This window comes from Suillus clintonianus, assembly GCF_016758775.1.
Source record: "Suillus clintonianus strain FC179 chromosome Unknown DEU56scaffold_195, whole genome shotgun sequence".
Lineage (NCBI taxonomy): Eukaryota > Fungi > Basidiomycota > Agaricomycetes > Boletales > Suillaceae > Suillus > Suillus clintonianus.
In genome coordinates this window covers 1-52,277 of record NW_024539419.1, presented here as the reverse complement: position 1 = coordinate 52,277, position 52,277 = coordinate 1, and the positions used below count along the sequence as shown (strand labels likewise).

The window sequence follows — 52,277 nt, the reverse complement described above, 5'->3', positions numbered from 1 at the left end:
CGCACCAACTCCGGAGCATCCTTGTCCTATGGCGCCGGAGTGAGAGCAGCCACAATCAGAGACCGGGGCACTTACAGCGGTGATATCTTCCTGGGGCGCATCGGCCGGTGGCGGCACTGGATCCTGAGCTATCTTTTGCTTCTTGGAGAATGTTGCTGCTAGGTAATAATGAATATAAAAATCCATTGAGAGCGAATAATTGAACATACCGGCGGTGGGGCGGCATTCCCGATGATGATTGAAGGCCACCAGGCGGCGCCGGTGTTGGACTGGAACCGGAGTCCCTTCTCCTCTTCTCAATGGCCAAAGTACGGCCTCGTCCCTGATCACCTTGCACAATATCAGGCGGCACCACTTCTTTGCCTTACCCTTGTCTAATTATACCCTATGCCGGCTTATTCTTTAACGCCGGCTTGGGCTTGGGCTTTGGCCTTGATGGGCCCGGGCCTGGCGTAGACTGTGCGACTGCGGCGGTGGATGTAGATGGCACCGGCCTCGATACCAAGATGGTGCGGGGGCCTTGTCTTTCAACGGATGCTTCTGGATCCAGGGATCATCGGCACGATGTTCTCCCACACTGGGGCACTGACAAACCGTTGCCGGGTGTCGTCTAGGTGTTCCTGCATCTCCATGGCTGCTGAGAGCAAGACAGGGGGGACCACAGTCGCCGAATTGGAATGCATTGCAAAAACCGGGGTCTACTCGAAATCAGCATATCACCCGGCGCTAATAGAGAAATACCCACCATGATATTCCCCACCTGCACAGTGAACCGAAGGTGTTCGGGATTACCGTCCTGCAGCATGATCGCAACTGCCAGTATGTGAAGGACCTGAGCGGCAGCATCGCTCAAAGCCTTGTTGGATGTCTCAGCAGAGGGCATGATGGGAGGGATAAACTTGAAAGATGGACAATGGGCGGGCGATGAAAGATCTGGTAATATGCCGGTAGGAAGCAAAGAAATTTTAAAATGAGTGGTTCGTGGCACGGCAGGCAACTCCATGCGGCAATGTTTTAATTAAAAAGGAAGTGTTTTGAAATCACGTGTCCAACTTGTGGCACCGAAATGCTTTGTTTGGGCTGCTGAATTTAAAGTTCCGCAATCATCCACAATCCACACAATCAGATATTTAACACGGCCGAATCCATTTGTCGTCACTTAATTTTTTATCCTCCAACTTAATTGTGAACGCCATGTCACTACCAGAGCAACGCCAAGTCCGATTCGAAATTCCAATGGATACCGATGATGAATCTCGATATGGATCGGCGACATCCAATGCCGCCGTGGGTAACACAGGTAAGTCTTGTCTCAGTCGACCACTCTGATCTAATCAGACCTCAGCATTTTATTTTGGAATTGGCGCGCCGGCGGCGCCTCCGCTGCCAAGGTTCAACTTCGGCATGGACATCCCCATGTCGTCGGTGGCATCCGCATCCCCCACAATGCAGCAGCCATTCAATTTGGGCTTGGACCTCCCAGCCCAAGAAGAACCACCTGCCGGCCAAGTGCTCCAGCCATTCAATCTGGGCTTTGACCTCCCGCCTTGCTCCACCCCGGCCCAAGCAGAACCACCTGCCGGCCAAGTGCTCCAGCCATTTAATCTGGGCTTCAACCTCCCGCCTCGCTCCATCCCAGCCCAAGAAGAACCACCTGCCGGCCAAGTGCTCCAGCCATTCAATCTGGGCTTTGACCTCCCGCCTTGCTCCACCCCGGCCCAAGCAGAACCACCTGCCGGCCAAGTGCTCCAGCCATTCAATCTGGGCTTTGGCCTCCTGCCTCGCTCCACCCCGGCCCAAGCAGAACCACCTGCCGGCCCAGTCCTCCAGCCGTTTAATTTGGGCTTTCAGCTCACCCCGCCCTCCACCCCGCCCCAGGCAGAACTTCCTGCCAGCCCAATCCTCCAGCCATTCAACCTTGGCTTCAACCTCAACATCCCCATCAAGCAGCCACAGGAGGTGGTACCGGCGGTACAAACTGGAGACCGGCATGTGGCCTATACTGCCGCCAATAGGCGTAAGTTCGATTCCTATGTATTAGTCAATTCTGACCCTCCAGCAGCATTCCAGTTCAACTGCGGGCCTCTCCCGCCCATAGGAGATTGGGAACCGGTGCCGATCCGAGCACCATCGCTGATGCCCGCCGATGGCCCATCTGGTGCCATGCCGCCAGCGCCGGTTGCACCGCCTGCAAGGAGGCCGCAGCAGCCAACATTGGCATCTTTAATTGGCAATGCCGAGCAAGCGGCGATCGACATCGTCAAACGCCTCCATGGAGACGAATGTAAGCCACATCTCCGCATAGTTGTATGCAGTTTAACTAATTTTAACCAGTTGATTATGTGGCAATGATGATGGTCGGCGGCCGCATTCGTGCCACCGAGAACGTCCGGGACCCTATGCCCGACGAAGTCTTGGACAGCAACCAGGTTATGATGTCGGCGTTCTGTGAAAACCGGGACAGGCTGACCAGGATCTTCAAGGACATGATCAGCTTGCATCATATGGCACAGGTGCAGGAAAGGGTCGCCCCAATGGTGAACTCCCTATTGTGTGAGGTGGAGATAGCAGAGGAATTGATTGCCGCCTCTGATGAGTAGAAGCTAAAATCTCAATTTGTTACATGTATCCTGTGCCATATCACCAGTGACAATGAAATGTACTATATTACCCATACCCATATCGATCAGCGAGATGACCGGCGGCACATCAAATGGTATTTGAAACAAGGTATATCATGTGACATGGCATCAAGCCGGCAAAAACATCTTGGGATTTGATACCGGCGGTGCTCACAATAGGAGATATCATTTGGCATAGGATGGTATTTCAATTGTAGCTCATATACATGATCATTATGATAGGCGGCAATGATCACTTCCTACTCTGTTTGGCCTTTGGAGCGTCAGCAACCGCTGCCTTGCTCCTGGTTCTCCTGGCCGGCGTGTCACTGATGGGAGCGGTGGCTAGGCGTTTTGATGCCTTGGTGGGCGGCTCATTCTCAACTGGGGCCCGGCGTTTTGATGCCTTGGCCTGTGGCTCATTCTCGGCGGCGGCACGGCGTTTGGAAGCCTTGGCCTGCGGCTCATTCTCGGCGGCGGCACGGCGTTTGGAAGCCTTGGCCGGCGGCTCATTCTCCACATTGGAACGAAGACCTTGCCTTGCGGTCCGGGGACCTGATTTTGCCGGTTCATCTGCTGTGTTGAGCGCAACTGTGATATTGCTGGTCGTCTTTGACCTGACTGGAGGCGTTGCCTTGGTATATCTGCCGGTGGAATCATTGATGTGAGGGGCAAGGTTGTCAGATGCCAACTCATCACCGGGGCCATCAATGGATACCGGCAGCAGACCTCTCTGAACTACCTTGATAGGGAATGATTCATTCCTGTCATTGGCAGACATTGAAACCTCCTGATCTTCGTCGGCAGATGACTGACGCTCCTCTTCCTCTTCTTCCTCATCACCGCTTTGCTCATCCTGTCTTGAGGCATGTTTCTGCTTGCTGGTGCTCTGGCCATGCTGAGTCGCTCGCCGCATTGCCCCGCAAAAAGATTTTGCCAGCTTCTCCATGTCGCCGTCGGTGTCCTTCCAAGCTTTGAAGCAGAAGGTTGGGCGAAGCTTCCTTTGCTGTCGGCGATGCCAGAAATACAACAGAGCGGTGGTGTCTGCTTTGTCCATCTTTGATGGTTCCACCAACTGTACGTCGGCGGGCCAGTAGGCGTCGTCGAAGAAATCTGATTGGCTCTTTACCAAGTCGCCCCATGGCACCGCCGCCGCGGCTTTTTCCTTTCCCATGCACATCCCTGTTGAAATTAATACCCGGCGGCATAGCAAAGAAGAACTAAACTGACTGTAGTGCCTAGTGAGGAACGACTGAATGATATGCTGTTGTTCACTGCGTTTCCAGCCTGTGGTGTCCGGGAGCATTGGCCACCCATCATCATCCTCCTCCAGTTCAAGGAGCTTTCGGGGCACGCGTTTCTTGGCTGTCACAATCTGGGGGACATCTTGATCCTGGACATCTGAATATTTGTGCATTAGAATGCCTCTTCATTCTCTTGGATTGGCATCTCACCGAATTGCTCGCCGGCATATTGCCGCCAGTCCGGCATGAAGTTCCCTTCCCAATCCCTTGTCTTCAGAAAGCTTTCACCGCCGCCACACTGCTCATTGAAATCATGTCTTCGAAAATTTTAGATCTGGCTGACCGGCGGTACAATTCAAACATCACTCACACTCCCAACATAAGTTTGCCTTCCCGGTTCTGCCATGCCGACATCACAAAGATCCTCATTCCAGCCTGCTTGAACATTTCGGTCGCAAAATGCTCAATCATGTCGGCGCCTTTGATCTCGGCGACATTGGCTTGGATGTCCGGCAGCGCAGCTTCATTGTTCCACTTCTCTGCGGTCACTCTAGCCTCTTCCTTCTCCTCTGCTGACAGACTGGCAAGCACTGTTTTTGTGGCCTCCGGCCACTTGGTGATCATCCCCTCACTCCCAGGTGTGTCTCCGGTCTCCTCTTGTATCTGGGCTTTGTTCTGCTCAATCAACACCCGGTGAGCGGTCCATTTCTTGCCATACTTGATGAGAGGCTTTGGAGCCTTCCAGCGACACTGGTTGTAGAGCCATTCCTTGTAGGTCTGTTGTCGGAAATAAATAGCTATAGCATGCATATATGTACAATGGCACATACCTTTTTCCGGCTTTTGAGCATGGCTTTGTCACGGGTAGGAGCTTGGAGGCAAGCTTCCCTGTGGATGGCATTCAATACATTCTGTCTCTGTTTACCTTTCACAGTCCTCCAGTCCTCGAGGTGGGTCTTGAGGACAGCAATTTCGGCCTTGATCAAAGGAAGCTTTGTCTGCTGGGGGACAATGACCGGGGATTCACTCCGAGCCATTTTGTGAGATGGCCGTTGGTCTGAATGGTGGGATATTGAAAATTGTAGGTTTCGACTGCCCTTACTCGGATCCCTCGGTTCCTATGACATTTCATGTTATTTACATATAGCTACATGATAGCCGTCAACACAATGCATCAGCCTGATATTGCTTGCTCCTCTTGTGCAGACATGGCTGTCTGTTATGCATCCATGGCTCCAATATTAGCATCACATATTCCAGTTGAAAACGAAGCCTAATAGAAGCCTAATAATAAGTATGTAATGGATGTCTTATGTCAGTATATGTGCAAAGCATGTCACTATCAGCATGCCATGTATTGCTTGCCCCTTGTATGTACACATGACTGTAAGTTATATATGCATGGCAAACTCTGAAATCAGCATCATGTCTACCTGATGAAACAAACCCTTTGCAAGACTGATTGAAGCCTAATCCTCGGTGTTTGATGATGGCACATGAGAACACTGATACCGAGCATGCATTACATCACAGTTTGTTGTGGTTTAGAAGCGGGTGATCTCAGCTTCCATTAGCTTCTATCATCACATACCATCGGCTTTAGCACATGAGGGGCTCCAAAGTGCAGGAGTGGACTCCTACCAGCAATATTTGTCTGGTGGAATGGAAGAAAACATATCGGACCAGGAAAGCAACTGGGAAATGGGTAGAGAGACCCAAGACCCGAAAATTTCAATCAGTTCCGGCCACCCCTACCAAGTCATCATCGAACCAGTGGCCATCCGAGGATATGCTATTTCTCGGTGGAGATGATTGTGTCGGCGACCTCAACCAGCAGGATTTCATACCCCTGCAGCTACCAAAGTCTCTGGTAAGCCCTGCCCAGCAGCCATAGGACCTCGTTCTGTCCCTCACTCAGTTTGTTTCAAGAGTCAGAATGACTATCTTCGGCAATGGGTCCCAAGGACCAATAGATATCTCAGCATACTCCTTGAACGAGAAGCTCCTGCCGACCGGTCTTGCATCATTTGTGGGACCGATGGTGTCTACAAATGTCACAACTGCTTCGGTGAGCCTCTATTTTGCACAAATTGTTGCAGGACGGAGCACCAGAGGCTGCCCTTCCATAGGATAAGTCAATGGACAGGTGGTTTCTTCGAGGACTGTTGCCTGGTGAAGACTGGGCTAGTGATTTCACTGGGGCACGGCGGAAATGTGTGCCCACGCCAAAACTATGGGGTCGATGATGCTGGTGATGAAGGATTTTTTGCTGCCGCCGACACCGACACCGACACCGACACCGACACCGACACCGACACCGACACCGACACTGATGCCGATGCTGATGCCGAGCATGCGACAACGCCAACAGCCAATATTAATTCGTCAAAGAACCATCACGATCTGCCTACTGGAGTGCCATTCATAAAGAATGACAAGACCATGACAACAATAGTGGACAAGTCTGGAGTACACACACACATCATCAAGTATTGCATATGCGCCGATGCCCCAAGCGTCGACCTACAGCTGTTTCAATTGGGCTTGTTTCCTGCATCCTTTACCCAACCAAAGACCGCATTCACTTTCGATGTATTGGACGACTTCTTACTGGATAATTTGGAGTGCGGGACCTCGGCGATGAATTATTACAGCAAGTTGAGGAGGATGACAACCAATGTCTTTCCGCATTTGGTGCCGGTGAGAGTATTCATCCATTGGCGGCCCAATGTAAAGTTCACAACTCCATAGGACCGCTACCGGGAGCTCATGCGAGTGGCAAGGCAGTGGCGGCAGCTGAAGCTATTGAAATGGAACGGCTTCGGCCACGAGGAAAAAGATGTAAAACCCGGCGATCTCGCTCTCTTCTGCCCGGCATGTCCCCAGCCGGGAATTAATGTGACATTGCCAACTGCAGAAGGCCCTGTGGAGATCGATACCACATCAGATCTGGAGACGCCGAGTTGGTTGTATTCAAGATCGCTGGTCATGGATGGCAACTTCAAAGCAGAGCATATGCATGCGGCGAATCCCATTGATGAAGTCCCCCTGATGGATGGACGCGGCTTCATGGTTGGTGACAGCAAATACAAGGCGCATCTGTCTCTGGCAAAGGACGCCGCTCAATGGTCCGAGTGCAACAACCACCACGCGGTGAATCAAGCCAATGCATCCCGCCACAGACTGGAGGCAACCGGCATCGGCGGTTGTGCCTGCACCAGGCATGGCTGCTTCGTCCCGCATGCAATGGTGGATTTTCAGAAGGGAGAAAGGTAAGTAATTAGTGTATCCTTGCCTTGAGATCCTCGCCGACGCACATCAGGCAGATGAACATGGACTATGCTTTGTGTGAGGCATTGAAGCACAACGCCGGTGGCATCCGGCGCGCACTGACCTTTTATGATGTTAATTGCCAGTACCATAAGTATCTGAAGGATCGGGTAGCTGACAGCCCTTATTTGCAAATTCAAGAGGAGTTGGAGATAATACCGGGGATAGGTCTATGGCATGTTCATGGCCACCAAGACAGCTGCTATGTTCGCTATGCTTCTAACTTTATTGCCGGCGCCGCCAGAATTGACGGCGAGATCATGGAGACCCTTTGGGCGCCGTTGAACATTATCTCTCCTTCGGCGCAGGGGATGGGGACCCCTCACCGCAAGGAGTGCCTGGATTACCAAATGAATGATTGCAATTTCATGAAAATGATCAGGATGGGTGGGTGCTCCCTTGGTCCTCAATCAATTTGCTCACCGGATCATGCAGGCAAGGCCCTTTGCCGGAAATTCAGGCAAGCTGTTAAAGGGCTCGCCGACAGCAGGGAAGCCTTTGAGAAGCTGGATCTGAGTGCCGACGAGAAAAATGTCAGGGACTGGGGAGAGCAGGAGAGGATGGCACAGGAACGGCGTAGCACCGATCCAACGGCAATGGACATTTACGAGGTTCAACTTCAAAAAGGTATGCGCCTTGAATATCAGTGACATCCAGGCTTACCGCAAGGTAGCGCCGACCAGGAAAGAACAGGAATTAAGGATGCTGGATGAAAATGGCCAGCAACCTGCTCCTGCTCGGCGAAGGGGAGTGGCGACATGGCTGGCAGAAGTAGTGATGTGCCGGCCCGGCTTGGCCTGAAAGCCGCGGCTTTGGCCTGGCCTGGGGCGGCTTTGGCTTTGGAAAACCTCAGGCCGAGCCGTGAGCCAAAGCCAGGCCAAAGCTGCGGCTTGGCTTAGGCCTATCATGGCTTTTTAGAGACCAGATCACTCGGTGAAGAAGAATACCAAGGGGTAAAATGGGGTGCCATCGGTAAGCCTCCCGCAGGACTGATTCAACGTAGGGTAGTGATGCTCTGTCCTCGAACGTAGGTAAACGATCTCTTCCAGTCACTATGTCGACCTCCTCTTGTGCGTCTTTGAACATCTGGGTGAGACACCATGGCGAGAGCAAAGGCCATTAAGGTTGAAGTAGCCTGTGGAGACATTAATCAGCAGACAGTATAGTCCAGACATGCGCTGACCGTCTCATATGAGCTGCTTTCTTTAAGGCAGCCTCGAGCATTGGTTTGGATGCCTCATCTCGCTCAATACAAAACAATACCCACCTCATGCTGCTGCGCATATCAAAACAACACGTCCCTCATTTCATTCGCACAGTGAGTCAAAACTCGAACTTCGTGTTTGATCCAAGATCCCCAACACCAATCAAGTAGCTTCAATACTGCGTAAGAGTACCAAATGTCAGATCCTTCATATCAAAGAAAGCTGAACTTACAGAAGGGGAATGTTTTAACCAAAAATGCTCTCTCTGGGGCCAACACGTCAAGGCCAATAGCTAGCGCGTTTTCCGCGATTCGAATCATAGGATCATCACGAGCACTAGGCTGGTAGCCATATACAACTGACATCGCAACAGAGGACGAGAATCTGTGAGTATGTTAGTATACTTATTCAACATTTACAAACACATTGACTGATGTGGCGAAGTGGGAATGATAATGTTGAGGGTAAGTTTGGTGGAAGAGTCGTCGGCAGCGTGAACGGCCGGTGCTCTGTCAGAGGCTCCAGTGTCCCAGACTTGTATGGATGGATAGGAAGGGCTGGACTCCCTAGATTGTTAACTTCTGGGACATTCAGGAAGTTGAAGAGTTCGAGGGACCGTGGCTGACCGGGCGCTGATGTCGTTGTCGATGGTAGAGACGATTGGCTAGAGCCGCGGCTCAAGCCGTCGGCTTTGGCTTTTCAGAATTCCAGGCCGGGCCAAAGCCCTCGTCAGGCCGTCAGTTTGGCTCGGCTTGGCCCGGCCTAATTTGGCCCGGCTTGGCTCGGCCCACGGCTTGAAGCCGGGCCATGCACATCACTAGGCAGAAGGGCTTTCAATTGAGGAGGCACAGGTGACTCTCCACATGGATGTTCGAAAGCTAGGGCGGCGGCCGACGGAGAACCAACGATTGGAGATTGGGCGGCGTCGTGAGAGACTGCAAGGAGACATTGACCATTGGTCGGCGACAGCGGCGACCTTTGTCGGCGACGGGTTTGGTGATGCCGACCTCAACATCATGGAACATGAGCTGCTGATCCTTCAAGAAGACTCAGATGATGAAACGGCTGATGAATTCAGACTGTTTGAGCCCGAAAAGGTTGTAATACCACTGCCATCCAATCTGGGCCAGGGGAGATGCGCCGAGCTCGGCGCCGCAGATGTCATCCATCAAGAACGGGTTCTCCGGGAAGGACAAGCCAATGACGCCTTGCACAACATCAGAGTGCACCTGGCAGACAAGGCGGTCATCTTCCGAAAGACTGTCAGAACGGCGAAGTCGCAAGCAAAGTCCACCAGAGCTTGGGCCCAGATCCATTCAGTGGACCGGGCAGTAAGCATCAATGCAAGCATATATTCCAAGTGCCGGTCTCAACTCGGCAAGCTCGGCGCCGCCGACATTTTACTGAACAGATACCGGCCATTGCTTAAAGAACATCTCAAGATCAGCACCGCCGTCGCCGATCCCAATGCCAGAGGGCAGAGAAACTCCATGTTGGCTTGGTTCTGGTCTATGGATGTGGAGGGAGACTCTGATAGCAGTGATTGGTTGAATGAATGTGAGGTCTTCACACATTCTTCGCCGGGTGCCGCTGACTCTGCCGACAACATTCAGTTTACCGGGTGCATTGGCTCCGAGCCAAGGCTCTAAGAGACCGTTGGGAGGAGGAAATGCTGCTTGTCCAGCATGAAATGAACTGGACATGCAACTTCTTCTTGCACAAAGCCGAGCAATGGATCCATCTGGCTAGCATCGCCAAAGCCGCCGACAAGGTGGGACACCTTGCCTATGCGGCGCGGCAGTGCAAAATGTATCAGCGGCTGTATGTGGATTCCCGGGATGCATTTGAAGTCTCAAAGGCGGCCCGGACCCAATGAATATCATGCCGGCGGTCTTATAGATTTATGCCTTTGACATCCTTGTAGTAATAAATGAAGTCTCCATATGTGGGGATTGCGCAGATTCGTGAGGTTTTGACATAGATGCATTGGGCGCTTGACTACCACCACTCGAAGATGATACATTGTCAGTGAGGTCGATATAATCGCTGAAAGGAAACGGCGTGAAGTGCTCCTCTCGTCTCTTGTTGATTAACTCCTGGTGTGGATGGACTTTCTATAGTGTAGTCTAATCAACCTAGAACTAATGTACCATACCGTGTCATTCTAGGTAATTTAATTCTGTTCCCCTTTCAAATATTTGACCAGGAGTTCGGTGGCGGCGATTGCGCCGCGCACATCTTCACCCAATGCGGTCTCCATTCTCATTAAGGAGGCTGCTACAAGCTTTGCCTCCACTACCTTATCCTCCAACATCTTGACAATCTGCTCATTTCCTTGTCTGACCCCGGCTTGAATGGTGGCCAATTGCTGGGCTACCGGCGTTGATCTTGCTTGCACCAACGTCGCCGGGGTTATCAACCACTGGCTTTCTGGCTAAATTGAACTGTAAGGTGGCGGCACAGTTGAAATGAGGATGACTTACCAATTGCTCAAAGTGGGCTTCAACCATGTCCCCGACTTGCCTCCAGCCGGGATAACTGGAGGTGAAGGTCTCGTAGTCGGCCGTATCAAAAGGAGTGTTCCACCAGTCCAAGGGATAGCTCTTGACAACCCGCCCTCTGGCCCAGGCGCCGGATGGCTCCACCGGTAACTGCATGAATTGGTCATAGAGCTGCCGGTAGGTCAGGAGCTCCGTCGAGCTCATGCCAAGGATCCCGACGCAGTATCGGAGCCTGTTGGACAAGGGCGGGGCAATGCACATGCCTTCGCAATACGTGATCCAAGGCATGAAAAAAGCCTGATTGGCGATTAATAAACTTAGATTAATGAGAAGAATTCGAGGACTTACATCGGCCTCCCACATAAGGTACTTGCTGAAAATTAGCCGTGTTGCCGATGATGGAGGAGGTTTGTTCTCCATGGATGTCCGTATAGCCAGCAGGCGGGATGCGGCGAACTCGAATATGTTTGCCATATCGGCAAGATTGAATCTGGGAGGGTTGTCGGTGCTGCTGCCGCTGGTGGAAGAGTCGCCGGATGGGCTGGGGCGCTCGGTGGTAGAAGAGTCGCCAGATGGGCTGGGGCGCTCGGTGGTACCAGGAATCTTAGACATGATTGAATATTTGGAATGTGATGATTGGCGAAGGTAAATTTATACAATTTGCCACAATCGGAGTTTGAACTCGCAGCAATCGGCGGTTTCAAATGGGTGGGTGAATGCGGCCCGTGAGACTTTGTTCGGCAGTTCGCTTTGGCAACAATCGATGATCGTGGTCCACAATGATAATGTGAACAATACCGAGGGTAAATCGTGTGATCACTACTTGACCGGCGTCACAGGTCTGTGTCTGTGGGGTTTGCCGGCATTGTGAATTGGAGATTGCCGGAACATGCCGAATTTGTGAATTGCAGATCTCCATTGTCCACATTGACCCAATATGGAAATATATTGGATGTGTGACATAATCAGCCGCCACATTACATTTCACATCGGACTTGTATTTATTGAGCATCACGGTTCATCGTCGCCTCTCATCTTTACACCATTACCACCATGACCACTTCAGTTGACTGGGCCGCTAACAGCTCTAATCTTGCATTCCGTGCTGCAGCCGACAAGGTCGACTACATTCTGGGGCAGGCTCTCCAATTGGATCCTGCCGATCCCAGACACATCGCACTTGGGACGGAGCTGGCCTCAACCCTTGTAAGTTTTCTTAGATGTGTTACCTTCAGTGTCACATTCGCTAATCTTGGTATAGAGTTTTACCTTCGGCTCCTTTGCCTATGGGGCAACCTCTGTGTCGCCCATGGTGCTCTCTGCCGCCGCAGAGATTCATGAGCACCTGGACGCATCCCGCTGCAAGATTGCCACTGCCCCGGTCTGGTCCAACATTCGCCCAGACGATCCGCGGAGCCGCTCCAGCCCGCTTTACCCCTGCATTCATGGCTATGGGAACCCCCCTCCCTCCACCAATGCTCCTGTTTCCGGTCCACTCAACCCCCCTGCCCCCGCCCTTCCTCCTCGTGCCGGTCCGTCCAACCGCCTTCCCCCCACCATTCCTCCTGTTGCCGGTCTGTCTGGATCCAATGCCGCATTGGCCCAGGATGCCGCAGCCCTTGCAGGCAAGGGCAAGGGCAAGGCACGAGAAGATCCTGTGGCCGAATCTACAGAAGAGCGCGGTCGCGGTATGGAACGAGGCAAGTGAATCCGCTGCCTCAGCACCGCCCGTAGTCAGAGTCGGGCGCCGAAGGCTAAACGGCAACGTGCCACCTCCAAGGCCATGATCACCAGCGAGGACGACCGGGAGTTGGACGAGGCCGACATTCCTCAGGACAAACCGGTGCCGGCGGCCAGGAAGAAGGTGAGTCTGGCCTTTTACTTATCTTTCTGTTCTAACCTCTGCGCCAGTCATCCTTGCCCACCAGACTTCCCCCCGCCCTCAGGAAGACCCGGCTGGCCAGCAAGTCGGCATCCCTCACCATCACCAGCACCGATGAGGAGGATGTCGAGGCGCCGACCAACCCTCCACCCAAGATGCCGAAGAAGTATGTCGAGATTGCTGATGAGGAAGATGAAGAGATGCCGATGAACGTTGGCCCGGCGCCGAAGATGGGCACTCCATACATTCTAGTTCCAGTAAGTGTTGTTCCCCCCATTTTTCACTCAAGTTCTAACACAAGGCAGCCCGCACCAATTGCGATCGCCGGCAATGACGCCGCCGATCCCAACGTATGGCGGCCTGGTTGCGGCCCATGCCGCCACAGAGGGCTTGCATGCCGCCAAGGCTTCAACATTGCCGGGTCACCACTCACCGTGTGCGAAAGCTGCCACCGCCTCAAGCATCGGTGCGGTGGTAACGGTTCTGCCATCCCAGCCACCAAAGGCAAGAAAGCCGCAGCGACCACATCTCGGCCCCCGTGTTCAAAATCTCGCCGCCGTCCATCACCTGTGCATGTCTCCCCAGAGACAGGTAAGTACAGAGTTGTATTTGTCAATTTTATCTAACATTATGTAGTTGATTCAGCTGCTCCAGCAGCAGCCTCCACATCTGGTGCACCTGCACCGGTTGTTGCTGCCATCACCGCTCCCGTTGCCGCTCCCGCTCCCATCACCGCTCCCATCACCGCCACCGCTCCCATTCCCACTCCCGCCGCCGCCTCCACTCCTGATCGGCCAGCAGATGCATCTGTTGTAGCCCTAATCGAGGCCTTACATTCCACCGTCGCCTCATTGGAGGCAAAGGTCAGCCTTGGGGAGAAGCGTCTCCTTGAAGCCAATCAGAGATTGGCCTGACCAGGAGGCGGCTTCAAAATTGCTCGCCTGAGCAATTTGAAGAACTTCACCGCCAGTTGCTCCCTCCCCCAGTCCCGGCATCACCTGTCCTGGCTTGCCTGCCGGTGATGATCAGCAACCTCAGCGGCAGCAGCAACAATATTGCTGCGGCTGAAGATGGAGCTGAGTCCGCGCCTGGAGGTATTGGAGAGGCTGAAGCGGAGTCCACGTCCGGTGTCAATGCCGGCGCCAGTGGCAACAACATGGATCTGGATGTTTCTGAGGATCTGGAGGCTGCCGCTCCGTCTGGTGACATTGCCGGCCTCAGCGGCAACAGCAACAATATTGCTGCGGCTGAAGATGGAGCTGAGTCGGCTCCTGGAGTTATTGGAGAGGCTGAAGCTGAGTCCACGTCCGGTGTCAATGCCGGCGCCAGTGGCAACGCCATGGAACTGGATGTTCCTGAGGATCTAGAGTCTGCCGCTCCCTCTGGTGACATTGCCGGCCTCAGCGGCAACACCAATGATGTTGTAGCAGAGGCTGAGGCGGCAGCTGAGTCTGCATCTATTGCATCCTCCGCCCATGAATGAAATTTGTTGTGCATGAATTGGACTTACTTTGTATTACCATAGTTTGAATTGGATCCTATAAATGTAGATAAACGCCTGCAATCAGCCTGATACATATGACCCTATGATATTATGATATGCCCCTTTATGAAAATCCCTTTTCCCCCCTACAAGTGCATATATGCCGGTCAGAGATCTGGTCCGCAAATGAATTCATTTGCCCTAGATTAAGTTTGCCGCTGGCATTGACTGATGCATGCTGATCCGGTCCTCAAATCAATTCATTTGCCAGCGGTTAAAGTTGCCGGTAGCATTTACAGAATATAGACAGTAGTGCCGGCGAGCCAGATACTTCTGCCGGGGAGATGTAGGCATTGCCGGCACCTGTACCAACTGCAGTATTGCCCACGGTGTCGCTGATGACAATGGTCTTGCCGGCGACCGAACATTGTGCCGGCGAGATACTGGTGCAACGGGATTCAGCCGTGTTATGTATCTATCAACCTGTCACATCGGCAACTTCATATCCGTTCACTGATACTGCGTCCCAGGATCCCTTCGCCGAAGCTAATTGACTGCATTACAAAATGCCCATTTATCGCCGAAACCGTTTCTCGGGGTTCTGCCGCCGATACATATCGACCCGGCCGATGCCAATAGGCCATGGCAGACCATCGCCGGCACTCGTTCCCGATATCTATACATGTATCCTATTCCACGGAATACAATGACCGATGTTAATGGACCGCTGTCGGACGCCATGCCTGATATCCATTCTCTGATACCGTTTTCCAGGATCCCCTCGCCGAAACTAATGCCCATTTCTCGCCGACCGCATTTACTGGCGCCGGCGGACTGCCGCCGATACTTATGAACCGTGGGCCCACCCGAAGGTGGTGAGGACTCAATAATGTAGGCCCACCCCTCAATACACATACATTAATTTTGATACCCATGGGCCCACTCCAAAGCATCGAGTACATTCTACCATGGGCCCAGCCCTAACGGTCGGAGGTACTTATGGACCGTGGGCCCACCCGAGGGTAACGAGGACTCAATATTGTAGGCCCACCCATCAATACACATCTATTAATTCTGACACCCATGGGCCCACCCCAACGTATCGAGCCCAGTCTACCGTGGGCCCACCGCTAACAGTCGGTGACAATGCATCCACCGGCCCACCCATCAACGTCGGATGACATTCTAATGTGGGCCCACAGTGGGCTGGCCCGACACCTATGGAGAAATGTCAACTTGGGCTGGCCGAGTCCATAGGGTCAAGTCACTGAAGGGGCTCCGCCTAGACCCGCATAAGATTGATAAAATCAGTAGCTGGAAAACGCCTACCTCGAAAGAATTGCTGATGCAATTCATAGGATCCGTTGGGTACCTAGTAGCAGGGTGCGAGGGCGTACGCATCGATATGCAGCACCTCTCCAAAATCGCGGCTCGAACGACGAAGTGGACTTGGGACCCAACCGACCAAAGGGCGTTTGACCTGGTAAAGACGTGCGTGGAAGCACACCGGAACACCCGGCGTAAGGCGATAGACCTAGGGCCTGCAATAGCGGGAATAAACCCTGTTAACCTCGTTACGGATGCATCTCTCACAGGAGCCAGCGGAGTACTTACGCAAGGCCCGAACATCCACGACGCAGAGATCATCGCGTTTTGGTCTGGTAAGTTCAACTCTGCTCAGCAGAATTATCCTGTCCACGAGCAAGAACTCTTAGCAATCGTTGAGTCGTTGAAACGTTTCAGACACTTACTGATTGGGTTTAAGTTCCGCGTGTTCACGGACCATAAGGGACTTGAATGGATATCCACTCAATCCAAACTCTCCCCTAGACAGGCCAGGTGGTTAGAGGCGCTGAGTGAATTTGACTTTGAAATCACTTACCTACCCGGCGAGGAGAATACACTCGCAGATGCGTTATCCCGTGTATACAGCAATGAACCTAAGGGGACGGTACGGTCAGCAAGTGAGTACATCAGTGTAGAGGAAGACCACAAGGCACGCACCCTACTTCTGAATTTTGTGTCCGCGCCAGTGTACACAGGTACACCGTTGTTCCTAGGCGCGGCAGAAGCCAGGAGATCAGCTCGAATCGCCATCAAGCGAATCAATGCCCCTACCCCAGAGCAACCCATCCGTCGTCGTCCCAACAAACGATCCACAGGGCGGACAGACACGGCTGTCGAACGGACAGACTCGACGAGCCAACCCATGGCAGACTCGAACAGCGTGAGTGCTCTCCTACAAAACCTGGAAGCGGCGTCAAATTTCACTGACACTAACAGGAAACAGAGCGACTCACCCGGAGATAACGGGAAGTCACTTGGACAAACCGTCAACAAAGACATGAGGTCGCCTGGACAATACACAGGAAACCAACTTGTGTCTGACACGGCGGAGGAGATAGAGTCAGATCCAGTGGGGCGTGCAGGTATGAAAACTCACCATGGATATTTGAAGACTCCAGGTAAAATAGGAGTGACTCCAGCGCCCCGCCAAGCCTCGCGGACTGGACTGATGATGGCAAAACGCAATCAACCAGTAGAGCTAAGGGATGGGCGACCTGGCAAAGTACCTGCTCAAGCAGGTTGGGAACCAACTGCGACAGGTGTAAGTCTACCAGTGAGCAGTTCCGCTGCGGATCCTGATCCTGGCAGGAACGAGCAAAGGACGTCAGTATCGATTGCCCCAGTGTTTCCATCAGAATCACTTAATCGACCGATGACGGAGGTCGCGACTACCTCCCCATCGTGGAACCTTGGGATAGCGGATCAAGTCAACGAGAGGCACGCACCTGTTTCCCAAGTACGGAAAGTGACTCTACGGGTTGGACAACCCTCGAAGTCCCTTGAGGGCGAGAGGGTAAACAGTACAATAAGCAACCAGGCAAAGTACAAAGTCCAAACAAACACGGACCCACAAAATCACGTGACGTCTGACGCCATAGCCCAGAACACACAAACCATGGACTCAGCAGAAAGTACCGCTGAGAATATACTGTCTGAGTCACCTGCCACCCTCACCAATGTAATTGCTATGGGAGATCCCTCGTTAGACATCCACGAGAAAATAGCAAATAGGTACCACGAGGACCGTTTCTTTAACAAAATCCTGGAACAGCCCCAGGCATTCAAAAACTTCGAACTCAGCAATGGTAGAATGTTCCTCAAGGACAACGACAGACGGATTCTGTGCATTCCGGACGTGCGAATTGGTGAATGTCGTATTCGCGAAGTGCTCATCTCACACGCTCACTCCATTCTAGCCCACCTGGGGCCATCTAAAACTCTTATCTACCTGCGGGACAACGTGTGGTGGAAAGAAATGGCGACCGACGTAAGGGCATTCTGTGAGTCTTGCCCGACGTGCCAAACGTCAAAACCAACTAACCACCAGCCGTACGGATTGCTAGAACCCCTCGACGTCCCCACAAGACCATGGGAGATGATCGGCGTGGACTTCGTAGGACCCCTACCTGAATCGAAGACGCTTAACGGCGTCTTCGACATGATTCTCGTGGCAATTGACCACCTCACAGCCATGGTGCACCTTGCTCCCACCAAACAGACCTATCGCGCCAAAGATGTTGCCGAGGTCATGTTCAATCTAGTGTACAAATTACATGAGGCTAAACGAGCTCACGGGCACCGAGCTTCGTATGTCGACATCGTTCCATCCACAGACCGACGGGATCACAGAGCGGGCCAACAGAACGATAACGCAGATGCTCAGGCAGTGTGTCTCTCCCAACCAACGCGACTGGGCGACCAAGCTCCCCATGATCGAATTCGCCGTCAACTCAGCGAGCTCGGAAACCAGACGAGAGTCCCCGTTCATGCTAGTGTATGGGAGAACGCCCCCATCTATGATTTGGAACGTAGTTACTGACTACCCTGGTGTTCGAGCCTTCGTGCAGAAGATGAAAGACGCCTCCATGGCGGCCCATGACACACTAATCGCCTCACGCGTCAAAAGTACCGCCGTCTCCAACCTCAAACGAAAGGAAGCCCCATTTGTCAAGGGCGACCTTGTCTATCTCTCCACCGAGAACCTTTCACTCCCGAAAGGCCGTGCGCGGAAACTCTCTCCAAAATTCATCGGGCCCTTCAATATACTTGAAGATTACCGTAACAACTCATATCTCCTTGACATCCCGCCGGAACTAAAACAAAGGGGACTGCACCCTTCATTTCATGCCCACCTTCTTCGCCTCCACATTCCCAACGACGATCGTCGTTTCCCTGGGCGACAACTAACCCAGATTGCCAATATCGGCAAAGTTGAAGAGTGGTCAGTAGCCCGGATCTCCAACCACACTGGACAGGGCATGGACTCACTATTCGAGGTCGAGTACACGACCGGTGATCGCGTTTGGCTTCCATACCATGAAGTGTCTCGATTGGAGGCCGTTGGCCAGTATCTTGAGGCCCTTGGGGTACCCAATATCAGGCATGGACTCACTATTCGAGGTCGAGTACACGACCGGTGATCGTGTTTGGCTTCCATACCATGAAGTGTCTCGATTGGAGGCCGTTGGCCAGTATCTTGAGGCCCTTGGGGTACCCAATATCAGGCATCTGCCTAAGAAAATTGCTCAGGCACCCCGCAACATTAGCGTTGCCGCAGTAGAAACTGCCGAGGGAGCTAAGCTTGTCGTTAACCGGGTTATCGCTCAGATGCTCACCAGTTTACCTGCAGAGATGTCACCGAGTGGATTGGACCAGCTGGGTATAAGAACGAGTAATCACCTACCGTCTCCCCCCAACAACCATCCCCCTCATCACCCCATGTCTCACACCTCTCATCCTTCTCCTCTCCCCCAGTCAATGATCGTCGATGTTGACGTTCCCCATGCTCCAAGCGAGCCGGGCGAGATACCCTCGCCCAATACCCATCACCGAGCCCCTCGAGCTACGCGCTCTAGTAGGAGGAACGATTGTCCTAGAGGGCGTGGTGGACGCAGATACCGGTCCTCCTACATGGAGCCGAACTCTGAGGCTCTCAACGCCTTCACTCAGTTCTTCAGAACTGAGGCTAAAGCCAAGGAATTAGCCATCAAGAAGGAAGCTCACGCTTTTGAGCAGCAGCTTCGCTCTTAACGAGAGCGCTTATACGCTTCTAAGCCCCGAGTGGCTAGCAGCCGTCATCTCTCCATCGACAACCGTCAGAGGAACCACGAACCTCCATACCAGAGGACTCGCTCATCTGTTGCGAGTGCTCCCAGCACTCGCCCATCAGTCCCCACTACGGTTGCACAAGTGATTTCCGCCGCTACTGCTCTAGTGACTGCTCCCCAGCCTGTCCCTGCCCCCATCTCCTCTGAACCACCGAGCGTAGACCAAGGCGCCGACGTCGATGACATCATCGCCGCTGCCGAGCAGCTCGACCTTGAACGTGACACTAGGATCAGGAGTATGACTGATGACCAGTTCCTGGGTAGAGTCTTCGTCATAAGCCTCCTCACCTTGCAGGTTCTGACCCTTTGCGTTTTAATAGCTGCGTTTGGAGCTGCCATGACTGATGTTCCAGTCGGCCAGTAAGGTCGCAAAACGAACTCACAGTCTAGCATCTCCTCCTCTCGGATGAGATGGAGGGCGTATGTGACGTTTGATAAAAAGACTTAGGCGCTCAACGCCTAAGTCACCAATTATTGTATCGATTAGCATTGATATATTGATGTACCCGTTTTCCTCCTTCTTTATTTTCTCTAACCCTATATTTCCCGATGCCTCCTACCCTATATAAACCAAGTATATGTAGTGTAGCTAGGCAGTTGATCCTTCTCCCCCGAAATAACAAGTCTTAGTTCGGCCAGTTCCTTCTGCTCGATATCTAAGCTTCGATGAAGTCATCTATCTCGTGTGAACGTTCACCGAACACCACACCACTCAACCTCAAACTACCCATTTTCGATGTTTTGGGCATTTGAATTTTCCCACACTCAAATTTTGATCTATTTCACTTCCCAGCTCTGAGATCTGGGTGGATGTTTCTGTACATTTAGGCCTATGATGCTGAATATATGTGAAATGTACTCCAGGTGTCTGATTATAAAAGTTCGATGTTTTGAAGGTATGGGAACCTAATCAGTAGATTTAGAAAGTATATACACTATTCCACAACTATGGCCTATTTTGAACTGATCTTTGGTATATAAAGCATGTATATATGCCATACTAATGATATATGAGCATGTTGTATTATTTGTGAAAGGGTAAGATAGTGCAAAACATCAAAAAAGTGAAATATGTGATGTTTTATGTTTTTGTTCTTATTGAAGGACCCTAAAGGCTTCCTGTGGTAGCTATATGATAGATATACTCCACATATGTATAGGAATAGACTCCCTGCCATATCTAAGGTCCAGCCTTCCAGGAAAAAATTTCACAGGGGGTAAACCACCAGAAGAAGGGGGGTATACCATACAGCAGGGTGTTGTTCTGTGGTCCTGGTCTCCTGATACATTGTTCCTACTGCTTAATGGATTGTGGGGATACAATTTTCAAGTCTGTTCACTTGGAAATGCACACATGGGAACATATTTTGTATTTCTATGTATATATGCTATAACTATTGTTGTAGGGCGCTTCAGGGGGTAAAATAAAGATGGGAATACATTCATATATACTCCTGAACATGTTCTGAATACCTTAGAACACTTCCCTATCATAGGGGCAAAAATGCGAAAGTGTTCTGTACCCTAGGCTATGTTGAAAGGGTCCTGGAGGAGGAGCAGGTACACAAATAAACAAAAAAAGCGGACTATTATATTATAATATACATATATATACCAAACTACTACTTATATATGAAGGGGGACCTATTGTGGGGTGGTGGTGAAGCTGCAGTGAGGTGGGAAGGGTGTGGGAATAATTGATATTGTGGAGATTCCCAAAATGGGCGATGTTTTTGGTGTTGTGGGGTAATTCCCACACTGTGGGGCTGAAAAATGCGAACATATGATGTGTGGGAATAATGTGGGGAGGCCTGACATGAGGAGGTTACCAAAATGGAATATATATTATGAATTTTCGCTTTGGGGAGCCAAAATTGCAGCCTAAAATTGCTTATTGTGATTCACCATTGGATATATCAGTGTGGACAGTGGACAAGTAGACTGGATAATGTATCCCTATTTTAGGGCTATAGTAGTATATTGATGTATCTATATAGCATTATGGGCTCCAGACTCCGCCGTTTACATCCCGACATTCTTGCGCCACAACACAATTCTGAATTTCGAACATTTTGCTTATACAGCAGTTACCGAACTGGCTCTCAGGCAAGTGCAATTACTCGAGTTTAACTTTATTTACACCAGGGTAATTGGGTGAGCGTGCTCCTTAGCAGACTCGTCTTCGGGTCCTCCCGATAGTTACCTCTGTTGTTGGGGCCTGTCCCCTTGCCTCATTGGCTTATGCCCTGCGCATTTCTCGGCACGTTCGATCATGCCGAGTGCAATCCTCATTGCCACCTCCTTAAGTGGAGTTTCGCAGTCTATGTCTAGCGGGGCGGAGTGCTGAGGGGTTCCTTAACCTCTTCTCACTCGATTTACTCGTCTCACTAGGTACGCTGCTTAGTTTTTATCTTTCTCCTCTTCTCACTCGGTTTACTCGTATCGTTAGCATATTATTTGCGCATTTTAATCACATCGAAGTCTTCTTCTCATGTCTGACAATGCTGAAACGACCCAAACCTTCTCTTCCAACCCCTCTTCAGAATCCCGACACGAGTTCAACCAAGATTCAGTCTCCCAGTGTCTCAAACTCGTCGATGACTATCGAAAGGGAACCATCGAGAAGGGAACAGCCTTATTGGAGATTCAGATCGTTCTCCAAGCCGCCATCAGTCAATCAGATGTACTCACCCAACTCGACTTCAAACCGGGGTTCATCCATTTCCTTGAGTTACTCGACCACGCCTCAGATGAGTCCTCGTCCGTCAGAGGAGCTATCAATAACGGGAATGAACCCCGCAATGAGCCTTCAATCCATTCACGACAAGGCTCGGTGGAGTCGGGAACTTCTAAAGAGAAAAACTTGCGAAAGAGATTGCGCAGACGAGATCTATCCGAAGAGGATGAAAGTAGTGAGTCAGGGAACGAGCATGAGTACGTATTGCGAGGGAAGAGACGGAAACTTACTACCGAACGAGCCTGTTTTTATCCCTGGCTCGAACCCACGCTCTACCGTCACGTCTCAAGCAAACGAGCTGAAGAGCTCACCCTTGGCTGCTACGAGGAATGGACCGAAGAAACCAAGTATTACAGAGGGCAGGTCACTGCTACACCCGGATGTCCTAGCTTCCCGTTGTCACAGTGGACCCTCTTACTTGAAGGACGCGCCCCAGACCTTGAAAAGGTGTTGTCCGGCCATTACTCCACCATCATTGACCCCAAGCAATCCCAATCCCTCAGGAAAGGGTTTGAAATCACCGTGTCTCAACCGACCACCACACACAAAGTTAAAACCTACGGCGATTGGAGTATTGCCACGGACTTATGGATCGAGGCACTTACTTTCATCATGCCGTGGAAGGAAGTTGAATTACGAGGATACAAGCGCTACCTCTCCAGCCTATTCATTGACGTGCACTACGCCCTTCACACCAGAATCCTTGATTTCGACAAAGCCTGTCGGCTTAAAATTGAAGGACGAAAATATCTCCGCTTCGACGACATTACTGAGTTCCGACGTCTCGAAGTCTCTCACTTATCCTCCCTCGGAATGGTCGCCTACGCCGACCTTCACCAACTCAGTGCCGGGTCAGGGGAAAAGGCCGTCTCGAAGGGATCTGGTTTCGGGAAGAAAGGGAGGTCAGATCAGTCAAGTCGAGGAGAAGCATGTCATAACTGGAACCGAGGGGCTTGCGACAAATCGTCAGCCGATTGTCCCCGCTTCCACGTTTGCAGTAGATGTCGAGGAGGGCATCAGCGGGGATACTGCTCAATGGCAAAGGCGGCTAAATGAAACGATTGCGCAGGGTCAAAGATTTCGGAGACGGATGGTTTGGGGTAATGATTCTAAATCTCTCAGTGCGACTGCCTTGTGGACCGAATCTGCTGAACCTTTGCCTCGTCCGCTGTCCTCAGAATACGAAAATTCGGCAGCATTGAAAACTATTGCTGAGAACCCACATCTCTTCTCAGTTTCAACCCCTATCGATATTGATCGCTTTGAAACCTTACTCACTCACGCTCGTCATCCAAACCTCCCTTTTGTTCACTCTGTTTGCCAAGGACTCCGCGAAGGCTTTTGGCCTTGGGCAGACACTCATGTAGGGACTTATCCCACAACTTGGGATGTTCCTTCTTCCACTCCGTCTTCCGACTCGGAACGAAGCTTCATTCGGGATCAAATTCTGAAGGAGGAACGTGTCGGGAGGTACTCACCGAATTTCGGTCCCAATCTTCTTCCCGGGATGTATAGCATGCCTATTCACGCTGTACCGAAGGAAGGTGGGAAATATCGGTTAGTTACTAATCATAGCGCGGGGGAATTTTCCCTCAACTCTATGATCGCAAAAGAAGATATTGCAGGGGTTACTCTGGACAATGTTCAGGACCTTGGTGATGCCATCCGAGAATATCGTCTCTCTCACCCTTTCGACACTCTTCTTATCTGGAAGGCAGATGTCTCCGAAGCCTATCGTCATATGCCCATGCATCCCCTCTGGCAAATAAAACAAGTCGTCACATTTGATGGGGAAAGGCGGGTAGATCGCGCTAACGTGTTTGGTGGTCGGGCATCGCAGCGCATCTTCCACGCTTTTATGTCCCTCGTCATCTGGCTTGCAATCTTCGTCCGTCTCATACAAGCATTCATTTACGTTGACGATTCATTCTCTTTCGCCAAGCTTGACGATATGGCCTACTACGTAAAGTATCGAAAGATGCTTCCATCGGAAATGGTCACCTTGCTTCTCTTATGGGATGAGCTAGGCATCCCTCACGAGGAACGAAAACAGCTCTTCGGGTCCCCGTTACCCATCATCGGCTTCGACGTGGACCCGAATATGATGAAGATTTCTTTGAAAGAAGATTCTAAAGAGAAGTTAGTCCAGGAGCTCAGGATGTTCGCGAGGTATAAACAAAAGAGAACTCTCCGCGACTTTGAACACATCGCCGGATCTCTTAACTGGGCCTTTAACGTCTGCCTGCTCCTTCGCCCAGGTCTTTCGGCTGTTTATGCCAAGATTAAGGGCAAATCCAACGCTAAGGGAATGATCTGGCTTAATCACAGTGTCGTCGAGGAACTCCTTTGGGCCGCTTTTCATCTCGAGCGTTCGGATGGTATCTACCTCCTCAAATCTGTCTCCTGGGATCTCAACCCTCTCCCTCCTGACGTCCTTGAGGTTTTCTGTGACGCCTCAGGGTCCGGAATGGGCTTTTGGTATCCTGCGCTTAACCTTGCCTTCCAATCAGGATTACCAGAACGTCTTCCTATCTCTGATATCTTCTTTACTGAAGCCTTATGTGTCGCCTCTGCCATTCATGACGCCGTCACTCGTCTTCCGACCCATGGCAAACTGGCCGTTCACACTGACAGTTTGAACACTGTTTACATGTTTAACTCGTTGGCTGGAGAACCGGGATATAACCATTTGCTCATGGACGTCGTTGAGACCATCCTCATCTTTCAAGTAGACTTTAGGGTCTTCCATATCTCGGGGCAACATAACGTGGTAGCTGATCACCTTTCTCGTTGGCGTGCGGGAGAGGCAATCCAATGCTCCCCAGGGCTACGTATCATGCCGTTCCAACCCCCTCGATTTGCGCTGGGGGCAGCCAAAAAGTGACTTTGTCTTCGGTTGAGGCTTGGCAGCCTCTTCGAGCTGCCTGGCCGATGGAACGTCTCATTCATGAGCGTTCTGTCAATCTCGGTCTCGCCCTTGACAAGTCCACTAATCAAACTTACTCTTCGGCAGTTAACTCTTACGTGGCCTTTTGCGATCTTCATCATCTCGCTCTGGATCCTACGGCTGACACGCTTTCCCTCTATGTGACCTTTATGTCTGCTCACATCAATCCTCGGTCAGTAGACAACTACTTGTCCGGTATCTCCAGCATCCTGGAGGAATATTACCCCCAAGTTCGTCTGAACCAGCGTTCTCGCCTGGTTTCACGCACTTTACGTGGTGCCAAACGTCGCTATGGTGTTCCTGTCCAACGAAAGCTTCCTCTCTCGCGTGCGGACCTGCAGACCATACTTGACTCACTTCCCGCTCCTCCTTCCCATGACGACCTCTTGTTCATCTCTCAGCTCTTTGATGGATTCTATGGCTTACTTCGTCTCGGTGAACTTGTTTGGCCTGACAACGCCTCTATTCGTTCGATTGAAAAGCTTACCCTGCGTACCTCCGTCATTGTTGCCGATACACACCATTCTTTTGTCCTTCGACGTCACAAAACTGACATCAATTTTGAAGGCAACACCATCGTTATTCAGCGGGCTAACTCGGCTGATCCTCATCAAGCCTTTCTCACTTATCTCGCATCTCGGGATAAGCTGTTCCCGTTTAACAGTTTCCTATGGTTGCGCGAGAACGGATCTACTCCTACTCGCGCATGGTTCATTGCACGTCTGCGCTCTTTGTTCCCCGACTCTATATCGGGTCACTCTCTGCGGGCGGGTGGTGCAACCTCACTTGCAGTCTCGGGCGTTTCGGGCGACCGCATTCAGGCCATGGGTCGGTGGTCCAGTGACTCATTTCGTATTTATGTTCGCAAAAATCCTGCCCTGCTTCATGCGCTCGTCTTCCATGGGTCTATACATGATCCTGTGTCTCCGTTTCATTAACTCCTGAGTCCTTACTTCTCTTTTCATATATTTTACTTATTCCTATTTAATCTCCAGTCATGTATTTTTATTAACCTTTCCCTCCCTCCCTCCCTTCGTTAGCTGGTATTATGGTGTTTGTATGTAGGTACTGCCTCGGGATTGGGTCCGAATTTACTGGGGACCCCTTGTCCGCACAACGGGGTCCCCGACTTGCTGGCTATTTCCTCGTTTGTCTGTGTTTTGACGAGACCAAAGCGAGGACAATTAGTCGAGTTTAACTTTATTTACACCAGGGTAATTGGGTGAGCGTGCTCCTTAGCAGACTCGTCTTCGGGTCCTCCCGATAGTTACCTCTGTTGTTGGGGCCTGTCCCCTTGCCTCATTGGCTTATGCCCTGCGCATTTCTCGGCACGTTCGATCATGCCGAGTGCAATCCTCATTGCCACCTCCTTAAGTGGAGTTTCGCAGTCTATGTCTAGCGGGGCGGAGTGCTGAGGGGTTCCTTAACCTCTTCTCACTCGATTTACTCGTCTCACTAGGTACGCTGCTTAGTTTTTATCTTTCTCCTCTTCTCACTATTGGCATATTGGCTATAGTACTTCCCATTTCGTACTTACTTTGATTCTTGGTACTGTATAGTGATTCACCATCGACACTCAGCCCCCCGTTACGTAATCATATTTAGTATTGAGGCCCGCGCACATATATCACCTCAGCGTTTATCCTAACACACGCTGAGGTATGTTCTTGTTCTTGTAGACTACTACTCTTTACTGATGTACTCTAGACGAGTCCCTCGTTCTAGGTACTTATGCAATTAGCGTTTATCCTAACACACGCTGAGACGAGTCCCTCGTTCTAGTCTATAGGTTATGAGCCCTGAGCTTTAATTAGCTCGAAAATCAGACTAGGAACGATTAAACTCACAGAACGCGTTGAGGACGCTCAACCACCGATCGAAATCAAATAGTTATTATTATCGATCTCACCTTGCGTGAATCCACGATCACTATCTGTCATCGATGGGAAAATATGATCACATCTCAGAACTGGGCGGCGCAGACACTTACCCGAGCTGGCGCAGAGCAGTTAAACTCGCGCTCGCGGGAGAAGGCCTGTGGAACCATTGTAGTACTGGCACTGATCCAAATGACGTAGCCGAATACGCCAGTACTATACCAGCTCCGCAAACAGCAGGACAGGCTACCGCTGATGAGCGGAAATTAATAAAAGAATGGCTGAAAGAGGACGCACTCGCAAAGGCCATCATCGGGAGAAAGCTTTCCCCCGTAGTTCAAAACATGCTCGACGAGGGCTTCTCGGCTCGCGATCAGTGGGACATGCTAGCGAAACGATTCGCGCGATTAGACGTAACTTCACAATTCGAATTACGCACCCAACTTTTTACCGAGAAGTTGAAAGACGCCGAGGATGCCTCACGCTATCTCAGTGTATTCGAAAACGGGCGTAGACGCTTCGCCGAAATGGGGGTGACATTTACAGATGAGGAAGCGATCTGGATGCTTCTCCATGGACTTCCAGACTCGCCCCAATGGGTTGTTTTCAGAAGCCTCGCGATTGGTTCCTACAACAATCAATCAGTCCCTACCTCGTCAACAACTGCACCTCCACCCAAGATGACGTTCGAGCATCTCGCCACGTCACTCTCTGAAGAAGCAAATCGTCAGTGCGGACAACTGAAGTTAGCCAGGCCCGGATCCGAGTACGCGAATGCAGCCAACACCATGACTCATTCATTTCCTGAACGAAAGGTGAATCCAGCAACAGGCGTGCGCATTCACAAACAGAACCCACGAGGCGTACCTTGTGAGAACCCGGTCTGTTCTGGACTTCCCCGATCACTCACCCATGATCGCGATCACTGCATGCAACAAGGTGGCGGTATGGAGGGAAAAACGACTTGGGGACAAAAGGCGGGGAAACGACGTGATGTTACGGCTAATGCCACCGAGGGCAAAACACCTAATAACGTCAATAACACAGCCGCTACTTCCGCCTCTTCCTCGTCTAATCCCCAATCAGCCAACCTCGCTTCAGAGTCCTCTCACAGACGCGAACTCTCTTGTGCAGTCATCGAAGAGATCACTCCTCACCTTGAAGACATCTCTCTCCTCGTTTCACAGTCTCTGTCCACCATTCTTGACTCTGGCACCACCTCCACTTTGATCACGGATCGCTCGTACTTCTGGACGTATTCCAGCAGCTCGTCAGTAACGGTCAAGACGGCCAACCACGGGTCACTGCCCACCTCTGGCCGAGGCGACTGTCTCGCTGAGTTGACAATCAACGGGCACACTCGGAGAGTACGACTCACCAACTGTCTTCACGCCCCAGGCGCACTAGTCAACTTACTATCTGTTGGGCACATGTTGAAGAAAGGGTGGGAATGTAATTTTAGGCCGAATCCACCGCGTTGTCAATTGGTGTTCAGAGGGGAAGCACTTGGTGACATTCCTCTACACGGCAATTTGTGCCCAGTGGACTTAAAGTTCATTCGTCCAGACTCTCACCTATCCCCACCCATTTGCGTACCCACCAGTGAAATCACAGCGTTTGCGCGATCCCCGCTCACATGGGACCTCTGGCACGCGAGGCTCGGCCACATTGGCGGCGAGGCAGTCAAACGTGTCAACCTCATTGCTACCGGCGTCAAAGTGGAGACAAACACGCCGCTTCAACGTTGCGAACCCTGCATAATCGCCAAACATCCACGCAAACCATTTCCTTCCTCTACTGAACCCCGTGCAGCTCATCCGTTGGACTTAGTGCACTCGGACCTATGTGGACCCTTCCCAGTAGTCACACCACACGGCAAACGCTACTTCATCGTTTTTATTGACGACCACTCTAATCTCCTCAACTTGCAACTCCTTGCAGCAAAAGACCAGGCCCTTGAAGCCTGGCAGATCGTCAGGAAGCGGTGGGAGAACCACATGGAAAGGAAGGTTAAGGTTTTTAGGTCGGACAATGGTGGAGAGTTTCTCAACGCCGCATTCACGCATGCCCTCCAGGACGCTGGAATAGAACGGCAGCTGTCGGCACCCTATGCGCATCAGCAAAACGGCAAGGCCGAACGCGCGATGCGCACCATTGAAGGCAGGCTCTTCGCTATGCTCGAGACAGCACGTCTGCCCGCCAACTTGTGGGGGGAGGCAGCTCTGACCGTGTGCTATCTGTGGAATAGAAGTGAGTCTCGCGCTCTTCCACCAGGCACGACTCCCTTCGAGATCGTCAATGGCCGACAGCCAGACCTTTCGCACTTACGCATTTTTGGCTCACGGTGTTTCGCCCGCATCCCTACTGAGCTGCAGGCCAAACTGGGCCCACAGTCACGTCAGGCTGTGTTCCTTGGCTATCCCGACGGTTCTAAGGGTTACCGACTGCGAGATGCAGTTACTGGCACGTTCTTCGTTTCCCGTGATGTGGTCTTCGACGAGAATGTACCATCCATTGCGCATAGCCATGACTCTGATGACGACGAAGAGGACGCCGTCCCACAGCCACACTCTCAACAGGAACCTGCACCACCACCTCCCCTCCCAGCTCCCCCTTCCCCGATCCAACAGTCAGCTCCAGCTCCACTGCGCAAGTCCACTCGCACACGTGTCTTGACGCCGGGGGGGAAGATTCTGGCAGCTGACCTTGCAACGTCAAAGGCGCACCTTGAGGATCTGCGCCGTGCCCGAGCAGATCGACTGGCTCAACGCGCACTCACTGAGGGGGTGCCCGACACAACTCCTACTGTCGCTGAAGAAGAGGTGAACCTCGAGCACGTGGAAGCAAATCCAGACGTCACCGAGACATTCGCGAACTTAATAATCGAAGAGCACTCCAACTTAGCTATCCGCAGTAACCGCAGACGTGACCCCGCAAGTCAGGATTATGACATGTCAGTCCCTCCGGCTACGTTTGAGGAAGCGATGTTACGCTCTGACCGCGCTGAATGGCTGAGCGCAATGCAGAAGGAACTTGAGATTATGCGAGAGATGAGAGTATATGAGATGACGAGGCTCCCAGAAGGACGAAAGGCAATAGGAAACAGATGGGTACTGGAATTCAAGGACGACAATAAGGGGGGCTCATCCTTCAAGGCTCGCCTCGTAGCTCAAGGCTTTTCTCAAATCCCCGGGATCGACTATAGTGCTACATTCGCTCCAGTCCTCAAGACCGCGTCTCTTCGCGTCATCGCATCAGTCGCTTGCAAAAACAACTGGAACCTGGAGAGCTTTGACGCACGACGGGCATTCCTCTGGGGGGTGTTAAAAGAGGAGATTTATATGCGCCAACCGAAGGGCTTTGAGGACGGCGATTGGAAGGTTATCGTGTGGAGGATGCTGCGCACCATCTATGGCTTGAAGCAGTCAGCCATGGAGTGGTATGAGGAGGTGAGGAGCGTTATGGAGGAGCTCGGGTTTGTTCGCTGTGCCGTCGACTATGCCGTATTCATCTTCGATCGCACTGACACCTCCACCGGGATACGAACCTTCTGCATCATTGGTTGGCACGTCGACGACAGCCTCGGAACATCCAACTCACCGAAATTCCTCACCTACGTCAAATTCAAGGTGAACTCGCGATTTGGCATCAAGGACCTGGGGGAGGTAACAAAGTTCCTAGGGATTCAGTTCGAGCGAGATCGACTCTCGCGACGACTCTGGATGCATCAAGGGGAGTATATAACATACCTCCTCGACGAGTACAACTTACTTGAATGCAACCCTGTCCTCCTACCACTGGACCCAACTTACCCCTTCGGACGCCCCACTGATGCTCATCCCACCATCACCAACCTTGGTTCACGCTATCGCAAGTTAATCGGTGAACTGCTCTATCTCGCGATTTGCACTCGCCCCGACATCTCCTTTGCAGTCAATTCGCTCGCTCAACATAATGCCGCTCCACTCCCTTCACACTATGCAGCCGCCAAGCGCTTATTGCGCTATCTCTCTGGAACCATCAATCTTCGCTTACAGTATGGAGGGGAGAGAGCGGATGAAGACCTACATGGATTCTGCGATGCGGATTGGGCCAGTGCACCTGAAGATAGGTTGTCCATCTCCGGATACGCTTGGTACTATGGTGGCGGTCTCATCACTCACGTTTCAAAGAAACAGACGACTCATGCGCTCTCCTCGACCGAAGCCGAGTACATGGCAATGACGCACGCCATTCAGGAAGGGCTCTGGCTCACATCATTGTTCACCGCACTCCATCTCCCCCTTCCACTCCCTGTCATCATCGAAATGGACAACACAGGCGCAATTGCCTTGTCCACAGAAGCCCGCAATCATATCAGATCGAAACATATCGACGTCCGTTACCTTTTTATTCGCGAGCACATCGCCAAAGGGACATTCCTTCTCAAATGGCTTCCTTCGCACCGCAACACGGCAGATATCTTGACCAAAGCATTGGCTCGTCCTCTCTTTTTGAAGCACCTCTCCGGCTTGCAGCTGGTGTCTCGGTGAGGGGGTGTATTGGCATATTGGCTATAGTACTTCCCATTTCGTACTTACTTTGATTCTTGGTACTGTATAGTGATTCACCATCGACACTCAGCCCCCCGTTACGTAATCATATTTAGTATTGAGGCCCGCGCACATATATCACCTCAGCGTTTATCCTAACACACGCTGAGGTATGTTCTTGTTCTTGTAGACTACTACTCTTTACTGATGTACTCTAGACGAGTCCCTCGTTCTAGGTACTTATGCAATTAGCGTTTATCCTAACACACGCTGAGACGAGTCCCTCGTTCTAGTCTATACTCACTCGATTTACTCGTATCGTTAGCATATTATTTGCGCACCCACCCATTTCCCGCCCTTCTACCTATATGTACCTGGCGTTTGTATGTAGGTACTGCCTCGGGATTGGGTCCGAATTTACTGGGGACCCCTTGTCCGCACAACGGGGTCCCCGACTTGCTGGCTATTTCCTCGTTTGTCTGCATTTTGACGAGACCAAAGCGAGGACAATTAGAGCATCGTTACCGCTAACCCACGAGACCATTGGTATATCCTCATACTAATAGCAATATATACCAAAGTACGGTCACATAGAAAATGAAAAAATTTCACTAAGTCCTGAACACTAAACAAATTAGCATCCCGACTCGTATGGAGGTTGAATTTGATTCAGTAAATTTTCTACTGAAAGGATGGTGCTGAATTGAGGGTGATCAGCTGAAATTCAGAATCAGCGCTCCAATGAAATTAACTGCATGCAGTTTCAGAGGAAGTTACTCTGAAACATTCAGCATCAGCGCATTTTCCAGTGATTTTCATTTAAACTACTACCCACAGTGTTGGCCATACTAAGACCATTACCGCCATCACCGTCAATCCTGCTAGCACGCTCATTGCTTCCGCATCCGAAGACAACCACGTCCGTCTCTGGCGCCTCTCAGATCGACAAACCATTGCCATCTTCGAGCACTCATCCATCCAGGAATGGCTCACTTTCTCTATTGACGGCAATAGCATTCTCAGCGGAGACCAAAATAAGATCTCAGAGTGGGAAGTACGCAAGGGTTTTCATTCAAACGTGCGCGCTAGTTTCCATCCTTGACTCGTGTCACGCAAGTCAAGCATCCTATAATATGCAGATCTTCGTTATCGCGGCAACAGCCCGTGATTCATGCTTAACTGGGGAGTTGTCTACCGCTGAACAACTGCTCACGCAAGAGATTGACGCCGACGCCAACAACTATACCTCCTATGCTAATCGCTCGTTCATTATGGCGCGAAAAAAAGACTGGGACCGCGCCCTCGAGGATGCAATCAAGGTGAGTCATACCGACTAAATAGATTATGACCTTGTTACGAGAGGCTAACTTTTGTCCGTAACATAGTCTATCAGCATTCAGCGCTCATTGATAGGCTATATCTCCAAGGGCATTGCCCTCTGTGGACAAGGCCGTGTCCGGGACTCAAGGGTAGCATTTGATGTTGCATCCATGTTCACGAACCAAGATTCAGAAAACATACATTTGCTTCTCTTGATCAAGGTAGGCCGAGTTCGTCTCACATGCTCTCTGCTCCATTTCGCATTTTAGGCCATCACCCTCTTCAATGCAGATCAACGTGATGAGGCGATGCTGCTCATCAAAGAGCTAGCTGCCGCATGTCTGAATTCTGATCTTCTCACGTGTCGTGTCGTGGAAGTAAGTATCATGCGGCTAAACTCAGCCATCGACACTGATCCCTGCAACTCACACATTAGGCATATCTACGCGTTCAGCTCGGAACCGAGGCCTTGGATGGCGCGCATCACGACGAAGCTGCTGACCACTTCGCCGCTGCTGTCAACTCCAGCACGTTCCCATCAAAAATCATCCATGATCTGTACGGGGACTTGATTATGGTACGTTGACATCATGCGTCCGAAAATTTTCTCATAACTGAGTGCTTCATTCAGCTCTTTGGCTGGGATCTTGAGTCCCTCTGGAGGCTATCATACTCACCCGCATCTCACTCAGACTTCCGGGAACAATGTAGCGCGCTTGCTCCTCGTGATGACCCTATTCTTGGCGCATGTACTTCCTTTCTCATCCCTGTTGTTACTGACCTAAATTATGTAGGCTGAGATCCCCGGGCAAGATCAAGATGGCTATGATGTAGAACCTGGTTTCTTCCGGAGCATGCATGGCGTGGGTGCATCAGCGTATCCTTCATTTCTCTCTCTCATGTTATTCATTGCAGCATTCTCAAATTTCCAGACCACGACCTCAGCAGCGCCCGGGACGCTTCAAGAAACTGCGGCTCACTGTGACAAGGCGCCCACTTCTACCTATTGCACCTGCACCCACATCTGCACCGCCCACCACCCTATCACCTGCCGCTGCTCTCACCACCTTCAAAGCCCATATACGACACCTATTCACCTGGAGACCCGATCATGCAGCACCACCCGTCGTCGATGTTCCTTTTGCGTGGGGTCAAAAAGTGCGATCGGTCGATTTTATCACTCTCTTGGGCGTCTCATTCATATATCTTCAGCGTAATGCTGCAGCGGGTGCTCCTGCCGATGACGATTCAGACATTATACGTGCTGAATATTCCGACGATGATCCACAGGACCCCAATACGCAACAACCCAATACACAGCAACCCAATACACAGCAACCCAATACACAACAGCCCAACACACCACAGCGACAACAACCAGTAGCAGCGCAGATAGACACTGGGGGACACGGAGGCGGTAAGTCGTGTTTCTGCTGCTAGCGGCTTTCTTGGATGGCCTTGGGTATTTCACTTTTGTCCTTAACTTGTTTGTTGCGATATCTATGTTGACATCAGATTCGTCCCTATTCATACCTAATTTGCGGGCGCGAGTGTGAAGAAAATTGTTTATATGCTGCCAAACTCATGACCAGCTACCACTTTTACAACGTGCTGCCTAACTAGCGCGTTCCCGTCCACAAGGGCGATCCCACTGCGGTTTACCAGCTGTGGCAACGGCTTGCTTTAAATTCATGGAATAAGCGAGATGGTCAAATCATTTTGTCCGTGTCTGTCCTTAACAATTCACTGGGCCTTTGAAGATCAACATGTCAGTTATGAGACTGTTTGTGAGTGGCATTTATATAAAAACATGTTCAAAAATGAGCTTCAACGGATTTTGAAATTTCAAATCTGGATGCCTCGTTGCAACAACTGTGTACGTCTATCATGATGACCATGGCATTCCGAAGATTCTGTGATCGCAAATGAACCCGTCACTGTCTTTCTACGCCTGTCGCTGCCATCGCACATCAGCACTTGGGCTTGGAAGACTACGAAAAAGGACTGACTCACCCAGGAGCAAGCCTCGAGCCTATCAACATCTGAAGTTACTCTCATCAACCTCACAGCAGCTTTTGCACGAGCATGCCTCATAGTATATAATTTCGCCCGTAGTTCTACAGAAATGCCCGAAATCGTTGCTAGTAGAGCGAAATCCGATCCTCGATATGCCTCGCATTTCTTCCTTCGCGCGAGACAAACCACATGAGCCATATGACAGAAGACGCCTAAAATGCACCATTTGGGTGCAAAGAGCGCAATAGCATGCATGCCTCTCCGGTGGAAAGGAATCTCATTAGAAGGAAGTCATGAATGCGCAACGAGGAAAGAGAGAAGACTTACCTACATCTTCTCAATTATAGCTATGCATGATGAGCCACGCAAAACGCCTGTTGGGAGAATTTTGCGGCTTCAGGGTCGGAAATGACTTGTGTCTTGTGAGATTAGTTGCGTGAAGTCTCCCGAGTTCGCCGTGCGTCTGATATTATAGGTTTGACGCTCCTTCATCGAGGGTGTCCATAATGTCCGACTCGACGAGCTAACTGAAGTGTGTGAACAAGCACAACGTGCAGTCCAAGAGAAACGGGTTAAATATTGAACATGAAAACAGGAAACCGCCAAAATTACTGCTGATTGCACAAAACGTTTGCCGTATACCTTCAGCGCGGCTAGGAAGTTGAAGAGTTGGAGGAAACGCGGCTAGATCATACATTAATGAGAGTACGGGGTATCAGAGAAGTGGTGTGACGATAAGCTCATATTCTGGGACCCACGATGTCCGATGCGAGGGTTGGGTTCGTGATCGATGTGTGGACTGGGGATGCTGTTCTGGAGGAATGTCAATGCCGTTACCAGACCCACTCGCTGGCCCAGCGCCTGTCGTTGACAAATATTCATATAAATGTTGGATTGAACGCGCTTCGGAAGGCAGGAACTCCGTCACACAATTAGTAGCTGATTTGAGACGTGAGGGGAAAGATATTTTGCCGCATCTGGTGGACACGCGAATCTTGGGAGTCCGAGTCGACGAGATGAAGAGATGATATTGCAGTAAGGTGTACGTATGTGTTCGGAAGGTTACACGGTGATGTGTTGGAGGAACTGTTAACAACAGAAACAACAATATTGATGCGGTCATCTAGGATAGATGGTTGTCGGCCAGATACGAGCGTCAGGAAGCAGCAATTGCACTATGATGTGAGGGCATACATGCTGGAAGACGTGGAGACAAGAGTCAGACGAATGTATACAGCGCTGAGGCGGCGGGAGGGTCTACTGTCGAGGAAAGCAAACGCGACAATAGGGAGTATTTGTGGAAGCCTCGTGTCTTGGGCGTCTATGGAAACGAGGCAGATTAATGTAGTGAAGTAAGGTAAAAACGCACAATACACGCACCTCTGCAGCTGAGACACAGACGCTCACAAACCCTCCAAAGTCCACCTCGACCGTGCTCAACACTACTAACCTGAAGTAAAATGACGAAACTCATTCCAATCACCATACCACTTCGAACTTTTAAAGGTCATGAGAAGCGCGTAAACGCAGTCGCAGTTTTCCCCGATAGACGAAGAATGGTTACGGGCTCGTGGGATAAGACACTTTGTCTTTGGGACTTGAAGACAGGTGTTGTGTTGAAGAAGATGGAGGGGCATCGCAGTGAGGTGCGGGTATTGGCAGTATCACGAGATGGGCAAATAATAGCAAGCGGTGATTACTCTGGAGAGGTCATCAATGTGCTTGGAACGGAGAAACAGGAGAATCTCTCACCAAACCCATCAAAGCCCACTCCGAACATGTCAGCTCGCTGGACTTTTCCGCGGATGGTACAGTGTTGGCCACTGGTTCATACGGCGACACGGTCAAGCTGTGGTGCACCAAAACATGGCAGCTGCAAGGAAATCAAATTGAATTCAATGATGATGCCTATGATGTTCGATATTCGCCGTCTGGTGAACTTCTTGCCATCGCAAAATTTAGCAAAATCAAAATTTATAATCCAGGCACCAGGGAACACGTCGCAACCTTGAAGACTTTCCACAACTCACTCGCGTGGACGCCCGATGGCACACGCCTTCTTTCTGCCGGTCAAGCCCTTGACGCCATACAAGAGTGGGATACATCAACCTGGGAGAAGGTCGGTCGTCCCTGGAAGGCCAATATTACGGGGATTAAAGCCATCGCCGTCAACCCTGCTGGCACGCTCGTCGCTTCCACAACTCAGGCTGAAGGGAACAATGTCCATCTATGGCGGCTCTCAGATCGACGAATCATTGCCACCTTCCGGCACTCATTCCCCACGACATGTGTCACATTCTCCGTGGATGGCAAGTATATCCTCAGTGGAGGTAAAGATAATCAGATCTCGGAGTGGGAAGTACGCAAGGGTTTTCATTCAAAGGCGAGTTTCCATCTCTGACTCGTGTCACGCAATTCGAGCATGCTTCATGCAGATCCTCGCTACTATCACGATAGCCCGTGATTCATGCATAGCTGGGGACTTGTCTACCGCTGAACAGCTACTCACGCAAGAGATTGACGCCAACGCCAAAAACTATATCTCCTATGCCAATCGCTCATTCGTTATGGCGCGAAAACAAGACTGGGACCGCGCCCTTGAGGATGCAATCAAGGTCAGTCGTACAGACCAATCATGGCCCTCTTATGAAAGGCTAACTTTCAAATCTGTGACATAGTCCATCATGATTAAGCCCTCCATGACAGGCTATATCTCCAAGGCCATCGCCCTCTGCGGAAAAGGCAATGTCCTGGACGTGAGGGTAGCATTTGACCTCGCAACTATGTTCACGAACCAAGATTCACAAACCATCCATTTTCTTCTCTTGATCAAGGTAAGTTAGTTTCGTCTCGCATGCGCTCTGCTCCATTCCGTATTTCAGGCCATTGCCCTCTTCAATGCAGATCAACATGACGAGGCAATGCTGCTCATCAAAGAGCTAGCCACCGCTTTTCCGAAATCTGATACCCTCACGTGTTGTGTCGTAGAAGTAAGTATCATGTGGCTACGCTCGGTTATTGACACTGATCTTTGCGACTCGCACATTAGACATATCTACGCGTTCAGCTTGGAACCGAGGCCTTGGATGCCGCGCGTTATGATGAAGCTGCTGACCACTTTGCCGCCGTCATCAACTCCAGCGCTTTCCCATTGAAATTCATCCATGAAATATACGAGGACTTCATCGTGGTACGTTGACATGATGCATCCGATTTTTTTTTCATAACTGAGTGTTTTGTTCAGCTCTTCGGCTGGGATCTTGAGTCCTTCCGGCTCACTGCATACCAGAAACGTTGTCAGGCTTTCCTTTCGGCAGGTAAAGTCGAGGAAGCCCTCGCATCACACCAACACATGATGGACGCCATCGACGAAACTGAGAAGGCCAGCTCCCTCGATTGGTCCAACAGCAAGTTTTCAATGATGTCACTCGAAGCCACCATACTTACCCGCATTTCACTCAGAATTCAAGGAACAATGTAGCGCGCTCACTGCTCGTGATGACCGCATTCTTGGCGTATGTACTCCCTTTCTCAACCTTTTCGCTACTGACCTAAGTTTTGCAGGCGGAGATTCCGGGGCAAGATCAAGATGGCTTTGATGCAGAACCTGATTTCTTCCGGGGCATGCGTGGTGTTTGTGCATCAGTGTATCCTTCATTTCTCTCTCTCTCACCATTCGTTACAGCATTCTCAGATTTCCAGTCCACGACCTCAGCAGCGCCCAGGGCGCTTCAAGAAACTCAGGCTCGCTATGACAAGGAGTTCCCGTCCAGTCCCTCCACCTTCACCTTCATCTCCACCTGCACCGCCCACCGCCCTATCACCTGCCGCTGCTCCCACCACCTTCACAGCCCACGTACGACACCTATTTACCTGGCGACCCGATCACGCAGCACCACCCGTCGTCGATGTTCCTTTTGCACAGGGTCGAAAGGTGCGCTCGATCTGTCTTCATCACTGTCTTGGGTATCTCATGTAAATATCTACAGCGTAATGCTGCAGCGGGTGCTCCTCCTGATGACGATCCGGACATTATACATGCTGAATATTTCGATGATGGTCCACCGGACCCCAATACACAACAACCCAACACACAACAGCAACGACAACCAGTAGTAATACAGGCAGACACTGGGGGACATGGAGGTGGCAAATCGTGTTTCTGCTGCTAGCGCCTTTCTTGGATGTCCTCGGGTATTTTAGTTTTGTCCTTGCTCTTGTTTGTTGCGATATCTATTTTGACTTGAAGCAGTATTTTTTTTTGCCGTATCTTTCAGATTTCTTGTCCCTATTCATAGCTAATTTGCGGCCGCGAGTTTGATGAATCGTTTGCTGGCAAGACTCTTGACCAGCCACTACTTTTACAACGTGCTACCTAACTAGTGCGTTCCCATACACAAGGATCCCACTGCGGTTTTCCAGCTGTGGCAATGGCTCGCTTTAAATTAATGGAACAAGCGGGACGGTCGGATCACTCTATCAGTGTCTGTCCTTAACAATTCACGGCCTTTGAAGATGATCATGGTTCGAGCCTGTCTGCGAGTGGCATTTACATAAAAACATTCGAAAATGAGCTTCAACAGATTTTGAGATTTCAAATCTCGGTGCCTCATTGCAAGAACTGTGTACGTCGACTCTATTATGATAATCATATAATTCCGCAAGTTCTGTGATCACAAATGAACCGTCACTGTCTGTCTACGCCTGTCACTACCATCGCACACCAGCACCCAGGCTTTGAAGACTACGAGAAAGGACTGACTCACCCAGGAGCTAGCTTCGAGCTTATAAACACCTGAAGTTTCTCCTATCAACCTCAGCAGTTTTTGTACGAGAGTGCCTCGTAGTATATAATTTCGCCCGTAGTTCCACAGAAATACCCGAAATCGTTGCTATTGTTGAAACCTTCGAGGCCCGTCGAGTACTCCACTTCATCGGCGGATAGCCACCAGCATGTGGTCATGCACCACATATATGTACCGGTATTTGGATGCAAAGAGCGCAATAGCAGGTGTGCCTCCTTGGTGGAAAGAAATATCATTGAAAGGAAGTCATGAATGAGCAATGAAGAAAGACAAAAGACTTACCCGCATCTTCAACTGTAGCTATGTACGATGAGCCACGCTAAAAACCTGTTGGGGCTGGCTCGCTGAGACTTTTGGGGCTTTGAGACCGGGAATGACACGTGTCTTGCGGGTGCAGCTGCGTGAAGGATCCTGAGTTCGCCGTGCGTCTGATATCATAGGTTTGATGCTCCATCCTCGAGGGTGTCTGTAATGTCCGACTCCACGAAGTGTGGGAACAGGCACAACGTGCAGTCCAAGAGAAACAGGTTGGATATTGAATACGAAAACACGAAGCCGCCAACACAACACTTTTTCCGCATACCGGCTAGGAAGTCGAAGAGTTTGAGGAAGCGTGGCTAGATCATGTATCAATGAGAGTACGGCGAATCTGAGAGGTGGTATGATGACGCTGTCCGATGCGAGGGTTGGGTACTTGATCGATGCGTGGACTGAGATGTCGTTCTGGAGGAATTCAACGCTTCTACCAGACCCGCTGGCTGTCCAGGCGCCTGCCGTTGTCAAATATCCACGTAAGTGTTGAATAGAACGTGTTCGGAAGGCAGGAACTCCGTTACACAATTAGTAGCTGTTTTGAGATGCCAGAGAAGAGGAATTTGGCTGCATCTGGTACACACGCAGGTTTTGGGAGTCAACGAAATGAAGAGGTGAAATTGCAGTAAGGTGTAGCGGTAATGTGCGGGAGAAACTGCTCGACAACAAAAACAACAACATGCATACAGTCATCTACGATAGATGGCTCTCAGCCAGATACGAGCGGTGGGAAGCAACAATTGCACTATGATGCGAGGGCATACATGCTGGAAGATGTGGAGACAAGAGTCGAACACATGTATATAGTGCTGACACTGCGGGAGGGTATACTGTCGAGGAAGGCAAGTGTGACAATAGGAAGCATTCTTGTTGCAAAGGTGATAAGTGTGGTGGCGAACCACCTCATGTCTTGGGCGCCGTCTACGGAAACGAGGCAGGTTAATGTGGTGAAGTAACATATAAACGCAGAATACACGCACCTCTGCAGCTGAGACAAGACGCTCACAAACCCTCCAAAGTCCACCCCGACCGTGCTCAACAATACCAACCTGCAGTAAAATGTCGAAGCTCATTCCAAGCACCACACCCCTTCAAACTTTTAAATATCATGAAAGAAACGTATCTGCAGTCGCAGTTTTCCCCGATGGACGAAGAATGATTACGGGCTCGATGGATAAGACACTTTGTCTTTGGGACTTGAAGACAGGTGTTGTATTGAAGAAGATGGAGGGGCATCGCAGTGCAGTGTGGGCATTGGCGGTATCACGAGATGGGCAAATAATAGCAAGCGGTGATTACCTTGGAGAAGTCATTGCTTGGAACGGAGAAACAGGAGAATCCCTCACCCAACCCATCAAAGCCCACTTCATATTTGTCAACTCGCTGGACTTTTCCGCGGATGGCACGGTGTTGGCCACTGGTTCACACGACGACACGGTCAAGCTGTGGTGCACCAAAACATGGCAGCAACAAGGAAATTCAATTGTAGCGAGTGTTCCTGTCTACCGGGTTCGATATTCGCCGTCTGGTGAACTTCTTGCCGTCGCAGCATCGGGCAATATCGCAATTTATAATTCAGGCAACAGGGAACGCGTTGCAACCTTAGAGACTTACTAATTATTGAGATTACGATAGATACGATATTTGATTGATTCACAAGTAAGAATGAAAATATTTGACTTAGAGGCACACGACGGTGGGCGCTAAGATTGCTTTTTTATTCGGATATATCCGCGCAGGTTATATATACTTTATATTACCGCCGGGTTATGTAATCTCCGATATGGCTGACGTGTCCTAGGTTTGTTCAACCTCGACACTCCCCCTCAAACCTAGGACATCCCAAGTCCACGTATATGTTGGTGATGTGCAGGTTTGGGTAGCGCTTTTGTGAAGATGTCCGCCGTCATTGGTGCGGTAGGACAATACTTCAGTTTTATCTCACTGTTTTTAACTTTATTTCGGATATAGTGATGTTTTAAATCAAAATGCTTCGTTCTCTTGTGATATTGTGGGTTCTGCGCAATCGCCAACGAGCCAGAGTTGTCTTCGTGTATCAAGGTAGGCTCTCTTTGCTCGTATCCTAACTCCCAGTATAGATTACGAAGCCATACTGCTTCTCTCGCTGCGTCCGAGAGGCAGATGTATTCAGCTTCTGTCGTTGACAAGGAGATGGTGTTTTGCTTTCTCGATCCCCACGTTATTGCCCCTCCGTTCGATAAGAAGGTGTACCCCGAAACAGAGGTATGATCATCATTATTCGCGAAGCTTGCATCCGAATATCCAACGAAACGGTTTTCGGTGTTACTCAAGAGTTTATTTCTTTTATAGGTTATTCCTATATCTTTGGTACCCTTGAGGTATATTAAAACGCGTTTCGCAGCAGTCCAGTGAGTTATTCCGGGATTCGCTGTGTATGATGCTAATCGATATACAGCATATGCGATATCTGGACGTGTCGCCACGGCTGCATACATTAAGGACCCTATGAGGGATGCGTAGTTATTGCTACGATTTCCCGTTTCAGGTGAGCTATCTACTGGTTCGAGTTTGATATTTGGATCGAGGGGCATCCCAACTGAATTCGCGTCTGCAAGGCCGTACCTCGCAAGAATCGCTTCGATGTATTTCGTTTGAGAAATTCGTAGCTCCCCCTTCTCTCGATCTCGATCAATTTCGATACTGACAATTTTGCTTGGATCACCGAGGTCAGTGACTTCAAACATTGTTTGTAACTCACGTTTTAACTTCACCATTAGCGCTGTACTGTTCGTAAACAGGAGTAGGTCATCAACCCACACGGTAATAATTTCTATTCCGTCTCCCGTCTTTCTTATGTATGCGCATGGGTCGCTAATTAGTCTTTTGAATCCCTTTGCTTCGAGCTGTTTATTTAGCTCGATATTCCACTCACGGCCAGATTGTTTGAGGCCATACAATGTTTTTATTAGGCGGCATACTCTCTCTGTTCCGTCTTCAAAACCTTCCGGCTGTCTCATGAAGACTTCTTCCTTTAGGATACCGTTTAGGTAAGCACCTTTCACGTCCATTTGTTGTATATCCCAGTCTTCTGATACAGCCAATGCTAGTATTGTGCGAATCGTTTCAAGACGCACGACGGGTGAGAAAGTGTCATCATAGTCCATCCCCGGTACTTGTGAGTACCCTTTCGCTACTAATCGTGCTTTATGCTTAACGAGCTCCCCATTTTTATTGTACTTCCGGACTAGAACCCATTTGTTCCCTATGGGTATTCGTTCTTCTGGAGGGTCTACTAACTCCCAGGTTCCCATAGTATTAAGTTGCTCTAGCTCGGTATTCACAGCCTTCTCCCACTGTGGCCAATCTGGGGATGTCATCGCTTCTTTTAGCGACTTTGGGTCATCCGGAGCAATACCGCTCTCATTGAACGCGGCAAATATCATTTCGGCTGCTGATGATGTAACCTCTCCTTCGTCAGGATCATCTACCAGTTCAGCTAGTTCTTCTGGCGGATCATTTAACACTCGATAATCATGCTTTATTTTTGTTCTGGTGCTTCTTCGTGGTTCATCAGGTACGATTTCGTCCTGTTCTCGCTTCCGCTTGAGATTAACACTTGATTCACCAGTTTTACTGGTCTGTCCGCCATCGAATCTTCCAGCATCTTCGTCAGATTGTGGTGTGTCAATCTCTCCCCACTCCCCCTCACACTGCATATCTGGCGTGATTGTTTCTTGGGGTTTGATTTGTAGGAAGCGATAATTTCTAGATGATTTAACTTGTTTCGTGCGCGCGTCGTAATACTTTACGGCTTTCGGACCATCTAGGAAGCCAAGAAATGTATGTTTTTCTGATTTCGCCTCAAGTTTTGATATGTTCTGACCGTCTCTTAATATCCATACAGGTACACCAAATTCCTGCAGGTGAGACACATTTGGTCGTGTTCCTGACCATTTTTCCTCAGGTGTATACTCTTCGAGTGCTCGTGTATGCGCTCGATTGCGCAAATATGCTGCGTGAGTCACCGCTTCGGGCCATAGGAATTTAGGTAAGTCGCGAGCTATTAACATTGCTCGCGCTAACTCAATTAATGTTCTATTGAAGCGTTCTGCCACCCCATTTTGTGAGGGTGAATAAGGTGCAGCAGTTTCTAACTCTATCCCCTTTTGCTGACACCAGTTTTTTAGTTCATTATTTATATATTCTGTACCGTTATCGGTGCGAATACTTTTGGGGAGTTTTTCGCAGTGCCGCTCAACATAGGATAGGTAATCTTTCACCTTTTCGGTGGTTTCATCCTTCGTTTTCATATATTTGATGACACACCTTCTTGTGCTGTCATCTACAAAACTAACATAATACCTCGCCCCCGTTATAGCCGTTGTTCGAGCTGGTCCCCAAACATCTGAGTGTGTTTGTTCACCTGGTACTCGAGCTCTATTTTGAGCTTGATTTGGGAATGGGTTTCGAGAGTGTTTAGCTTCGATGCACGCTTCGCACTCTGGAATAGGTGAACTTTGATCTACGTCAAAGCCGTCTACTAACTGCTGTTTTGCCAGTCGTTGTAATCCTGTGACGCCGATATGTCCATAGCGTTTATGCCACTCTTCCCAAGTAAGTGAGTCATTTGCTTTGTTGGTTGACTCGATTTGAGGCTGAATGGTCGTGGCGTCTAGGATATATAATCTATTTACACGGCGTCCAGTTGCTATGGTCCGTCGGTTCTGATCAAGCAATGTGACTTGTCCGTTGTCAAATCGGGCTCTTCCCCCTTGCTCGTCTAGTCGGCTGATTGATATGAGATTGTTTACTGCTGTTGGAACATGCAGTACGTCTCTCAATTGTACCGTCTTCAATTTGTCTTTAACTCGTGTTTGTATTTTTACTAATCCACGGCCTAGTGCTTTTATTGGCACATTTCCGATTCCGATTATGGTGCCGCCGCTTATTGGACGGTACTCTTCAAACACGGTTCGTTGGCTCACAATGTGGGAAGTGGTAGCTGTATCAGCTACCCACGAGTAAAAGGAAACACGCTCGTCGGTGTCTTCATTCACAGATACATTTTTGGTTACATAAGCCTTATCCTCGTCCATAGGCTCGTCTTCCTGCGGATCTCTCGCGATATTGGCACGCTCTTTCTGCTGACGTGGCTTTTGGGATGATGGTCCCGCTTTCCCCCAGCAATCTTTAGTCTCGTGTCTGAACTTTCCGCAAGACACACACTTCGGCTTGCCCTTGAACCGGCAATCATCTGTGGCATGATTATTTCGTCCACAGACAGTACACTTAGCTCGGCTCTTAGGCATCTCGACATGTTTCTCAATCTTCCTTTTCTTTCCGCTCCTCTCAGTCTTGGCGTAGAACCCTTTCTCTTGGGTGTCCTCGCCTTTTCGACGTTTATACTCGTCGAGGATGATGGAGATTAACTCCTGGGAAGTATATCCTTTTATTTTGTCGGATTCGATTTTCTCGGCATGCGCCCCTAAATAGGACGCAGTCCAAGTTCCCCACGATTTCGGTAACGACATTACGAGAATGGCTTTGAACTCTGCATCTGGGATCTCGCACCCCATGGTGTCGAGTTGGTTACGCTTATTCACCATCTCAGTAACGTGTTCCGTAATATCGCAGCCTTCTTCGGCTTGCATAGCATAAAAGGTGCGTTTCGCCATTAACGCACTCGACTGACTCCTCGTCTCATGGATTGTCTTTAGATTCTCCCATGCCTCCTTTATGGTCTTCGCACGTGACACGTGGACTACTTTATCATCCTTGATATTGTTCAAGATGAGTGTCCGTGCCACATAATCTTGTTTATCCCAGTATGCGATCTCATCCTTGTCCGTCATGGGCCTTTTACAGGTCCCATCAATGTGCCCATGGACTCCGTGAAGGTTAAGGATGGTTTCTATCCTTTCCTTCCACGTGATCCAGTTTATATCATTTAGGGCCTCGATTTTATATGACGTGACAGGTCCGAGGTTAATGGTGGGACGCGAAGAGGCATGAGCATCAACAACCATGCTTGTGTTTGGGTTGTTAGGATCAGTCATTTTAGATAGGAGTATTTGCGCAGCGTGTTTTGTTTGTTTCTGATTTATGAGGGTCGATATGCGATACGACAGGGCTCGTAACCTATTGAGATTACGATAGATACGATATTTGATTGATCCACAAGTAAGAATGAAAATATTTGACTTAGAGGCACACGACGGTGGGCGCTAAGATTGCTTTTTTATTCGGATATATCCGCGCAGGTTATATATACTTTATATTACCGCCGGGTTATGTAATCTCCGATATGGCTGACGTGTCCTAGGTTTGTTCAACCTTGACACTAGTCCACACCCGTTGTGCCTTCGGCACAGGAAGGCAGCAGAGCGCTTCGCGCTCTGCTCAAGGTGCCTGCGGCACCTTGTCTTCTTAATAATCATAGCAGGTTTTGATTTATATTGTATTTTTGAGATAATTTGAATTTGAATTTTTGTATACTTTTATAATTAATAAAAATTATCATACATTGCAAAAATCCTGCTGGCAGAGGAATCAGTCTCACATTTTGTACTATAGTATAATTTAATAGTTCTCCCCATCTCATATTCTCCTGTCTCCCGTCTCATATTTCCCCATCCCCCCATTCTCCAGTTCTCCTGTTCACCCATCTCCCGTCTCATATTTCCCTGTCCCCCATCCCCCGTTCTCCTGTTATCCTGTTCTCGTGTTCCCCCAATTCTCCCATTCCTGTTCTCCCATTCTCCTGTTCTCCTGTTCTCCTGTTCTCCCATTCTCCTGTTCTCCTGTTCTCCTGTTCTCCTATTCTCCTATTCTCCCTTGTCCTCTTGTTCTCCTGTCCCCCCATTCTCCCAATCTCCTGCTCTCCCCGTCTCCCGTCTCCCGTCTCCCGTCTCCCGTCTCCCGTCTCCCGTCTCCCGTCTCCCGTCTCCCGTCTCCCGTCTCCCGTCTCCCGTCTCCCGTCTCCCGTCTCCCGTCTCCCGTCTCCCGTCTCCCGTCTCCCGTCTCCCGTCTCCCGTCTCCCGTCTCCCGTCTCCCGTCTCCCGTCTCCCGTCTCCCGTCTCCCGTCTCCCGTCTCCCGTCTCCCGTCTCCCGTCTCCCGTCTCCCGTCTCCCGTCTCCCGTCCCCTGTCCCCTGTTCTCCTGTTCTCCCGTCCCCCTGTCCTTCCATTTATTTATTTCACAATTTTCTGTCTTTCATCTCCCAATCTCTCTTGTCTCCAAGATGAGCATTGTTCATTGAAGATTCTTTTATTTCATAATCAAAGTACCAAGCAATCAAAGAGAAACCTAAAAGAGTTTGCATGTGGGTGGAAGAGAACGTGTCCAGCCTTCAGGCAACTTCCAACCTGGTGGTGGTCCCTCCCTGAGGCTCTCATCAAATCGCTTAACCTGGGCCTCACAACTTGCCCATGCCCTTTGACTGCCAATGAACTCTCGCCAGTCTCGTTGATCTGCACAATCCTTCTCCCTCTGTTCTTTTGCTAGACGAACATCAACGATCTTCTGCAACTTCTTCTCCTGCTTCCTCATCCAGTGCTCATGCTCCTCTTTGCTCCTCTCCATGGATTGTCGTATCTTTGCAGTGCTCTTGGAGACATCATGGATATACTGCTCCAATGCGTGAGTGCGTTCTCGACAGGCTATCTTACTGTAAGGATCATTGAGCTTTCGACGCTCGAGTCGAGCGTGAAACTGCTTGCGGCAGTCGTCACGTAGTCGGGCCTCCCAGTCAGTGGTGCGAGAGAAAGGCAAAGATGGTGGTAGGACAGCATAGCCATGCTGGGGGTTGCAGAAGGGGGGCAACACCTGGGTGCAGGGATGCCTGCAGTAGGGGTGTTTTTCAACATTTTATTTCATTAGACGAAATAAAATAAAATAAGATGACTCACGTGACGTCTGACGAAGCAGAGAATCGCACGTCGGACTCGGATGATGTCACTGCAGTGACAGAAGGCAGTGGTGTGCAGCCTGGAGGCTGTTGAGAGCTACAGAATGGTGAGTGGTTGTCAACACTGATCACACAATGCAAGTCAGCTTATAGTGACAGGAACTCACCTGTCCGTCGAAACAAAATTCGACATGTGCGGAAGGGAATGGCGCAACGCTGGATGTGCGGTGCACAGGAATCGTCGGCGCTCGAAAAGAACCACGCAACTTTCCAAATCGAGGTTTTAGCGAGCTACATCAGTAAACTACAACTTTCTCACAGAGGTCACACACTTGGGGTCTTGCGGCAGCAAACCACAGGACTCCACAGTTCACGCAGGCTCACAGTGAATAGTAATGCAGCACTTTCAGTCGCTCACAGTTCAACAGGACTTACAAGGAATGGTGTTCCTACTGCACCTTACAACTAAGTAGTAAGTATACTAGTATGAAGTATTGTATTCCAAGTAGTACTAGCGGCATAAATTACTATGACTGAGAGCCTGGGGCTGGTCTGCATTGGTTGGTGCTTCTTCTAAGATAGTAACTGATTAAGCTCGAGATCGATGAGTTTGTCCAGCGCAGGCATGTCACTGATAAGGGGAGCCGACATCAACGACGCTGCGGCCAACTTTATTTTCGTACCTCAGAAAAAAATGTCACATTCTACAACGGAATCCCAAGTACATGTTGTATGTTTTAGTCTACTCGGATAATGCAAAAAATGAATGCTTGTCCCAAAAGTAGTTCAACCAAAACTCCCTCGCGTGCTCCATGCTATTATATGCCGTGAGACGCGTGTCTGCAGTAGCACCAAAACGTGGAACAAGATGGACTGGCGCTCGAAGCTGAGAGACTGGAATGATGTCGCCCATCCGTGTACCATTAGAGCGCTTCGCTCTTTTCAGTGTATGCAACTGAGTGGTTGGATCGTGTTCGCTGGAGATATCGAACCGTTGGACGTAAGTTAAGTATTGATCGTCCCAAGCCCATCGTGTCCTGCTTCTGCCAAGAGGCCGAATGACAAGCCTGATTTGCGCAATGGAGTGCCCTGTGGGAGATCATTCTTTAGCTTAGTAATTATTGCGAGTAAAGACAGAAAGAACGTACCTGAAAGGCTGCTGGCGGGCCAGGAATGACCAGAGCTGGTCTGAATAATGACTGGATCGTAACGACCTAAGGTCCAAGGGTCACTAGGTGGTGCGCAATTAAGCGTTTGAGCGCGTTGAATGTTACGGGGATCGTGAAACTCGGTCTCCTGCAAACGAATTTTGAACCACACTTGAACTTTGTCAAATGGTAGCTCAGCGCCATGCGCAGCCCTTCTAGGACCACCTATGGAGTGGATATGATTGCCATAGGTCGCCTCACGGTGAAGAAAATCGGCGATAGCCAGTCGCAAGTCAGGTAGGCCGAACATAATGGCGATTTCATCGACAGTAGCATGCTTGATAGATGGATGGTAAGCAAGATTAAGCGCAGTGCGCCCGACGACAAAAGAACGAAGTGGGAATGGTATCGATCCAACTTTCTTTGCTTGGAGTATTTTCGCGATTGAAAAGTAATCTGTGATAGGACGAGGTTGTCCGGGACTTCGACTTGAGGAGAGTAGCTCTGCAGGAAAGCCGTTTGCGTCATCATCAAGCTCGTCATCCTCCTCAGCACTTTCCTCCCCAACAACTCCCGGGTCGTCGCAGCGATCTAACAGGCTAGTAGCGAGGTCAAATCGATTGCACTTATCGGCGCGATCAAGATAACGACAAATTTGCGGGTCGTAGTTGTTGTTGTTGCTGGATCGCGCAGGGTCTTTGACCTCGGTGATGTGCGCGTGCTCAGTGACATCTGCAGACCACTGTGCTATGACACCGGAGTTGTGGATACTGGTGACGATACTCTGCATTAGCTCGAGTTTGGGAATCTGCCAGTTGTCGATGGTTTTACCGCCTTTTCCTTGGCGGACACCAGCAGCGATGATCGATTGTTTGTTCGCATGGAACTTGTCTAGTGCGGCTGCAATGCGACCGAGATCCTTGTCATCAATGCACGGTGACTGCACAAGATAATTGAAGTGCATGAGTGCGCGTACAGCAACAATAACACCAGGAGGTGCTGCATCCGCACTGACTGCGATGATTGATCGCTGCACATCTCGGTGACAACGACCCGTAACCTGCTTGAGTTTTGAGATGCCTGAGTAAAAGTGCCGATAACCAGTAGTGGGCTGTATGATCGAAAATCGGAAATCTATCTCGGACCCTCCCACTGTGAGGATAATCCACTGCGCATCATGGTCCCAAAACTTCTTGTGAATATGGTGCAGTGATTCAGGCGTAAAAAACCGGGAGGGTTCCGCTAGCAGCCAGTCCCACCAGAATGGTTTATCCACGCCATTTAGGCGAAACTTCTGCGCTTCACGGAAAAACTCCTCGAGATCATCTGGATGAGCGCGTGAACGTACGATTTCCAGTTGCTCGAGAGTCTTTGATCGTGTCCGGGGTTCGTGTTGGAAGGCGTCCCCAAATTGTTTGTACATTGCCATGGTAATTGGGGATGTTTTTCCACCGACGCATGCCAGCATCATGGCTTCAGGGGTGTCGGCAATATAGCTAGCGAGTACAGTAAAGCAGTAACGACTGCGACCGATGGGATCTGACAGCATTACGCCGCTTTGAGCAGCCAACTTCAGCAGTTGTAGTACAATGTTCAAGCAGTGATGAACGAGCCGATCCTGTAACATGCCTTTCATTCGTTTGTTCTTGTGAATGAATTTTGCGACCGGCAGTAGGGCGGTGAGAAGGAAAGCATTGGAGGATGATTTGAGCCGCGTGGCCATGTGGATGTTGGCGAGGCTGATAAGGAGAGGATGTGCAACACGATCGCCTGACAATGCAGTAATGCACGTCTTGTCTGAGGATAGAATAGTACCGAGGAGAGTTGCGCCACGGGGAAGCGCAGACTTGAAGAATACATGAGACGATGACTTCAAGAGAGCCATATTACGCACCTGCATCTCCCAGGCATGATCACCTGTCATCCATTCAGTATATATCCGAGAGAGCTTCTGCGCTGTGCTGTAAACCTTGCGAGGCGCATAGTCGATGCGATTATGGAATAAAGGATGATTGAATATGGTGGCGATACATTCAAGTGGATCCCGCCAGTAGAGAACAGCCGGAGACTTTGTGGGATGTGATGTTGGAATAACTTGCGACTTCCAACGTGGACCGCTAGGCAGCGATTCAGCTCGACCTCGTAGCTCTCTTGCTGAGTGGAAGGATAAAGGTAGATCACCAATCTAAGTACTATTTCAGCGAAGCCGCCATGGTGATATTTAAATTAACCACCTACCATCTCTAGCGCAAGGAGAGAATTGATTTTCTCCATACTCAAGCCGGAACGCAGAATCCATGCAGCTAGTTGCCATTCCCTTCGACCACTGAACGGATAGTAAAGATTCGTTTTACGATAGATGCTGTTTTCGTCAGCATCAAATAGGCGCAAAAACGTGTAGCCCTCGTCAAAAGCTAGTGGGGGCTCCGGAAAGTGATCGGTTACTTTGGCCTCACTGTCCTCGTTCCTCGTTCCGCCTCCAGAGTCCAAATCCTCTCCTTGGCTCCCAAAATCGTAGTAACTCTCATCCTCAGGCTCTCCTTGTTCATGAGTGTTGCTGACATTGTCCACCACCATGGGATCATGTCCAGTGAGCGGCAAGGTGGAGTTCAGTCGAATTAAATCATCTAGCCAGTTGTTGCATCCAGACCGAGGTTGGCTCATATGGCGAGCGACAGAGGTATGGTCCCTGAATTGTTTTCCACACGATGGGCAATGGGCTGGTGCCATAGCGCGCTGATATTGATATCTGGATCGCGGACTTGAGAAAAAGCAAGTTGATCTGAATTCGGCATTTTCCGATGACCATTCCTAAGTTCTCATGTTATCTTCACCGTCTAAGTTTGATATTACTACTCTACAATCACTGTCAGTGCTTGCTTCCTGCTCTGACGATTATACTCGTTATTCTCGCTCTATCGATGAATGCAATTGGGGGAGCGCCTCGCGGTATAGGTGACCTATACAAATTCTTGAAGCCATCAATTCAATTGTGAGTCCGTTGTACATCATTTCTGGCATTCTTTATCACACCTTATATTCCATAGGGAGGAGTCCATGAACCAACTGACTCTGAAGCAAGCCTTGTGCTTGATCTTGTAAGAGCCAAGCGTGATGTTTTCACGGCTCAGAAGGCGCTTGCAGATTGCGTAATACGGGAAAATGAGGTGCTTGCAAGCCTGCTTAAAGTTCGCGCAGCAGAAGCCGAGAGGAAGATAGATGAGACAGATATCGGGCTGGGATGTATGAGAATCGT

At 50.2% G+C, this 52,277-nt stretch overlaps 11 protein-coding genes across 11 annotated transcripts; 6 read left to right on the top strand and 5 right to left on the bottom strand.

Annotated features, from left to right (window-relative positions):
- Positions 1-1,194: 1,194 nt before the first annotated feature.
- On the top strand, positions 1,195-2,557 carry DEU56DRAFT_920047 (uncharacterized protein; the record flags this gene model as incomplete). Its single annotated transcript, XM_041358378.1, has 5 exons — positions 1,195-1,300; positions 1,346-2,017; positions 2,063-2,284; positions 2,335-2,429; positions 2,495-2,557. 5 exons carry the CDS (start codon positions 1,195-1,197, stop codon positions 2,555-2,557), a joined length of 1,158 nt encoding a protein of 385 aa, XP_041200984.1.
- Positions 2,558-2,874: 317 nt separating this feature from the next.
- Positions 2,875-4,902, bottom strand: DEU56DRAFT_762207 (uncharacterized protein; the record flags this gene model as incomplete). The annotated part of the gene is made up of 5 exons (XM_041350656.1): positions 2,875-3,803; positions 3,852-4,022; positions 4,076-4,182; positions 4,236-4,642; positions 4,696-4,902. The coding sequence occupies 5 exons, from the start codon at positions 4,900-4,902 to the stop codon at positions 2,875-2,877; spliced, it is 1,821 nt and encodes a 606-aa protein (XP_041200983.1).
- Positions 4,903-5,354: 452 nt separating this feature from the next.
- Positions 5,355-10,276, top strand: DEU56DRAFT_874432 (uncharacterized protein; the record flags this gene model as incomplete). The annotated part of the gene is made up of 7 exons (XM_041355955.1): positions 5,355-5,397; positions 5,784-6,565; positions 6,617-7,137; positions 7,188-7,582; positions 7,631-7,822; positions 9,226-9,957; positions 10,014-10,276. 7 exons carry the CDS (start codon positions 5,355-5,357, stop codon positions 10,274-10,276), a joined length of 2,928 nt encoding a protein of 975 aa, XP_041200982.1.
- A 297-nt stretch (positions 10,277-10,573) lies between these two features.
- Positions 10,574-11,513, bottom strand: DEU56DRAFT_762204 (uncharacterized protein; the record flags this gene model as incomplete). Its single annotated transcript, XM_041350655.1, has 3 exons — positions 10,574-10,834; positions 10,884-11,198; positions 11,250-11,513. The coding sequence occupies 3 exons, from the start codon at positions 11,511-11,513 to the stop codon at positions 10,574-10,576; spliced, it is 840 nt and encodes a 279-aa protein (XP_041200981.1).
- Positions 11,514-11,954: 441 nt separating this feature from the next.
- Positions 11,955-14,266, top strand: DEU56DRAFT_762203 (uncharacterized protein; the record flags this gene model as incomplete). The annotated part of the gene is made up of 7 exons (XM_041350654.1): positions 11,955-12,107; positions 12,163-12,605; positions 12,636-12,765; positions 12,813-13,040; positions 13,089-13,374; positions 13,420-13,646; positions 13,754-14,266. The coding sequence occupies 7 exons, from the start codon at positions 11,955-11,957 to the stop codon at positions 14,264-14,266; spliced, it is 1,980 nt and encodes a 659-aa protein (XP_041200980.1).
- Positions 14,267-21,931: 7,665 nt separating this feature from the next.
- DEU56DRAFT_749614 (uncharacterized protein) lies at positions 21,932-23,233 on the top strand (the record flags this gene model as incomplete). The annotated part of the gene is made up of 1 exon (XM_041349453.1): positions 21,932-23,233. The coding sequence occupies one exon, from the start codon at positions 21,932-21,934 to the stop codon at positions 23,231-23,233; it is 1,302 nt and encodes a 433-aa protein (XP_041200979.1).
- Positions 23,234-32,708: 9,475 nt separating this feature from the next.
- Positions 32,709-34,400, top strand: DEU56DRAFT_214588 (uncharacterized protein). The gene is made up of 8 exons (XM_041345103.1): positions 32,709-32,852; positions 32,919-33,074; positions 33,123-33,230; positions 33,290-33,430; positions 33,485-33,598; positions 33,648-33,716; positions 33,769-34,011; positions 34,144-34,400. Exons 1-8 carry the CDS (start codon positions 32,805-32,807, stop codon positions 34,291-34,293), a joined length of 1,029 nt encoding a protein of 342 aa, XP_041200978.1. The 5' UTR covers positions 32,709-32,804; the 3' UTR covers positions 34,294-34,400.
- Positions 34,401-34,606: 206 nt separating this feature from the next.
- On the bottom strand, positions 34,607-35,197 carry DEU56DRAFT_214579 (uncharacterized protein). The gene has a single exon (XM_041345102.1). It carries the CDS (start codon positions 35,122-35,124, stop codon positions 34,699-34,701), a length of 426 nt encoding a protein of 141 aa, XP_041200977.1. The 5' UTR covers positions 35,125-35,197; the 3' UTR covers positions 34,607-34,698.
- An 11,075-nt stretch (positions 35,198-46,272) lies between these two features.
- Positions 46,273-47,211, top strand: DEU56DRAFT_920035 (uncharacterized protein; the record flags this gene model as incomplete). The annotated part of the gene is made up of 2 exons (XM_041358377.1): positions 46,273-46,281; positions 46,555-47,211. 2 exons carry the CDS (start codon positions 46,273-46,275, stop codon positions 47,209-47,211), a joined length of 666 nt encoding a protein of 221 aa, XP_041200976.1.
- Positions 47,212-47,272: 61 nt separating this feature from the next.
- On the bottom strand, positions 47,273-48,066 carry DEU56DRAFT_920034 (uncharacterized protein; the record flags this gene model as incomplete). The annotated part of the gene is made up of 3 exons (XM_041358376.1): positions 47,273-47,807; positions 47,875-47,997; positions 48,041-48,066. The coding sequence occupies 3 exons, from the start codon at positions 48,064-48,066 to the stop codon at positions 47,273-47,275; spliced, it is 684 nt and encodes a 227-aa protein (XP_041200975.1).
- A 373-nt stretch (positions 48,067-48,439) lies between these two features.
- DEU56DRAFT_896591 (uncharacterized protein) lies at positions 48,440-51,751 on the bottom strand (the record flags this gene model as incomplete). The annotated part of the gene is made up of 5 exons (XM_041356426.1): positions 48,440-48,962; positions 49,022-50,390; positions 50,529-50,867; positions 50,916-51,206; positions 51,260-51,751. 5 exons carry the CDS (start codon positions 51,749-51,751, stop codon positions 48,616-48,618), a joined length of 2,838 nt encoding a protein of 945 aa, XP_041200974.1. The 3' UTR covers positions 48,440-48,615.
- Between the last annotated feature and the right edge of the window lie 526 nt (positions 51,752-52,277).

What these genes read in the sequence shown, in the direction of transcription:
- DEU56DRAFT_214588 (XM_041345103.1), top strand. Translation starts at nt 32,805, where the DNA reads ATGGCGCGAAAAAAAGACTGGGACCGCGCCCTCGAGGATGCAATCAAG. An exon ending in CCCTCGAGGATGCAATCAAG is followed by an intron (nt 32,853 to 32,918) that starts GTGAGTCATACC and finishes TCCGTAACATAG; the next exon opens with TCTATCAGCATTCAGCGCTC. An exon ending in GTGATGACCCTATTCTTGGC is followed by an intron (nt 33,599 to 33,647) that starts GCATGTACTTCC and finishes TAAATTATGTAG; the next exon opens with GCTGAGATCCCCGGGCAAGA.
- DEU56DRAFT_214579 (XM_041345102.1), bottom strand. Translation starts at nt 35,124, where the DNA reads ATGCATGCTATTGCGCTCTTTGCACCCAAATGGTGCATTTTAGGCGTC.